The 60,948-nt window shown below is 37.2% G+C and overlaps 1 protein-coding gene across 1 annotated transcript; it reads right to left on the reverse strand.

Annotated features, from left to right (window-relative positions):
- Positions 1 to 2,579: 2,579 nt before the first annotated feature.
- Positions 2,580 to 60,405, reverse strand: casp7 (caspase 7, apoptosis-related cysteine peptidase). The gene is made up of 7 exons (XM_028791433.2): positions 60,150 to 60,405; positions 50,072 to 50,178; positions 13,990 to 14,141; positions 10,763 to 10,891; positions 7,959 to 8,134; positions 5,813 to 5,951; positions 2,580 to 3,165 (listed from the first exon to the last, which is right to left on the reverse strand). The coding sequence occupies exons 2-7, from the start codon at positions 50,176 to 50,178 to the stop codon at positions 2,939 to 2,941; spliced, it is 930 nt and encodes a 309-aa protein (XP_028647266.1). The 5' UTR covers positions 60,150 to 60,405; the 3' UTR covers positions 2,580 to 2,938.
- Positions 60,406 to 60,948: the final 543 nt, after the last annotated feature.

Raw genomic sequence — 60,948 nt, forward strand, 5'->3', positions numbered from 1 at the left:
GAATTTCCCTCGGGATGAATAAAGTTCTTATCTTATCTTAAGATTTTCTATTCCAGGACACCTCAGCTGCACTTTAATATGCTATGAGTGACAAACAGTAGTAAGACAATACATGCATTCATTGCACCAGTGCTTTCCAAACTTTTTACATTTTTACCTTTTCTTTATATCCAGAGTGATTAAGATAATAATGTGGTTTAGGGGAGATTGCTACTCATTTTCCTACAGGGTTTGCAGGCTGAGGTAGGATGTTTGCAATAGAGAGCAGCATGGTAGGAATAAAGCATCGTTTGTGGGTAAGTGAATTAACCAAGGGGTATCAGCCTCCATGTGTCTAGGTTATCCAAAGCTACCAAAGTATATCAGCCTATTGGTGTAGGATATATCTAGGGACAAGAAAATCCTAATGAATCCTTATGTGGAGTATTGAAGGGGGACAGGCAATACAAACATCACACATAAACAGCGCTTAAGTGGATAGGGGGCCTCTGTGTGTAAGCCTTTCTGTTCGTGTGCTGATCTCTGGGTGCAAGTGTAGAACAATCCTATAACCAACTTGGCGAGTTCCACTCATCCCATAATACTACACACCTAATCTGTTGTCTGCCACCAGCAATCTTTTTTGGTTACATTTAACTTGTTCAAACAATCTATATGATTTTGCTCAATTTTGTCTGTATTTTTTTGTTGTGTGAACTGTGACATATTCTACTTTGTCTTTGATCACGTTTTTGTGAAGGGCTGTCTTTTCAAGAATCACATTTGCTTGGAGGCTGCCATTTTCATTTGCTTAAGCTATTGTGTGTCACTCATAAGAATGTCATAGTCTGAAGATGCACCACAAGCAAAAAAAGTGATAATGTTAACACATATTGTAAAAATGCATGTTATAACCCTATAGGCATCATCCTGAATATTTAAGCTACACTCCAATATCTTTGAATATATATTTATTTATAATATAAGCACTCAAACATTAATTTTTGGTTAGTTTGATACTGCTACTGCAAATTTGTTATTTCTATATTGAAGGTCAAAACTGAAACTGAGAATTTAAAACAAATACTGATTTGGCTACACTCTTCACCCTATGGTATGCAGACACAGAAAAAACAGTCAGTGGTGGCAAAGGCAGATAGGGGAAGAGACAGAGAAGTTGTCGCAGTTGCAGCTACACCTCAAGAAGCACAAAAATCCTGCTGCATTTTCAAGGCAGACAAAACTTTCATTATTAACACCTTTGTCCAAAACGGAATTGCTTCACAAACAAAAAACATAAAAAAACACACTTTGTGCTTGCTTTAAGAGTGACCAATAAGTTTTCAGTTGCAGTCATGCATTTTAAAAAGGGAGTTGAAATGATGGTGAGATTAGCTTTTAATACAGTATACTATGAAGCCAGGATAAATGAATGGAATGAACAGGGCTACAGTTATGGGTCCAAACACCTATTCATTTTAAAACCAACTAATCCTGCTTAAATCAACACGTTATGAGTTAAGAGAAGAGCATAATAAAGTTTCTTTATACTGTATTGTTGGAGAAACCAGTTCAAAATTCAAATCTGTGTACTGTATATAGGATTATGATTGTGGCTGGAACTGTAGGTTTTAGGATGGCTCATACTCTGCATTAAGGTCACTACTACTACTACTGTACTTAAATATTCCTATACTTTTTTAATAACTACAAATTCTATTATTTGTAAAGATTTTAATGCATACAGAATCTGCAATTTATGTAGATACATCTTTTTCTTTGTATCTTATTGAAATTTTGGTATCATGACGACCCTTAATGACACAAATTTGGATGGTACAGGAGCCTTTACTTAATTATTACCGTACTATTTAATTAAATTGCGAATCACAATACAGTAAAAAGGCACAGGTTAAATATTGTTGCTGCTCAACCTCATGTCTCTGTCAGTTGCTCAGAATCTGGAATCACACTACATGGCTCCGAGTCAGAGAGCATGTTACACTACACTGCCGTTTACCGATATGCTGCATAGCAATGACACCTGCAGCACCATGCCCTTCTGTACAAAGTTGAATTAATTATTTGACATGTTTTTGGCTAACTGCATTAATCAGAATTTATATTCATGCATTTTACCTTAATACAGTCAATAAAGACTTTAGTTAAAATACACTTGATAATTTTGACTTTCCTAATCCCAATATTTTTCAAGAATCAAGTCATTATTTACCAGCTACTGTAAATGAGTGACTGTGAATTCTGAAATGTAATTAGAGAAAATTAGCAATTTGCATTTGTCAAAAATATTTAATAGTATCCCTGAGACAAGTAAACCTGTACTTCACTGTGAAGATTCCATAGAAGATTTACTTAATGGCTTTTATTGTAAATTACCTTATTTTGTAAGGTGAATTTTATTTCTACAGACTGAAAGGTAGGAACATACTTAAATTTTCCAATTTGTTTCTACTGTTTCGCAATATGCTGTACATTTACAAACATTCAGAAAAGCCTAAAAAATTATTTGTTTTATTCTCTGAAAAACTTTTAATGATAATATGCATAAACAGAAAGAAAACACACATCACAGACAGGTATTGTGCTTTAATATATCATGTTTTATTTCTTCAGCAAACATTAATATGGCTCTAGATGTTTTATAAATTTATTCTAAACCACAAATATAAAAAAGTTTCATTTATACATTGTAAACAACAGGTGCTCATTGAATTTCAATGAAAAAAAGGTAAATATTTGGGTACTTTTCTGCAAACCAATACAGTATTTTGTGAACCCCACAAGCAACATGAATACATATTACACTACCAGTCTGCTGTGTGTAATGGACACCTTTAAAGACAAGCATCATTGTGACTGGACAATAAAATTTCAACTGTGTAAAAGTAGCTTTTTTAATCTCCCTGAATGTTCAACTAGTAATGATTTTCCTGAAGACTTAATTAAAATAAAGTTCTTTTGTAAGCATGGAAACTACACATGGTATTTGTTTCTTTTCACTAAAGCGAGGGTCTTCTGACCAGGACTCAAAACTGGTGGCTACCATGTAGTTGACTCTAGTCAGGATCTGCATGATCTCCAGCTGCTTCCCATATTCATTCAGAACGTTGCACAGAGCCTGCACAAACCAGGACCCTCGCCCCGGATTCCTCCAAGAATAATAGCCTGAAACACATACATTAATATTATTTAATCAGTGGTACACAGAATCCTCAGGACAGTATTTTATAAGTACCCCAAACTGGGTTGTTGAAGGACCAGTGTGCTAATTTGTCATTTAACTTATTGGCAATTTTTTTAAACGCAAAACTATGTAAACAGTTATACAACAGTGAAACATTCATTTATTAATCACTACTCTGTGACGCGTGAAGGCCAAACAATCTAAAAAAATGTCCACATAAGTTCCTGTAGTTGCAAGACAGCCGTGTTTCGGAACATTTATTTCATTCATGCACATCATTGTCAAAATTGCCTTTTAGATATGATAAAAAACTAGAGGATCTACATTTTTTTTTCTTGTAAAACCATTTGAAATTGCTTAGGTTTCAAAAAGTCAATTACACATGTTTTCAAGAATGCATTGCTGTAATCAACAATACATGAAACACCTTCTTGGTGTTTAAAATTTTGTTTTTTTTCTCCATATTAGCATGGAAACAATAATTTACGTATTTGTAATATCCAACTTTTGCTCATTATCGACTAACAACCTGCTCTGATTATTCTGATTCAAATGATGCAAATAATAGTAAAGAAATTAAAGGAATGTTTGTAGTGATATTAAATGATTACTGAAATGACCTTATTGATAAAAGGGCATACAAATGTGAAAAAATTAATCTATTCAAGCATTTTGGGACTTGCTTCACTATGGGCCAGAGCTTATACTAAAAGTTGTACACACAAGGAAAGAACAACTCAGGATGGAATTCCAGTCCATCATGCTACATGCCTATACACAGACGTGCACACTCACCAACACTGATTCACTCACAGTGCCCCAATTTACATTTGGTCATTAACACAACCTGTGGCAGTAAACAAGAAAACCTTTTCAAACCAAAGAAGAACCTGTAAACTCCACAAAGACAGCATGCAGATATTAGTGCCATCTACTATGGCAAAGGGACAGCCAGAGACAGTCTTCTTCAGACATGCTGACTGACAAATAGAGGTGTGATTCATGAACTTATATGGTTGCACCACAAATTCTTTTTCTCTTGTTTTCTTGGTCTGGAGCACCCTAGTAGTGGGCACTTTTCTATTTGTGTTTACTGGTATTTCCATTTAACTTTACTATGTCTCTTTTACAGGCTTTTCCCCTTCCATCTACATACCAGTTATAACAGTATGCTTCATATCTTGTTCTCCTTTGTCTTTTGCTCATCATTGCAAGAATACCTCTACCTGTTTCACTTCACCACATAAATTAATTACATACTTGGCCCTAAAATTGTTTTCCTTTCTTTCAGCAAAATCAGGCACATTCTCTTGATTATTTTCATATTATTATTTTCATATGAATCCTTTCAAATCTCAAGTCAATTCTTTGCTTTCAATAACCAAGTCTCACTGTTACCCTTACGTGGCCTAAATACATTTTTGTCTTCAGTGTCAGAGGAACTCCTTTTGAAATCAGTACTGGGTTAGTGGGTATTTCCCAAACTATATTCCATGCACTGCTTTCCCTAGTAACAAATATTAGATATATTAACTGGGCGGCACGGTGGCGCAGTGGGTAGCGCTGCTGCCTCGCAGTTGGGAGACCTGGGGACCCGGGTTCGCTTCCCGGGTCCTCCCTGTGTGGAGTTTGCATGTTCTCCCTGTGTCTGCGTGGGTTTCCTCCGGGCACTCCGGTTTCCTCCCACAGTCCAAAGACATGCAGGTTAGGTGGATTGGCGATTCTAAAATTGGCCCTAGTGTGTGCTTGGTGTGTGGGTGTGTTTGTGTGTGTCCTGCGGTGGGTTGGCACCCTGCCCGGCATTGGTTCCTGCCTTGTGCCCTGTGTTGGCTGGGATTGGCTCCAGCAGACCCCCGTGACCCTGTGTTCGGATTCAGCGGGTTGGAAAATGGATGGCTGGAAGGATATATTAACTTGTATCTTTGGCATTCAGCATCTGTCATACTTCGCACACATTACGGAGAAAGGTCAATTGCAATGTAGAACTGGAAGATAACAAATACTGCACTAACAGAAAAATCAACTTTCATAAATAGAACTTTACAAGCATGAACACCAATGGCAAATTTACATTGTTACAAAATGCAAATTCTTATTGCGTTTGTCTTTTTTCTTGTGAAATTCTGCAGGTTCCCCTGTTTTGCTTAATATTCATATTTGTGAACTGCTGGTAGCATTGCAAAACCCCAGAAACAACAACAACAATACTCCTAAGACATATTATCATAAGAAAATTGAAATGATTCCAGTTCTCATTTAAAGCTTGCATGTCAAGGTTTCTTTACAACAGACTAGTTAAGCATACAGAAGTTTTGCTAAAAGGCATACAGGAGGACTCTTTAGCTCTGATAATTAAATCAGCCTGTCCTTCTAAAAGAAGCTCAGTTAGACAGTCCTTGTTTATGTAGCTTTAACTGAATATAAAAGCGCTAATATTAAGTTTAATGGTCTGAATAAAATTCATACTTTAAATGACATCTCTTTCAAAATCAGAAAGAAAGAAAGCAAGCAAGAAAGAAAACTATATTCTTTATGTGTAGTTTCCAAAATGTACCGATGTCACTCTTATCGCAAAGAAGGATTCAGTAACATCAATGTTTGCAAAGTACGCTACTTATCAAGGATTACCTGGAACAGTGGAATAGGCAAACAAGAAATCTGCCTCAACTGGAATTTTGTGTCTTGGATTTGCATCTGTCTCCAAACATTCACTTGGTGGTCCTGAATCTGTCTGGATCCCATTATCAAACTCAGAACCTCTACAAGCCTTAAAAAAAAACCAAATATTTTAGCTAAAACAAATACATTGTGTCATCAATTTAGTGATCCAACATGGGTTGCAGCAGAATAAATTCCACATCTAATCTGAACAAGTTATATCACTGTATCTTTGTATATTACTGCTTATTTTGAGTTTGAATTTCCGATACTGTTAAAAACCAAGTAGATCTTTGGATACTCCTGTGAGAGGTTCACAAAGGCTGCCATTTAATACAAAGAATTATGAATCTCCATTGGATTATTAGAAATGACTTTGCTCATAATATTCTTTTTTGTTTTAGCCTTTCCCTCTTTAATTATACAGTATATTTCACTGGATTCCAGGGAATAGTTAAGGCTTTTGATAACATTTACAATTGCTCCAAAATTTTATCATGGAGGTTTTTTGCAGACTAAATAATTAAATGCCCACAGCAGATTTACAGATTTGTTTAACTTTGATCTGATTTAAACAAAGTAAACCTGAGCTCTGGCAGAGCCATCTACCCTTTTGTGCGATTCAGAAGAAACCAATGTGAATCTGCAAATGCTGTTAAGGAACGTGTACACCTAATTTTTATTCTAGTTAACTATCTGAACCTCTAGGTATGCATTTTTCTACTATGACGTGTTACAATTAGGAAACACAGGCTCAGTTAAGAGTATACTACATTTATTTGCAGGTTCTGCATTTGGAGTCATTAATGGGAACAAGCATCCTGAGACACTCAATCAATGCAGCTGTCCATTTCCTGGACTCAGCTCTTGGACTCAGCCCATTTAACATACTCTTGTGAGCACTTTTCCTAGACACATTATATAAAAGGACATATTAAATATCAGAACATATGATTGTTATAACCTTATCTTCTACCCTATGTCCTGGAAATTCTATAAAGTTTATATCCAGCCCTGTTTGCAAACAAACAGCACAGTCAAACTAACTCAGTGCACACAATTGTAACATTTTTATTCATAATAAAACACTAACAAGTTTTCCCCAATTATTTCCACACAAATATTAGCACTCCTTTGACTTTTTTGGCATATTATTGTGTACCACTATACATTTTTTCACTATCTGAGAGCTTCTGGTGTTACTACAGAAGAAAACACTACACAATATCAAGGTGAAAGCATTCTACAAATCACTTTTAATAAATTCATGCCACATCACACATGATACAAGGAAGCAGCAATGTTTAAAAACAGAACAAGAATTTATAAGATATTTTCAGAAAAGCTTGAAAGAATAGCACATATGAAATTTTGATTTCTTGGATAACATACCGTAGTTTATTTTTGATATTTAATCAAAAAGACAATAGTTTCAAAATCTGTCATTTTTACTCTGTTCAGCATGTTTGAATAGGACAAAAACACCAGATGAAAGGCAAAATACAACCCTAAACATGGCACTTGTCCATTGCATGGCAGATGTACACACACACCCACATTCAATTATACAATATCAGTTTGGGGGGCAATTAACTTAACACAGACATGTGTGGGCTGTAGGAGAAAAACCTGCACAAGATATTGGAAGCAGGGCCAACAGTGTAACACCAAACTCAAAACTCCAAGTGGGTTCTTCCCCTGCCCCTGCTATTGAATCTAATATCAGTGTAATGTTGCACAAGAAACAAAAAGGGGGAGGGCAGTTCTTTTAAGCTATAGACGTAAAGCAATTGCCTTCAAAACTCTGTGGTTTGGGCGTGACATTTTTACCTCCATCCCATCCAGGGCAGGAAAAAAGCTACAGCCAGCCCTGATTGTAAGAACAAGAGATCTCCATCACAGACAGTGACCAGTCCAAGTTAAACACAGCCCCCTTGAACTGTAGGACAGCAGTGCCACCATTTATAATTTTCACTGTTGAATGATATTAATCACCATTAAATATAATGGCTTAAATAATCCCAATGCATGATATGTAGACCTTAAAAGCACTAAGATGTAATCTGCTGTGCACACATGATCTTTATACAGATGTGATTTTTAAAAATCAACTAACCTGAATAAAAAAAAGTTTGGGCTTTCCAACAAGACTCTTACACATGTCTCCTCTAAAAAGTGAAGTCATCGTCTTTATGGCCATGGGTCCATCAGTTCCATAGATCATACCTTCTTCTCCATGGCTTAAAAGGATGCATGCAAAGCATGATCTATCACTATGGTCTTCCTCTGAGGCTACATATTTAAAAGAAAACACCCACCATAGAAGGAAAGAAAAAAAATGGTCAGAGTTTGGTAAAAATCGTTTAAATAATTGATTTGTTAAAAAAATGGCATTGTATGCACACGTGCTAACTCAAAGAGAGGAAAAGGAACTTTGGCTGCTAAGTTGTCTTACAAGTTGTCATGCATGCACATCTGTGGACCACTCTCTGGGCTCATCAGAAGTATGTACTAACGCTCCGGGTTGAGGGGGGGTGCTGATGCTAACATTCTCCTCTCTTGTTCCCACTGCAGCACAGAGAAGATGCCTGGTAAGGGCAGCTGACTCTGTCCTTATCAGTCCCCAAGCTATATATCCCACTACTGCCAGGAGGAGGTGTTCAGTCTTGCATCAAACCCAACAAAGGATGGACCACTTTTTGGTCACCTAGCCTGATGACAATCATGTTCTGAACTTTTTCTGTTGCTGTGCATAGCAAATCTAATTTTTGGTGACTTAAAAAATTGAAATATTTTTGTTAAACAGGTAAGTCCGGATTGGCACCCCAACATTTTCCAGCAGGCGACTTGCGGTTTCTTTAGTTGACCACAAAATAATGTAAGGCACTCCTGGTACAACTGCACTAGTGCTTGTCAGTATAGTACAATAATAAGCTTCCTTTTCTTCCTATGTATATGTATATGGATTATGTTTGCAGTATGTGACACTGTGCTATGTTTGCATACATTACCATCTACAAAGTCAAAGTGGGGCTGCTAATATATCCATCCATCCATCCATCTTCCAACCCGCTGAATCCGAACACAGGGTCACGGGGGTCTGCTGGAGCCAATCCCAGCCAACACAGGGCACAAGGCAGGAACCAATCCTGGGCAGGGTGCCAACCCATCGCAGGACACACACAAACACACCCACACACCAAGCACACACTAGGGCCAGTTTAGAATCGCCAATCCACCTAACCTGCATGTCTTTGGACTGTGGGAGGAAACCGGAGCGCCCAGAGGAAACCCACGCAGACACGGGGAGAACATGCAAACTCCACGCAGGGAGGACCCGGGAAGCGAACCCAGGTCCCCAGGTCTCCCAACTGCGAGGCAGCAGCGCTACCCATTGCGCCACCCCTGCTAATATATAATGTCATTAATTCCTAATTTCTGTTTATTTGTCATCATTACATTTTTTCTTTGTGTAACAAAGTATGACATTGTTTTTTGTCATACTACTGTACATTTGTAATTAATACATAGTACAATGGGCTGTTACATGGAAGAGCACATGATAAGAATAAAACAAATTTAAAATTGGGACTGCTTCACAGACTTTAACTATTGTTCTTGTAGCTGATAATATTATTCAGCTGCATCTTCTATTAGACGTTTATAGGTATTACCAGTATACAAACAGGTACTGAATGCCAAAAAGACATACAATAAGCTTCAGTCACACAGTTAAGATGTGAACAGCTGTGTTTCATTTGGCAGTCCAGTGACATTTGTGATGGCTGAAGGCAGGTGACACTTTGAACCCTTGAGCTCCAGCTTCACCTGGTTCCTGCATAATGCCCATTGTCACAACAGCAAATAGTCTTCTAAAAGGTGTGCAACCTTGAGGCTTGGAGAAAGCAGGAAGCCTTCTGCATGTTTGGCCACTGTTCATTTTCAAATTGGATGAGTGGCTCTGAGTCAGGCTGGGAGTTTAGCCTGTTAAGTCTCATGGCTGAAAATTCAAGGAGAAATGAGCCCACTTTTCCTCTTCTCTGGAAATGACCAAGATAGGGCATTAGAAGATCCCAATTCCTTGTAAACATTGTTTTTTTTTTTTATTTCACACCCTAATAGCATTTTCCAATGTACATTTAGATATTTAAGAAAATATGTAAATTTCTGTAATCTACAAATGCCTTTGTTGCTCGAGTACTTTGAATTCATTTTGATCTTCATGGGATCTGTCCTTTTCATACAGCTACTCTTCCAAAAACTCCAAAATTGAAATATTCAGAAAGGCATCTGTACTTTCATTCTGATTGTGTCATGTGTTGCCTGATCGGGTACAACTTATTTTACTTCAGTCCATTATGAGAAGTCATTTCTAATTTATTCTGTTATACTCATTGTGTGAGGATCTGGATCTGTGGAATACCTAGTAACTTCAAATTTCAGATGAGGTACAAAGCCATTTATAACATTAAGATAGAATTATTTTATTCTTAATAAGGTGAATTTGTTTATGATATTCTGTATATATTATAGCAGAACAATTTTGAGAAATTCTTTTTTTTTAAAAACATACTGCAATTAACTTCACAGACAACAACAGAAATTCTTCTTTAGCTTAGTTAAATCATTTGCAGAAGGGCTGTGACCACAAGAACTTGAATTATATCTCACATTGGGAATGAACAATGGTGAGCAATAAAGACAAACTAAATTTTAGTTGCAATATTATGACACATAATGCATGGAGTTCATAAACTATTTTAGTTATGACATTATGGAATTCCTAGTTGTTTTAGTACAATGCTATATACAATTTGTATCTCATTAAATAAATTAAAAGAAATAAAATTGTTGCATTAAACTTAAAACTGTAAAACAAACAGGAAATACAACAAAAATATGGAATGAAAATTCACATACCAGTTCTGAGAAGATTTTGCATTTTTTCACATGTCTGATCATTGTAAATGCGTACTTCAAATCCAAGGCTTTTGAAACATTTATATAATTCTCCTGCATCTTTATCTGTGCCATTACGCACATTCATTCCTATAAAAAAAGACATCTTTTTACTAAATTCAGAAAAAGCACCCCAAGGAAAGTTTTCTGCTACATACAATTTTAATGCATCTTTTAACTGAAAAGAGTAAAAAATATGAAGAATATATCTTAAAACAAAGAAATGTGATTAGTAATCTATACTTCACTGTATGCATAAGTAGATTTGTAGAGCTAACAAACATAACTTCATATACAAGTATTCACCACATCTCATGTGGTTTCCACAAAAATCCACTAAAGACATCTAAAGCAAATGACTAATCAATTTCAAAATATACAAAAACTATTTTGCATTGAAGATGCTTTTTGAAAAATAGATAGTGATGCTTAAGGTTAGGTCCATTACTATTCCAAAAGTCAGTGACCAGAGTTTAACCAATTATTTAGAGAAAGAGAATAAATATTAATTTTGGTAACAGCAAGATAAGACTGAAAAGAGGGAACATTTGAACAAGTTGTTAATGGAGATTCCTACATCAGTGAAAATGCATCATTAGTTGCTAGATGATATATACAGGTATGTGACTAAGGTTGAGGTATCAACTACCAAATATCTTAAACTTAACAGAAGGAGAAAAGTCTTGGCAGCACAGGTCATTAAGAAAGAGAAGAGATAACTTAGTCTAGTTGATTTCACAACCAGACAACAACTCTGAAAGACTTGAATATATGTAACATATGGCCTAATATCAGCCAGGGGATTACCTAAATAGAGAATGACATTATCTTTCTATACATAACTCCCAGAAGTCTACACACTGCTTTGTTCTCCTACTAACTATGCTTCCTGTTTCAAGAACAGTTAAAATGGGCACTGTTTTCAAATTATTGCTACCAAACAGTTTCACGCTTACTGATTTTGAGATGTCTCTTAAAGACAGACAACTTTACAAGGCACTTCAAGACTAGCTGGTCACTGTTTTCTTCCTGGGTATAAACAGCAGTGTTAAAAAAGTCACCCATCAATTAAGTGAATTTTGGTTAAAATGCTACTTTTTATCTAGCCTTTGAAGTGACAGTGAACTAAGCTTCTTGTGCTCTGTTTAAAACTATTGCTTCCTCTTCAACTTTGTACCCTCCTGTGAAGGAGAAAATTAAAACATTGCTGCACATTCTCTCATGACACACTAACACTGAGGACTTTCAGCCAATGAATTATTTAGCAAAAGTGCATCAAGAAACGCTACTGGGGCTCCTTCATACCAACAGCAAAACACCTTTGTAATGCCTCACTATAATAGTAACTTTCTTTCTTTCTTTCACATACATATTTTGTAAATTTATTTAAAAACATACAGCAAACATTTGCACTAACCTTCAAATGAACTAAACCAAAATGATAGCAACAACCATCTCCCAACATATAAAACATTTAAAACATACATGCAGCCACAGAAGATCACTGATACTGTGTAAACAGTGCGATCAACATCTTTATACAGCATAAAAATGACAATAAGATCTTGAATATGCTCAATCAGAATCTGTCCATTTGTAGTGTATGCTCACTGCTAGTGCTGGGCGGAGTGACTAAAATTCTATATCACGGTATTTTTCAAAATTACACCAGTTTCACAGTATTGGTATTTTTTTCTATGCATGAGTGGATGTTAACCACATTTTCCACTGCAATTACTGACTAACAATAACCTATTCCACTGTCATGAGAATTGTACACTGTACAAAAAAACATTTTGTGCACACAAGTATCAATACAGGTTTGCATGGCCCCATAAAGTAATAGTTTTCAAGGGGGTGGTACTAATGAAGAGAAGGAATCACATTGCATGACAGTTGCAGTCAAAATATAGAACCTTTTTATTGAACAAATTTTGCAAACAACTTAAACAAAAATTTTGACAACATATTTTCAGCCATCCAAAGACGCATTTAGTAAAATATCCAGAGGTGCTTGTTAAAAGTTGTACTGCACTGAACATGTCTTAGAAAAGGAATAAAGAGTAAATATTTTTTGTAAACCAACTACACTTTCTGTTAATGTTAACAATCTCTGTCCACTGACACGTTAAAGTGACTTTTTAAACAACTTTACCATCATTAAACTGCATAATATTTAAACTAATAAATAATAACAAGGGTCTGCATGTTCTCCCCGTGCCTGCGTGGGTTTCCTCCGGGTGCTCCGGTGTTCCTCCCACAGTCCAAAGACATGCAGGTTAGGTGGATTGGCGATTCTAAATTGGCCCTAATGTGTGCTTGGTGTGTGGGTGTGTGTATGTATGTGTCCTGCAGTGGGTTGGCGCCCTGCCCGGGATTGGTTCCCTGCCTTGCGCCCTGTGTTGGCTGGGATTGGCTCCAGCAGACCCCCGTGACCCAGTGTTTGGATTGAGCGGGTTGGAAAATGGATGGATGGATGGAATAATAACAATAAAATAAATAATAGGGCAACTCCCAGTAATAATACTATTACTTCAAACTCAGGTGCATTACACAGTACAGTATTCACCAAATAAAAATAAAATAAAATAAAACAAGTGCAACTTGGTGATGACATCTTTACCAACTGAACCATCATTAAGGCAAACTGGACCTTGCTTCAAGCTAAGCTATATACATAAATAATAAAACTGGAACTTGCATTTATAATGCTATTTGTGGTATAGCCCTATGGATGCGTATTAGGGCCACAGTGAAGAAAAAAAAACCCGGACACAGGGAAGAAAAAAAAAACTATATGTCGAGAATAAAGTATTTTTCCATCTAGCCATTTTAGCTTTACACAGTCCTCAAGAAACTGTGACACACAGACACACACACATTCAGACAGACATGCACCCATTATCGAGATATTGATGTTTTCGGTATCAGGGGACCCTAAAATGTCGAGATCAGTCAAAAACCGGAGATTTTTGCAGAATCTAAAGCTTTTGCTTCTCCCCCAGAGATGATAGGTTATGGTAGGGGAGGGCGCAAAGCAAAAAGCACTGTGATTTTCCTTCATCAATTAGCACTGTGTTTCATTTTCAAATTGAATATAAGAAAGGGTTGAAAGGCAAACTAAACAGAATTTTCAGTTTAATGTAGTTAAGGTTTTGAAGGTGGAAAAGAAGTAAATTAGATTTTACCTGTATGTTCATCAAAGTTTTTGTTGTTGATAATGATGCACTTGCCAACATTGCTGCAGTTCATGTTATACTGGAATTTTGGACATACAACTCTGTGATGACTTTCTGGAATGGGTTCTTGCTCCTGGGGTTGTTCATCTTTTCTCTTTTTGCTGTTAACAATCAAAACAATATTATAATTGAATAAAATCCACAAAAAACTGCTTACAGTGGAAGAGTCTGTTAAAATGACCTCAAAATCACTCAAGTGCTAATCATATTAGGTTTTTGATGAATTTGACAAAACAGACAATTTGCATTTCTAACTTTGATTAGACAAGATACAGATACATTTCTTGCAAATGTGAAGATGGATGACTGCTTAAGATTTCATAGAACTTTTTTAAGTATAAAAAGTGTAACTGTGGCTACCCACATACTCACAAACAAAGCCAGCATTCTTTGTCATTTAGACTAGAATAAAAGTTTGAAAAATTAAACTTTAGAAGGTCTACTTACAGCAGTCAAATATGAGTCAGAAACTATATACCTCAGGAATTTATCAAGGAAACAACAGAATGCACTTCAACTGAGAACAATACTTCCTACACAAAGACTGTTTTTAAAAATCTAGTTTATCCTTGCATTCCCCAAATAACACCTGGTGAATATATTTCTTAACCTTACAAAACTTGATATGGTAAAGCAATATGTGTCAAAGGTGCTGTTGGCAGACTTACTTTTGCTGCATTGTGCACATACTTTGGTACTTTGCATTATTACAGCACAATCAAAATTCTAAATTGGCAACATACTGTATACAGTATGCTTTAAACCATCTGGTCTTTGATAACCCTACCTACCCTAAAGATACTGCGTCTGCACCATATGTTCGACTCTTGACAATGACTATTAGATTGTATGATATTAGCTACTGTATAATATGGTAAGGACTCACCTGTATGATGGAAGAGGTTCTCGCAGACTCATATGAAAGTGTCAGCCAATTCAAAACTAAAGCTTTAAATAACAGAGCTACTCAATTGTTAATGCTTACAAGTCTTTTTCTACCATCTCTCAGTATGAATGTAAGTATTGTTGAAACCAGCTGGCACAGTCTGGCCCTAATCAAAGACCATCATCAAAGTAAAACTCCTCAGAGACTATAGAAAGTACATTACTCTTAGATTAACCTTATGTATGTGACTTCAATTTAAAACATTGAACTGTCATAGTATAATATAAGCATAATGCACAATAAACCTGAACAAATAAACTGTCCTAATCTCAAACAAGTGGCGGTGTTAATCAATTTTACAAGCAAAACTGATTAATCCAACTTAATGTATACTAGGATGTTGGCCTGGGATAGGCACTTGGATATGTAAGGAGGGTAACTAAATAGCAAAATAAGCTAAAACTTTTTTTTTATGATTTTTTTTTTATTAGGAGCTCATTGATCACCAAAAACCCAACTCCTGAACTATATGAATTTCAATGTAAAACGTGTATAATTTACTGAGACAAGCTACAACTAATACACTGTTTTGAAAACATTACACTTTAATAAATAATCAGAAGAAGGGGCCTGAGTTGCCTCGAAAGCTTGCATATTGTAATCTTTCTAGTTAGCCAATAAAAGGTGTCATTTTGCTTGGGTTTTCTCTACATTCATAATGGCTAACACGGTACAACACCCTAGTACTATAAATAATCAGAAAATAACTGGGTGAATGTGGGTAGTTTTTCTTTGTAGTTTTTGTGAAGAGAAAAAAAACTGAACAACAATAAAAATGACAAGAATTCTAAACTACTAATAGACACAAAACAAACATGCAACAGCGACTGTCGAACAAAGCTTGAAGAACCTGATCCTGGCCCTGTCATCAGCTGTGTGGAGTTAACATATTCACACCATATCTTCAGATATGCTTTCTCAAAAAATTAAAAATATTAGGTTAGGTAGTGAATATTTGTTAAGAATGAAACAGTATTAATATTATTTCCCCCATGCAGTGGAACATCAGGTCATGACCGTAATTCGTTCCAAAACGCTGGTCGTGACCCGAAGTAATTTCCCCCATAGGATTGTATGTAAATACAATTAATCCGTTCCAGACCATACGAACTGTATGTAAATATATTTTTTAAAAGATTTTTAAGCACAAATATAGTTAACTATACCATAGAATGCACAGTGTAATAGTAAACTAAATGTAAAAACATTGAATAATACTGAGAAAACCTTGAACAACAGAGAAAACTAACATTGCAAGAGTTCGAGCTATAGCGCAACGAACCACTCGCTAAAAACATTTTTTTTAATGAGTTTTAAGCACAGGGAAAAAAATGAACATTTGAAAAATCCGTAATTTAATAAACCACCAAGAAAAGTAACATTGCAACAATGCACGCTACGAACCGATCGCTGTAAACAGAAGTGAAGTGGAGGTTAAAATCCAATAGAAAAAAAGTCTTCATTAAATACAACAAGGTTAAAACAATGCTTGAATCAGTCTCTTTAAAAACAAGCCTGGTGCATTCTTTAACTGCCTTCTTGGCCTTATGCGGCCAGCCCTCTCTCTCTCTCATTCACGCTTTCTCTCTCTCTCTCTCTCTCTCTCTCTCGCTGCACAGGGAATGCACAGGGAGAAACTGAACACGTGCGGAAATCATCAGTGCGCACAAACCGAAAGGGAAACTGGCTTGTTCGGATACTGAGTGTTTTTTCAGTATATTGCATGGTAAGTATGGTAAGTGTGCTGCAGTAATGAACAAATTTGAATCATTTTCTTTTGTTCCAGCATCAGCCTAACCAAAGGTATTCCTCTATGGTACATTCACTATCAGGCAGCACTTACAGTAAGTATAAAGAAATTTTCTTCAGAAATTTGAACACAATCATTTCACAGTGTAAATAAAAAGTACACCCTCTCCTTTTTTAGTGGAAATGAACATAGTCCCTTGAATATTATACATACAGTACACAGATCTGTAATATGCAAATTCCATGAATGCATGCTTATCTAGCCTATCAACAGGAAAATAATTAAAACTGTAAGCCAATATTCCACTATATCCAAAGAATGCATGATAGATAGATAGATAGATAGATAGATAGATAGATAGATAGATAGATAGATAGATAGATAGATAGATAGACGGACAATTACACCATAGTCTGAACACACACCAGAGCAACTAAAAAGGAGGAAAATTAAAAAGAAAGAGAACTTCTGACTTGGACGTGAAGCACAAAATAAAAAAAACAATATCAATGCAAGAAAATGAAATATACCTAAAAATGCCAATTTAAATAAGTACACTGTATTTCAAGTTTGTCTTAAGGGCATAATTGATCAAGTCAAATATTTCTGCAGAGTAAAACACAAACTGGGTGCAAAACAAGGTTATATAAGGGTTTCATTCAATTAGTTTGTGACTTTTTATTTTAGATGTTTTATAATATAATGCCATGAAAATAGTGATAAACTGAAAATAATTTAAAAAGATCTTCATTTATCCTGATAACAGTCACAGAGCTGGACAAATGAGACACATGAGGTTGCTATTTAACAAGTGACTCTTTCAGAAGACCATGACCAAAGACTTGAAGGTCATAATTCTAGGAGTGAGTGGTAGGGCCAAAATTCCACATCATGGTATAATTAATAATTCTTACAGTTTTGGTAAATCCCAATATACTGTATTTGTACATACATTTTAGACTGAGACATATATTTTAACAAATATGTATTAATGATAAATTGTGCACACAATCATGCCTCTTATCTGTCAACACACTTGTTCACACTCTACTACTCAAATGGTTACTGCCACCACCAAGCAATCATCAGACAATGTAAGACTTTTCATATTCTCTCATTCTCTCTTTCTGTGTTTGAAACCAGCTTTAAACATACATATACTGTCAACACCATTTAATCCAATGAAGTGTCATGGGAGGCTGGTGCCAGCATTGACTCATTAATCAAGTTAAACCACTCACCACTCTGGATAGTATTCTTAAAAATGCTTGGTCACTTATTATACACAGTTCACATTCATGTCCATGTGCAATGACATTACCTTAAAGACACAAATACACTGACATACAGTAATACTTCCCAGTTCCATTTGGATGCACAGATTTGCACATTTTGTGTTTTACATTTCAATCATACGACTAAAACATTTTTTTCAAAATCTATACCAAAAGAAATATTTCATCTCGTATACCACATCATCCAGTATATCACCCACTCCAACCTAATTTTTATTCCAGCTGCATCACATCAATCTGCAAAATATTCCGGCAGGCTCAGGAAACCAAAGTCTGATGTGTCCAAGATGATATCATCTTTAAGAAGCAACCGTTAAGTCCTTTACATGAATACTGCACTGGATAGAAAAATTTTAATATTATGATAAACACTGTAGCCACTCTGTACAATGTACTGGCCTCTATATTTTAAAATTAAACTGCTATTCATAAATATGTTCAACCCTAAGGATGTCTTTTATTTAAACCATGGCACGTGCACACAGCTGACAAGCATAGTAGTCAACAATGGATAGAAAGTAGTTTATGTTCCTCTTTTCATTGCTGGAACTTAATTTTTTTGTCCTTATGTTAATGATATTCAACTTGATTCTGAACAAACTTGTATGTGAGAAGATATACAGTATCCAGAGATTACCCAATTGTTCTTAGCCAAGTCCTAAGAGTTTCCATAAATACAAGTCATTTTATTTTTTCATTTAAAAAAATTAACTATGGTTGAAAAAAATAAACTCATGCAGGTGAAACTGCAAAGCACAGAACGGTGAACTAAATAATACAGACATAATTTATACATTCATTTTTATAAATATTTATTTGCAAGATATGCATTTTCGAAAATGGCGGAGTTTAGTCTAAAGCAGTGTTTACATTACATTTACAAATACTCATATTTTTCAAGCACAGATAAAATCTTACTCACATGCTGTATCATTGGGAAAAGCAACTTTACATAAAGAGTAGTTGAGCAAAAACAAAAGTAGTAAAAGGACATACAATATATACAATGCATAAACATACAATACATATAAACTACATAAAACAAAACACAGTATAAAAAATGGACAAAGAGTATGCTCTATAATCTCAGATTGAAAAACTCTTTCAGTTTTTCACTGTGTGGTCTCTGTTATGTGTCCATGCCTGGTCACTGGAGTGACCCAGTTATACTATAACCCAATTAAACCTGTAAAATCTGAATTTGCTACATGTCTGAGGGAGTTTATAAACGTCCATGTTGTGAAGGTTATGCAGTACAAGTCTGCAGGTCCTGTAAACTGATTTAGTCCAACTCTAGCTGACAATAGGGGGATTTAAAGCATGAAATATTATTTTGTTAAATAACATGGGGACATGAATGGTGTTAAGCAAGTTTTGTTTGAATATGAAAGTTTAATCTTTTAAATGTAAAAATAGAACATTACCAACCTACATATAGTCACAAGAATCTTAAAACCATATTTGCATCTATATAGATAGATAGATAGATAGATAGATAGATAGATAGATAGATAGATAGATAGATAGATAGATAGATAGATAGATAGATAGATAGATAGATAGATAGATAGATAGATAGATAGATAGATAGATAAACCAGAGGTTCCCAAATTATTATGCCCATGGACCCCTTCTCATAGCAAAAACCTGACCATGAACCCCCAAGTGAAATAACTCTACATAACTACATAATAGCAAAATTACAAATTTAACTTTGATGTCTTGAATGGAGACGTAAAAATAAAATATAAATAAAACATTTTAGTATTTAAAGTAATATTTATTGAAATTATAACTGTTGTTTTAAAATACAAAAACATATTATTTTTCAATATTACTAATGAGATGGGTGAACCTGATGGGATGGTATGAGATTATCTATGTTCAGCTTGATGTTTGTGAGTAACATTCGCAAGTCTCCACAAGCACTAATTTGCAGTCGGTTTCGTTTTTTGTGATGAGGCTCATAACTGCACTGAATCCACGTTCTACTAAATATGATGACGGGAAAGCAATCAACAGCATCTGTACAGTGGCCCATAATGCAGGATATAAAATTGGTATCTGCTTTTGTAACCAGAATTTATGGTATCCTTGTCCAAACATTGATTTCAGCTCCTCATTTGTGGATAATTCAATAAGTTGCTCCTGTATTAGTATGGACTCATCTGAGTTTGTGGGTCTACTTGCAAAAGGGCTCAACACCCAATCGGGGATGCTCAAGTGAAGAATGTCTTCAAATCATTGGCTGAGGTCAGAATGAAAAGCAGTTACAGTAAGTGTTGACATTAAGCAAGCAAATCTTCATCTAGTTTTTGCAATTTTGAAAGACTTGGAAACTGAGAGCATTCTCCTCTCCCCAAGTTTTGTTTGTACAGGAAACGTTTTGCTATAAACGCAGATATTATACTTTTAGTTTTGATTAAATTTAATTGATCACCTTGTAACTTCAAATTGGTTTTGTTAAATTTGGCAAATAAGTCAGTCATATAAGCTATGTCATTTTTTGAATTAATTAAATCGAGCCACAAATCACTGTCTTTGCTTTCCAGGAATTCCAACACTGAATCAAAAAGTGCATAAAATCGATCCAAACATGCACCTTTAGATAACCAACGAACTTCCGTGTTAAGTAGTAAGCAATTATAATCTTCATTATTTTCCAAACAAAGTTGAGCAAATAATCTTTTATTCAAGGCATTGCTTTTTATTTTATTAACTGCTTTAATGACATAATCTAGTGAACCATGCAAGCGTGCACTGAGATTTTTGGCGACTAAATGTTGTTAATGAATGAAACAATGTACAAATAATATATTCAGTATAGCTTGTTTTAAGTATGCCAGAAAGCCTTGGTGTCATCCTACCATTGCCAGAACATCGTCAGTAGCAATGGGGAGGATGTTACTCAAGGGTATATCTTTTGCATCAAAAAATTCTTTTAATGCATTAAATATTGTTTCACCTTTCATATCAGTTTCCAAACATTCATCAAATAACAATTCTTGGCAAAATTTTTCTTCTTTTACAAATCTCTCATAAGCTAAAATTAAAGCTTCGTTTCCTGGCAAAGTTGACTCGTCAAGCTGTATAGAGAATTCAGATGTTTTTAAGTACTCGCATAAAGAATTATTCTACATCCTGAGCCATTTCGTCAATCCTTCTTTGTACTGTATTATTACTCAGTGGAATTCTTCTTATAATATCGGAAGCTGGTTTATGCAACATGGTGCGTATTACCTCACTTACAGCTGGTAGAATAAGTTTTTCACCAATGGTGTGTGGCTTTCTGGACTTTGCAGTTAGTAAAGAAATGTTATAAGAAGCACGCAGTCCATCATCGTCTCATTCAGATGTTGTCGCGAAGAGTTGTTGCAATGACGGTGTTTTCAAATATTTTTTGTCACTATGGACTTTTGTCAAATGTTCCTTAAGCTTAGAAGGTTTCATTGATTCATTTTACAAAATTTTACTGCATAGAAGGCACATAGGTAAAGTACTACTTGTTGGCAATGGAATGAAGCCATATTTTAAATATTCAACACTATATTGTCTACATTTTTTCTTCGGCTCACTCATATTTTTATCAGTAAAAAAATAATGCAAAGTTAAAGATATAAGGGTAATATTTGAGGTAGGTGTCATATATTGTATAGGTATGCATTTTTTACTATGTATTTATGACTATGGCCATTTATTTATAAGTATTAAATACTTAAAATGTGTTACTACATAAACACAATGTAATTTTCTACATAGGAGGAGGCATCTATAAGTACATACAAACAAACAGGAAGGGTTGTTTGCTTCATCATGCATTCATGCAATGACGTTGTCTATCGATTTGTAGCATTACCCATATACTCGTATACAAAAAATAAAAAAAGATACAGTAACCCCCCCAAAATCGGTCGCTCGAAATTATTTTTCAAGAAAAATAAATAATTATCAAATAAATTAATAAATCAATAATAATAAATAAATAATAAAATATAATATGAATAAATATTATATAATAAAACTATTAATATTATATTTTACTCAGGACGAAAAGATGACTACCAATTCATTTATTACTATTTATTTTTAACTTTCATAATAATGAAAATGGGTCACAATTATTTTACTTTTTATTAAACCTTTCGTGGACCCCCTGACGCTGTCCATGCACCTCCAAATTAATTTGAATTAATTGCAGCACGGTGCAATTAATTAATTAATTAATAATTCCGTAGGAACAACTTTGGGAAACATTGATATAAACAACACTTTAAATATGCAACATTTTAATCTCAATTATTGGTTGACAGTCCTATATAAGGAATCACCTCAAAAAGACTCATTGAAACCATGGCTATATTAGCAAACTAACCGAGTACCCCACTTCTTACTGTGTAGACTGCTGGATGCTCGAAAAATACATTTGTACACTTAAAAATGATAAAATTTGATTAATTAAGTCAAAGGTTTTATTATTAAGTGTTAAAATTTGACATATAGTATGTTATCCTAGAGATACTCTATGATTTAAATTTTACTTCTGCAGAATCACAACATATTATTTAAAAGCACAAAAAATCCTGCACTATTATCCGGTTGTGGTCCAAGTTTTTGGACATTGCTGTATCATGGGGTTTCTGGCACTTTCCACCATGGCTTAATATAGAGATTTAGGTGGCTTTCGGACATGGCTAATTTCTAGGATATTTATGGATTTGACATAAGTGGAAAACAGTGATCAGTTTGTTGATGTTTCACAATCATGAGCAAACTAAAAGACATTATTACTTAGGAAAAATGTAAATTGCAATTTAGTTAGCAATAGTTCATCAATAAATTCAGAATGGGATACTATGACTGACTTGCATTAAATAAACTCTTTATTACACAAAATGGACTTCTCACACAGAATGATGCAAAGTGGTACCAAGAACACAACAGAAACTTAGCAACACAAACACTTCATCTGGACAGAGGAGTCATCCTTCACTTTGTTCTTAACAAATGGATGATTTGTTAAAATATGTCCTCATGGCTGAATGAAGGCTTCTGGTGTGCCTATTATGGTGGGTATGGATTTTCTTGAAATGACTTGGGCTAACTGATTCCTTCAGATGACAAAAGTAGATGTCACAAAGTACATTATTTCTAAATTATCATATTTATGTTTTGGTGAATTCTTATCCCAACAGCAGCAAAATATTACAATGTGAGAATACCCTCATCTAACAAGTAATCATCAAATGATCTAAAAAACATGTAAACTTTGTGCCATGGCCACCCCAATCAACAAGTAAACTCTGCACTTATAGGAAAATCTTGAGCAGCACCAGGACAGTATTTTCTAATCATGGAAATATTAGATTTGGAATTTCTTATGTAAAAATATCACTAATTCCAGCACAGTTCAAGTCACTTGTTGAATCTAGTCAAACTGGTGGTGTTCTGGTGGCTATTCATTGTCCAATTGCCTATTAAGAAAATTTAGAGAGATATTTCCTTCATTTTGTCAGCTGGCTTTACTTTTCTTTTAATGAAGGGTTTAACCTGATGTATGTCAAAATTAAACATGGTACAATTTCAGAAAAATGGATAATGCATTCAATAGCACATCCAAATATAATAATCAGCTAATTTTCCAAACCACCAAACTGAAATAACCCATCACAGCTACAAACCATCAAATTCCTTTTTACTGATGCAAGCAGTTGTGCAATTGGCTCCCAGTCAGCAATTCTAAGCACCTTATTCAAGAAAATCTTCTCATATCATTACAAGTAAATATTTCTTCTTACAAAACTATTCAATTATTTTATTTTATTTTAATGTATGCAGCAAGAATGTAAAGTATAAATGGCAACACTGAAAAATGAGGTAAAACTTGTAATAAAACAGATGCAAACTTCGCTGTTTTTAAATATATTTATATATATATATTGTAGGAGGAGAACAGACATCCCAGATGAGACAGGGAAGAAGTTATTATCCAGGCGGGAGGACAGTGAGACGACACAGACAGATTGGCCAGCAGAACAAATAAATAACTTTGTACCCGGCCGATGTAAGTTAATGGAGGGACCAGCAGAAGCTCAGAGTCGGTAGTGGTTCCTTCTCCCGTATGCCACTTGGCACTAGTCCTCATTTGGGAACCCAGTTGGGACACCCCTAAGGGGTGTTTGGGAGATGGAGTCCAGAAGTGCAGCCCTGTTGGGGTCCCTGGGGATCGAGAGAGGCCACTGTCAGAGGAGGATCTCCCCACTTTCCTTATGGCCTGGAAGTGCTCCCTGGAAGACATGGTGTAGCACCGGAAGCATTCCTGGGGCCAGCATAAGAGGGAGCTTGCTGCCTTACATAGTTGAGTCAGAGTTGGGACGAAGCGAGCAATACTCAACTGGAGGAGAAAAGGAGGAGAATTGTGAGAATTGTTTGATTCATTGCATACTAGTGGCTTATTACTGGAGAGATGATTGGAAAGAAGTGCCTAGAGAGAATAAAAAGCCTTTATTTTATCCTAATACAGTAATCCCTCACTATATCACGCTTCGACTTTCGCGGCTTCACTCGATCGCGGATTTTATATGTAAGCATATCTAAATATATAACGCGGATTTTTCACTGCTTCGTGGGTTTCTGCTTGGAAAATGGGTCTTTTTACTTCTGGTACATGCTTCCTCAGTTGGTTTGCCCAGTTGATTTCATACAGGGGATGCTATTGGTGGATGGCTGAGAAGCTACCCAATCAGAGCACGCAGTTAAGTTCCTGTGTGCTGATTGGCTCAGTGATGGAGCGCCAGATTCGATTCCGCTGCATTAACCAGGAAGTCTTGTCTTGCTCATTCAGCATAAACGTGTTTCGCTTTGTAAAGAGTTAACTTTTGTGCTCTTTTGTGTTTATCTTTGTGCATAGTCAAGCCCTTCATTATGGCTCCAAAACGATCTGCTCCTGCTTCAGGGGCTGTGCCCAAGCGCCAACAAAAGATGTTAATGATTGCCGAAAAGGTAAAAGTTTTGGATATGTTAAAGGAAGGGAACAGCTACACCACTGTAGGACGCCATTACGGCATCAATGAGTCCACGATTCTTTTTATTTAAAAAGGAGGAAAAGAATATAAGATCTACGGCCGCAGTGTCCTTTAACCAGGGCACAAAACGAGTTGTAAGTGGATGTAATAAGGCGGTAGTCCGGATGGAATCTGCTTTAGGGATTTGGATTAAAGACTGCCGGAAGAAGAACAACAGCGGTGCAACACAGTCACCTGAAGAGGCTCCTTTAGAAGAGCTGTAGCCTGTAACGCTCTCCATTGTTGTGCAGTAAAATTAAACTCATCATTATCGGACAAGACATCATGTCATTGTTGGTGAGTAACCATAATTAACTTTCTACATACATTACTTAGTACATGTATGTACGTTTAGTGTCACTGTACACACATTTTACTGTATACAATTTTTCTTGCATTGTACGAATTAATTGCTGGTAGCCTGTCTATCGTAATGGCTGTAACATAACAAGTAATATATGTGATATCGGAGACGCTCGATATCTTATCTATAATATTTAGGATTTACTGTATATAACTAGTGTGTTTACATACATAATTTCAACGAATCTTACCTAATAGCTAAGAGAATACAAAGGTTTTATGCTGTATAACTGTGCAGGAAATGTTTATAAGAGTGTGGGAGAGTTTATAAGGGCTTAAAATATATAAAAATAACCATATAAACATATGGTTTTTACTTCACGGATTTTCACCTTTCGCGGGGGGGAACGTAACCCCCATGATAGGTGAGGGATGACTGTAATAATAAGTAGAGATGAACACTTGGTTCTTTACTGTGTCTGTGGTTTGGGGCTCTCTGGCTCCCTCTGAAGGTTACTAATATATATATATATATATAGGAGCCGTCATCAGAGGATAATGATTAGACATACAAGCATCAAAGGCAATATATAGTAAAATTAGGTAGTGGGTAATGAGATGGGGATAGGAGGGTGTTGGTCGTACAGTTTTATTTGTTATGAGGATGTTCTTCTTCTTAAGTTTACATATGCTGGGTTCATGTCCAAATGTCTGTTAATGGCGTTTTCATTTGATAGCCAAGATTCAGCCAGCTCTCTGGCACTTTTAGTACTGGCCTTAAATCTTACTTGTACCTTGTCATAGTTAAATATACGTTCGATTGAATTTGAGCTGGCTGAATCTTGGCTATCAAATGAAAACGCCATTAAAAGACATTTGGACATGAACCCAGTATATGCAAACTTACTGTAACAGTACATCCATCAATCTTCTTTTGTTGCTGGTTTTGGCTCCATCTCACCTGTGGCCTGGAACTGGAGCAAGACAGTTTGAGAATGTTGCTATGTCATAACGTCAGTTCTACTGGTCATACAATCCAATTAATTGTACATTAAATTCTGGAAAAAGTGGTTATGCAATTGTTTATCTGAAATAGATTAATTACTTTTTTGAAAGGCTAAATTGATAAGTTGGGCTAAAATTTTAATGAAATGCATAAATTATAGCTATTGGGAAAACTCGCATAATCATTCACACTACCTTACTTTGAGTAGTAGTAGGTGCTATTACATGTATTCATTTCATTATCATGATCAGAACATAATGGAAGCTAGGCTGAGTTAGCTGGCTCTGCAAGTTAATGGAGATCCTTTAACTTCTGTAATATGTGAACTTTCATGTGCCCTCATGTTGCTACCAAAAGATTTTCATTCTTTCTGACAGACAGACATACATATGATAGACAGTCTGTTATATAATTTCCATAATACATGAGGACCGACTATACTCTCTACACATACAATTAGTTACTGTTGTGTTAAATAAGGCAGAATTCAGCAAGTAATTTTGTTTCTGTATTAATGAAGATGTAAAACACAAAATTTTTTTTAATTTTTTTTACTACTTTTAAAAATTTTAATTTTTAAATTATCAGTAGGAAGAATATATTGGAAAACAGTTCCATTTTTATAGTTTACCTGGTAAACAATACATTCTCTTTTTTTATTTCCCTATTATCACAAAAATGGATATATACATACACAATCTCTTTATTTGTTGATGTCGAATAAAAGCCAAAAGCATTTTGAACAATCAAGTAGACCCTGACCAGTACATCCAATCAAACCTGAAATTTAAAAATAATGAGCTACTATTTTCTTGAAAACTGCTGTAATTTGATCATTAAACCCATAGTTTTTAAAGAGGTTGTAATCAAGAAACCAGGAACAAAACACATTCAGAATGATCATAGCTCTTTTGAGAACTTGGCACAAATGTTCTATTGGAACACATTTTCAAGATGCTTCAGAAACACTCTATAGGACCATATAATTTTGAAATGCTTATTCTATATTACAACTCACCATCCAAAAAAAGTTATCTAAAGCAAACTGACATTATACACCTGAACAACTGAGACAAATGGTGTATATGTGATGCCAGCCAAAGATTAAAACTATACATTCAGAATGATAATGCAATTGTAAGGGACATGAAGGCAAAGTAAAACAGAGGAATGAATTAAAGTAAGCAAACCAGAAAAAAAAAATCTTTGTAACTGAGACATATACCTTGAGTCCTCATTCACTGGTACTCCACTCTGCATCTGAAGAGTTGTTTTTTTTTTAATTTCCAGCAAGTAAAAGAGACTAAAGCTTTGCTAGGAGCTTGACATGCTCAGTAGTACTCAAAAAATGTAAAGCATGATGTTCTACTCTCAGGCCATGCAGAGTCCCTGAGTCAGCAAGTGAATCACACTGGACTTTTCTAAAGGCCTATTCAAACATAAAGTGCATGTAACCTAACAACCTGCTGAGGTCATCCAGGCCTCTTGCACCTCTGCTGACAAACACAGAATCATGAAATTACGGCAGTCCCGCATTAACATACATATAGTAACATACACAGTCTATAATTGAAGGGCAATAACACATCTTTACACCGTGTAGCCAAGATCTTACAAAAAATTTTGAAGATTAACACTTTGTAAGTGCTATTAAATTACTGTACTGGAATTATGCTATATAAAATATTAAAGGAAAATTCAAATTTTCACTAACAATTTTCATCTTGACAAATGTATTATGGGAAGAAGAACATGCTATTTTCAAGCTGGTTAAATCGTTTCTCTATTGGCCCCCATGAATGAGAGTGCATGTATGACTGGGCCCTGCAAAGAACTGCACCCCCATCCCCATTGGCTTCTACCTTGTGCCTGATGCTGTCCAGGTAAGCTCCGGCTTCCTGCAATGCTAAATTGGAAGCCAGAGCCTGTTCCATCAGCACTAGGAACTAACAGGAAACACTGCTCACTCATAAAAACACAAAGGGACAATTTGGATTCATTAACTCAATCTACAGTACTTGTAAGAAAATCCACACAGACTAACGGAGAGTGTACAAAATTTACATAGACAATGTCCAGGTGTGTGATCTGAATGCAGGGAGCTGCATCTGTGCTGCCATGCTACAGTTCAGAAAGATGTGTCAATTATATAAGGGTAAGACAAATATGCAGTTTCAGTCAAGTTAAATTGTTTATAAATTGACCATCTTTGGCTATGGCTGTGCCTGACTGGGCCCTGAGATGGACTGGCACTCCGTCCAGGTTTAGTAGATACCTTTCATTTGAAGCTGCATGGAGTCTGCAACCCCCTGTAACTTTGAGTTGCATAAAGTGAGTTTGAGAAAATATGTAATGCAACATTTTAGAAAAATGCACTAAGTCTAATCCAACAGAATTAAATAGTAAAATAATGTTGTGAATGAGACATTGAAATCACTCTGCACTACCACCAAAAATAACGTGTTCAGCAATACAGACAGAGAGTATGTCATTGTACAAGTTAGTATTAGTTAGTACTATTAACAACTGGAAATTCCTGATTAATGTTGTGATACAGTGACTGATAAATTATACAAGAGAAACTGCTAAATGCTTAGTAACTATAAATGCTTGATTCACTAAATGCAACCCAGGCAAAAACTAAAGTGAGACTTTAGGTCTGTAATTGAGCACCTTATCACTGCACATTAGACACTATTTATATATCTAAATTTACCAACACATACAGTAGTCATTTCTGTTTAGCCTTTGCTATGCTATGTGAAGTTGCTTTATTCATTGCAGACAGTCTAATTTAGAAACAAATTGACGACAAGTTACCACCCAGTTAAAGTCTACACTTACACACACAGCACACACCAGACCACAGAAATCAATTGTAATAACTTAATCAGGACTTAGTTCAAGCCTATTGGGTTTTTGGACAATAATGTGTGGCTAACTCCACAATGACATCTTGTGGCTGAAACCAGTTCTGCAGGCATGTCTATGCTCATTGCAACATTTGTAAATAATCTTTTCAACCTGGTGATGAAGTTTTAGCATCTCACACAAACTATACATTACTTGCATTATTTAAACCACTTTTAAAACAGCTAGAAGCTCTGCAGTCTACTTGTGACTTTACACTGCAGGAAAAGAAGTAAACAAATCAAGGTAAATAGGTAAATAACATTCGATCTGGCTTTTATATAAATGTTTTTTTATATAAAGACCATCACAAAACATAATCACAAACAGGACTTTACACAATACTTTGGAAAGCTCTGTAAGCCCTGCTGTTTCATTGCGTGTGGCAGATTTGATGCAGCAGGATGACACCCGACCTCTTGCTGCATCAAAACAGTGCCATCTGTTGCCTTTACACCTGGTGAAGTTGTGTTGTTCTTATGAGTGAGTGGACGTTTTTTGTGGGGAGGGCTTCTGTTCTCTTTCTCCCATGTACAACCCTCATCCTCATCTGAGTTCACCTCTGTTATAGCATGTCTTTATTTGAAAACTAACAGCGTCAGATCAGGGGGGAGTAAATGTGACTGAGAGAATAAAAGTGAATAATGAAACAAAATGCTAACTTTAAAAGTATAGTAAATTTACTCCTGCTGTTACAGACTCAAATAAATCAACTGTACAGGTTTTTTTATATAAACGTCTATGCTTGGAAGTGTGTGTATCTGTCTGGCCTGGAAGTGAGAGGTGGAGTCAGGGTAAGTGCTCCGCCTCTGAGGAAACAGAAAGCTCACTTAGCCACAAATAATACAAGCGAGGCCAGCATGTCAGCAAAACAAAACCTCAGAAGAAAGACGAAGTCACTTACCACCACTAACATTGGTAAAATGGTATCCCTTTTACATTTCATCCCGTCGCTAATGCACAAGTGATGCGAGCACGTCAGCAAAACAAAACCTCATAGGAGAGAGATGCCCAGAGTAGTTCCTTTCAATTATCTGACATCTCCACATTTCAATGTTTTTTTTTTGACAATTTCCATAGTTTCTAGGACCCCGGGCTTTATACAGCATGGACTTACACAGCTAGTTATTTTGTAATAGTAATAATAATAGCCACTCACTACTCAAAACAGTTCAACGTATGAAAGACCCGGATTCGAACCCACCACCTCTTGACTTGGAGACAGCAGTTCTTACCCCTACACCAGCCAAGCAGACGTATATGTGGGTGTGTGTTGCACCCTATTCCAATTTCTTTTACTTTGGTTAAATTCTAGCCGGCGCAGTGGTAGCGCTGCTGCCTCGCAGTTAGGAGACCTGGGTTCGCATCCTGGGTCCTCCCTGCGTGGAGTTTGCATGTTCTCCCCGTGTCTGCATGGGCTCTGGGTGCTCCGGTTTCCTCCCACAGACCAAAGAAATGCAGGTTTGGTGTATTGGCGATCCTAAATTGTCCCTAGTGTGTGCTTGGTGTGTGGGTGCCCTGCGGTGGGCTGGCACCCTGCTCAGGGTTTGTTCCTGCCTTGCACCATGTGCTGGCTGGGATTGGCTACAGCAGACCACCGTGACCCTGTGTTAGGATATAGCAGGTAGGATAATGGATGGATGGTTAAATTCTTGAAAAAAAAGCACACTTGTGTTGTTATGTCTGTGTTTTGTGAAAGTGTTTATTTGATATTTGGACTTCAGTCTTTACACATTATACACTTCATGTCATAATTTTGCCAATTATTAGTAGAACATGAAAAATGTTTCTGTTTTAGTTATGCGTTCAACATTTCTTGCATCGCATTTCCTGTCATCGTACATTTTCACAGATCGTTGCAAACATGGAAAACACATGAAATGTAGGTGTTCCAAATAACGATATATTATTTACCCTATACAATTCAAGGCACCTCACACCAAGAAAAATAGACTTGAGCTGGGAGAACTTGGTGTACAACTAAAGCTGCGTCGGTGGGGGAAGGGATAGTAGGCTGTCTGCCTCTTGTGCTGCTTGACACATTTGCAAAACAAAACACAATGATTGAGAGATGTGAATGAATTTAAGGTGGCCCGGGATTACAAGTTTTTTCGTAGGCTTCAGGGATTCTAGTGTTAAGAAGAAATTTCTCCTTGACAGTGCAAATTCTCCCTGCTAAAGTGAGATGGTGGGTAGACCATCTATACACATCTTGTTTAAGTTTTTCCAAGCAGACAGCAAAAATTTTGTTGAAAAAGAACTTTATGTTAACTTGTAATGTTTATCCCTAGGTATTTAAACTGATCTGCAATGATAACTGGGAAGGTGTCCAATCTAATATTGTGTGCTAGAAAGTTCACTGGAAAAAGCACACTTTTATTCAAATTAATTGAGGACAAATTCTACTAGTGCTGTTAGGACTAGGTTAGGTATTTTGTGGATCTGATATATATAGTATAATTTCATCTGTGTATAGTATGTTTTCTGTTCAAGTCCTTCTCTGATAATCCCCTTTATCTCAGAATTACTTTGAAAGTAAACAGCCAATGGCTCGTTTGCAAACATTAGTGTTGACAAGGGGCATCCTTGTCTAGTACCAAGTTCTAGTTTGAAGTAGTCTGAAACAAAGCTGTTAATACAAACTGAAGTTTCTGGACTGGTATACAAAGTTATTATACAAAATTATTAAATAATTTAAAAGGTGTTATTTTTAAAAGCAAATAAAAATTGTGCTGACATCAGCTTTGCAAGCGAGACAGGCAGCTGAAAGTTGCTTCAAGTTTTTGTGTCTTCTGTGGTTTGAGAGTTATAATTAAAAAAAAAAAACACAAGAATTATGTTTTGGTTGCAGCTAAGTTACTTTTTTTTCTGCCCGTAGAGGAGCAAAAGTAAATGGGTACAGTATCTGATACCGACATCTGTAAGTAAATAACCCTATCATAGCAATAAACAGTTAATAAGTAACAGAAACAGTAATTCCTCACTATAAAAAAGGCAGCGGTTGACTTCAAAGCAATAAAGAGAAAGGCTTAGTGATGTATAGGTAAGCGGCCAGAGTTAAGACGCCTATCAGGCACAAGGGGCTGTAGGAGCAGATAAGACAGCAAGAAATTAACTAGTGGAAGATATTCAATAAGCAATTTTTATTTATTTATTTATTTTAGATTGAACAGTTCTTAGTAGTCCAGAAGTAGACCAGTGAAGCGTGCGACAGCATAAGGGTTCATTAATACGGGGGTTACAAACAGTGCAAGTAGGGAGTTTTTAACTAAGGAATAAGAGGAGTGTAAAGTTAGGAGAACAGATGAAAAAAAGTAAATTTAACCTCATAGAAGGACAAACAGCAGACAGTTGACAGGGAGAATATTACAGGAGCTTAATAGGCCAGAAGGTGTAAAATAGCTGTAGCAGTTCTACAATCTAATTTCTTTGGCTTAATTTTTTTTTAGTTTTACCATTTAAGTTACATCATTTAATTTTAGTTAAAAAAGGCAGTTTTAGTAATTCTAAGTAAAATTTTAATATGGTGCAATGCCAGTACAGTTTGCATGTTGGACTTTTTAGATGATGGCTTGGAGGAACCAGTCTTCTATGAGGGTTATATCTGTAAGAGATGCCAGCTAATCCAGCACCTGAAGTTCCTGAACTGAAGGAGGAGGAGTTGGCTGACCTGTGTTGTAGTAAAGAGTTGGCAGACCTGGCTGAGGTGTCCTTTAGAGAGATAGTGGACACCCCTAAGGTGGCGCGGGAGGAGATTACAGACCAGACAAGTAGAGATAGTTGGGTCAAGGTCAAAAAGCTCAATGTGAAGGGTGCACACTGTCTGGGGGCATCAATCCCAGAATTGGAAGTGTCATACTGTTTTTAAGTCCTTGCAGAGCTGAACAGTGTCTCTGATAATTCTGAGGTGGTAGACAGCAATAAGGAGCCCTAACGGGCCACCTCAAAACCAGTTCCCAGAAAGAGAGGGGGTAGTGATAACTGGGGACTCAGTCATTAGGGGCTCATTGAAGCTTAGTTTTGCCTCAGAAACAGAGAATCTCGCACTGTATGTTGCCTTCTGGGTGAAGGGTGGATAGGCTCTTGGCCAGAGCGGGGGTGGATGCAATTGTCGTTGTCCATGTTGGAACAAATGACATACATAAGGGTAGTCTGTCAGTTCTGTGACCCAAATTCAAATAGTTAGGTCCCAGGCTGAGGAGCAGAACTGACAAGGTACAGTAGTGGGCAAAAGTTTTGGCAGTGACACAGATGTTGTGTTTTGCAAACATTGGTGCTTCAGTACTTTCAGATTATTTTTTACATGTTTCTATGGTATACTGAAGAACAATATAAACATTTCATAAGTTTCAAAGGCTTTTCTCGGCAAATACATCAAATTTATGTATAGAGTCAATATTTACAGTGTTCACCCTTCTTCTTCATAACTTCTGCAATTCATTCTGGCAAGCTGGGTATCAGCTTCTGGGCCAAATCCTGACTGATGGCGATCCATTCTTGCCTTTTTAGTGCTTGGACTTGATCACAATTTGTGGGCTTCTGCTTGTCCACCTGCTTTTTGAGAACTGACCACAGGTTCTCAATGGGATTAAGATCTGGGGAGTTTCCTGGCCAAAGGTCCAAAATTTAAATTTTATGATCTCCAAGCCGCTTCGTTATCATTTTTGCCTTGTGAACTGGTGCTCCATCACGCTGTAAAATACACAGATCATCACCAAATAGTGCCTGAATTGTTGGGAGAAGTTGCTCTTGGAGGACGTTTTGATACCATTCTTTATTTATGGCAGTGTTCTTAGGCAGAATTGTGAGAGGGGGCACTTCCTTGGATGAGAAGCAACCCCATTCATGGACTGTCTTAGGATGCTTCACTGTTGGCACAATACAGGACTCATGGTCGCGTTCACCTTTTCCTTCTCTGGACAATCAATTTTCCAGATGTCCCTAACAGTCGGAAGGAGGATTCATCTGAAAAAATAACTTTGCACCAGTCTTCTGCTGTCTAATCCTTGTACTTCCTGCAAAATTTCAGTCTGTTCTTAATGTGTTTCTTGGAAAGAATTGGTTTCTTTCTGCTCTTCTTGACACAAGACCGTTGTACAAACATCTTTGCCTCACTGTGCATGCAGATGCACTCACAACCCTCCTGCTGCCAACATTGAGTAAGCTCTGCAATGTGGCATTGCGATTCTGTAGCTGACTCCTTCAAAGGAAATGCTCCTGGTGCTTGCTGGACACTTTTAGCTGATCGTTTTGTGCCAGGGCCAAAATAAGCGAAAATGGGTTTTTGTGATAAAGCTAACTCTTTATGCTAATAAAGCTCTTACAGTGAATTAATATGCACCTGATCACTTTGCAAAATAATATAAAAACAACTTGAACTGCCACCACAAAAACTGAAACTGCAAATTTTGCAAAGCACAACAATTGCGTCACTGCCAAAACTTTTGGCCAATACTATAGTCTCCTCTGAAATTCTGCCTGTACGTGGTCAAATCTTGGTGCAGTGTAGAAGGGTATAGGTTTATGGGGCATTGGGACTCCTTTTGGAACAGATAGGACCTGTTCTGTCATGTCGGATTACATCAGACCCGGACAGGCACCAATGTATTGGGGAGTCATAGGAGGAGGTTGGGGGGCTGCAGGGAGTTTAGGACAGGCCAGGTTAAGAACTATACATGAATGAACAAACAATAATGTAAAAATAAAAATGCATAAAAAATAGCTTGCGTTAATGCTAGAAGTATCACAAACAAGGCAAGTCAGTTGAAGTGCAGAGCATGATTATGATATTATAATAATAATGGAATCATGGCTAAATAACAAAGATGGGGATAAGAATTTTTTTGGAAGGACAGAAAGAATAGAAAAGGAGGTGAGGTTGCAGTTTATGTCAAACAGTATTTAAACACAAATCCTTTTCAGTTGGACAATGAGCCCCATCTTAGTAAGGACATGTGGCTTCACCTGCAAAGCATTAGGGAAAGAGGCCTTATTTTAGGAGTGTGTTATAGACCACCCAATGCAGACAGCAATTTCAACACATTAGTACTATTAAAAAAGCAAGTTTACACAGGGATATTCTAGTCATGGGGGACTTTAACTATCTGAACATTAACTGGGATAACCTTGCACATGGTGGAGCACAAGAGCAGGGGCCTCATGCATAATGGCATGCGTAGAATTCACATTAAAACACGGCATACGGACAAAAGCGGAAATGTTCATACGCACAAAAAAATACAGATGTATAAATCTGTGTATTCGCTAACTTCCAGGTTCTTCCGCTACATAAATCATGATCAGCATGTAAAGTAACACACATGCATACGCCTGCTGCCACTCCCCAACTCCTCCCAGAATTAGGCCTCTTTGTATAAGCAAATCAATATGAATAGCCCATAAGCTCAGCGTTCTGTGAAAAGGCAATGGCAAAAGCACGGGGGAAAATAGAAGAATTTCAGCGAATACCAAGTGGAGGCAAGGAAAAATTACTATTTGTTGGTTTAAACAGGGGCAGCACGGTGGCGCAGTGGGTAGCGCTGCTGCCTCGCAGTTGGGACACCTGGGGACCTGGGTTCGATTCCCGGGTCCTCCCTGCGTGGAGTTTGCATGTTCTCCCCGTGTCTGCGTGGGTTTCCTCCGGGCGCTCCGGTTTCCTCCCACATTCCAAAGACATGCAGGTTAGGTGGATTGGCGATTCTAAATTGGCCCTAGTGTGTGCTTGGTGTGTGGGTGTGTTTGTGTGTGTCCTGCGGTGGGTTGGCACCCTGCCCGGGATTGGTTCCTGCCTTGTGCCCTGTGTTGGCTGGGATTGGCTCCAGCAGACCCCCGTGACCCTGTGTTCGGATTCAGCGGGTTGGAAAATGGATGGATGGATGGATGGTTTAAACAGTGGTATACAGTAATCCCTCCTCCATCGCGGGGGTTGCGTTCCAGACCCCCCCGCGAAAGGTGAAAATCCGCGAAGTAGAAACCATATGTTTATATGGTTATTTTTATATTGTCATGCTTGGGTCACAGATTTGCACAGAAACACAGGAGGATGTAGAGAGACAGGAACGTTATTCAAACACTGCAAACAAACATTTGTCTCTTTTTCAAAAGTTTAAACTGTGCTCCATGACAAGACAGAGATGACAGTTCCGTCTCACAATTAAAAGAATGCAAACATATCTTCCTCTTCAAAGGAGTGCGCGTCAGGAGCAGAGACTGCCATAAAGACAGAGGAAAGCAAACAAATCAATAGGGCTGTTTGGCTTTTAAGTATGCGAAGCACAGCGGCACAAAGCAGTTACAATGAAGGCAGCAGCTCACACCCCCTCCGTCAGGAGCAGAGAGAGAGACAGAGAAAAACAAACAATTAAAAATCAATACGTGCCCTTCGAGCTTTTAAGAGAGCGAAGCACCGTGCAGCATGTCGCTTCACGAAGCAGCTGCACAGAAGGTAGCAACGTGAAGATAATCTTTCAGCATTTTTAGATGAGCGTCCGTATCGTCTAGGTGTGCGAACAGCCACCCCGCTCAATCCCCCTACGTCAGGATCAGAGAAAGTCAGCGCAAGAGTGAGAGAAAAGTAAGTTGGGTAGCTTCTCAGCCATCTGCCAATAGCGTCCCTTGTATGAAATCAACTGGGCAAACCAACTGAGGAAGCGTGTACCAGAAATTAAAAGACCCATTGTCCGCAGAAATCCGCGAACCAGCAAAAAATCCGCGATATATATTTAAATATGCTTACATATAAAATCCGCGATAGAGTGAAGCCGCGAAAGGCGAAGCGCGATATAGCGAGGGATTACTGTAAACAACAAAAGGAAGTTGATCGAGTGACATAGAGTGTCGGAGAAACTTGAAAGCTCAAGTACACAAAGTCGCACAGTGCCCAAAATAAAAAAGAAGTTGACAGATATCAAAGTCACTGTGAAAAGGCAAGTCGTGGCCCACCGCCTGAGTGTCATATGGAAGCTTATTAGGGTACAGAGAAAAGACAAAACAATATAGGCACACAGTGGAACAAAGCTCAAAATGTCAACTTTAATCTCGAAATTTCCACTTTAATCACGTAGTTTATTTTGTCATTAAAGTAGAACATCATAAACTTCATCTTAAAATCGTTTTATTTACTAGTTTTTCAAATACCATTGTGACTAAAGTAGCACGTTAAATGCTTTGTTTTGTATGTGTTCTTCTATGTGCTCTATGTGTGTGAATCACTAAGTGCTTCAAAAAACGGGCTTTCTCTTCCTCCAACAGGACACAGGATCCATTACATTCATGATATTACAGCTCTCTGAATAATTTAAATACTGAGATGTATACTTGATATCATTTCATGATGATAGGAGTTAAAGCATGTTATTAAACATGGGAACACGGTGGCGCAGTGATAGTGACGAGCTGGCGCCCCGTCCAGAGATTGTTCCTGCCTCACACAAGATGCTTGCTGCGCCGTGTGCTACCTTTGATGAAATAATTTATTGCAGGTGTATTGTCTCTTTCAAACATACTAACCCCCAATTCCTGTCCTTCCTTTTCTTTCTCCAAGTACCCAATCGTCAAACAATCATCTCTGTAATAGACGTTAAGACATCTGTTAGCTTAGAACGCCAATTCTTCAATACTTTTTAGGAACATTGAAATATCTTCACAGTACATGTTTAATTATTCTATTCATCCATCCTTCCAGTGTCGTGCCAGCCTACAGCAAGAATACAGCGCGAGGCAGGAACAATCCCTGAATGGAGCGCCAGCTCGTCGCTAGCACTGCGACACCGTGTCCTCACATGTTTAATTATTAAAAATATAGATTATTTAAATTATGTTAACATCCATCCATTTTCTAACCCGCTGAATCCGAACACAGGGTCACGGGGGTCTGCTGGAGCCAATCCCAGCCAACACAGGGCACAAGGCAGGAAACAATCCTGGGCAGGATGCCAACCCACCGCAGGACACACACAAACACACCCACACACCAAGCACACACTAGGGCCAATTTAGAATCGCCAATCCACCTAACCTGCATGTCTTTGGACTGTGGGAGGAAACCGGAGCGCCCGGAGGAAACCCACGCAGACACGGGGAGAACATGCAAACTCCACGCAGGGAGGACCCGGGAAGCGAACCCAGGTCCCCAGATCACCCAACTGCGAGGCAGCAGCGCTACCCACTGCGCCACCGTGCCGCCCTTATGTTAACATTTTATCTGTATAATGTAATAAACATATTTTGCTGCATTTCATCTTAAAAATTATATTGTCATCATATGTAAATACGCGCTAAAGTGGCACAGGTTGTGCAATACTATAACTGTATCGCTAGTTTACAGTGAGGTAATTGTACTAATAAGTACAAACAGTTCTACAAGGAGCACTTGATGGACTGATTGATTGCGTTTACAGTTCTTGGGATGAAACAGTTTCTGAAACTCGAGGTCAGTACAGGAAGGGCTCTGAAGCATTTGCCATATGGGAGCAGTTCAAATAGGCAGCATGGCTGAGGCAGCGTGTGCTAGATGCTGTATACCGATAATTCTCTTTCTGATCAGCTGCTGTAGAGCTGTGATTCCACACTCAGATACAGTGATATAAATACTCCAAGTGGTGCAGTGAGAGTAATATGGAAAAAGATGATCCGCTGTGGCAACCACTAATGGGAGCAGCTGAAAGAAGAAGAAGGTGCAGTGAGAGTAACAACGCTAAAGCAGCTATGGTATTTGGAATATTTTGGCCATTCCGTGGACCATTATATTGTTACAGGTTAATTACAATCAGATGCCTTAAACTAATAAACAATATGCGGTTAATTTCAGTGTATATAATAAAGCCGCGTTAGGGATGTGGATCTAAAAAAAGAAAGGGAAACCACACTGGAACAAAAGCACTGCTTTGACGTTGGGTGCCACCAATTTGCAAAACCGAGCAGAGAACATGCGTACACCAGGGTTTGAGCTAGCATGAAAATGTGCATGGCTTTACACCAAGTTTAGGCTTTATACATCGCGATATGAGCGTGGAAACGGGCATATGCAACATTTTTGTGTATACACACAGTTTATACATGAGGCCCCAGGAGTTTTAAGAAGTAATCAAGTACTATTTTTTAGCAGAGTATGTTAAAGCACCAACACATCGTGAAGCCTGTCTGGATTTAGCATTTTGTAATAATTAGTACAGAATTGGGGGTGTAGAGGTGATTGAACTACTAGGATCAAGTGACCATAATAAAATACAATTCTCAGTGTTTTGTAATAGGTGTAGAAGCAAAGACTAAAATTGTTGAGTTTAACTTTGGCAGGGCAAATTTTGAGCAGATGCATCAAAGTCTAGGGAGGATAGACTGGGATAAGCTTTCAAGTATGGAGACAGTCAAGGAGAAGTGGAACAGATTTTAAAATGTTTTACATGTAAAGCAGGACAGGTACATACCTAAATTTGGAATTAATAGAAAATTTGTAAAAACTTTGCAGTGGGTTAAAAAAAAGAAGCTGCAAAGGAAAAAACAACTATAGAAGGTGTATAAGACTTCAAACTCCAAAATGAATCGTAGGGCATATGAAAACATGCGAGCCACCATTAAAAAAGATATTAAGGAGGCTAAAAGACAGTTGGAGAGGAATATAGCAGATAAGGCGAATGACAATCCTATTCTTTCAGTATTTTAGTAGTAAAAGAGCAGTCAAGGAGGAGGTGAAGGGCATCAGGAATAGTAAAGGGGAATTAAAAGATACAGAGAGTGAAATAGTTGACGAACTAAACTTGCAGTTTTCTGAGGTCTTCATAAGTGAGGAAGTGGATAACATCCTAGCGGTAAATGGGACTACTAAGGAGGTTCTGAGTGATTTAATAGTTTTACAGAGAGAAGTACTGCTTAGATTAAAAAGGCTGAAATCAAACAAATAACCAGAACCAGATAATATTTACCCTCGAGTTCTTAATGAGGCAAGTGAGCACATATATTAACCCTTGACACATATTTTTAGTCACTGCGCACTGGGGAGATTTCAAAGAACTGAAAATGGCAAATATTATTCTGTTACATAAAAAGGGTGACCAGGTAGATCCAAGCAACTATAAGCCAGTAACCTTAGCGTTCATCACAGAAAAATTAATGGAAGGAATTATTAAGGATAATATTGAGCAGCACATGGTACGTACAGGTGTTGTTATGAACAGTCAGCATGGGTTCAGAAGAGGGAGGTCATGTTTTACAAACATGCTGGAATTCAATGAGAAAGCAACAAAAGAATATGATGAAAATGGAGCATATTATATTATTTATCTTGACTTTCAGAAAGCATTTGATAATCTGCCACATGAGAGGTTGAGCATCAAACTAAAAGGAGTGGGAGTTCAGGGTGATGTTTGTAAATGGATGCAGAATTGGCTCAGACACAGGAAAAAGAGGGTTATAGTACGAGGAACCTCATCAGAATTGGCTGATGTTAAGGGTGGTGTTCCACAGGGGTCAGTGCTAGAGCTTCTGCTATTTTTAATATATATAAATGATTTGGAAAGGAATATAAGTACCAATCTGGTTAAGTATGCAGATGAAACCAAGATAGGTGGATTGGCAGATACATTGAAATTTGGTAAACCATTACAGAAGGACTTTGACAGCAAACAGGCTTGGACGGATTTGTGGCAGATGAAATTTAATGCCAATAAAGGTAAGGTATTACACACAAGAAGTAAAAGTGTTAAGTTTGAATACACAATGGGAGGTCTGAAAATCGAGAGTACAACTTATGACATTGATTTAAGAGTCATAGTGGACTCTATGCTATAAACTTCCAGACAATGTTCAGAAGCTATAAGGAAGGCAAAACAGAATGTTAGGTTTTATAGCATGATGTGTGTAGTACAAGTCCAAGGAGGTTATGCTCAAGCTTTATAATGCACTGGTGAGGCCTCATCTAGAGTACTGTATGCAGTTTTAGTCTCCAGGCTTCAAAAAGGACATAGAAGTTCTAGCAAAAGTTCAGAGAAGAGTGACTAGGCTCATTCCAGGGCTATAGTGGATGAACTATGAAGAAAGATTGAAAGAGCTGAGCCTTTTCAGTTTAAACAAAAGAAGATTAAGAGATGGCATGATTATGTTTAAAATTATGAAGTGAATTAGTACAGTGGATCAAGACTGTTATTTTAATATGAGTCCATCAAGAACAATAGGGACACAGTTGGAAACTTGTTAAGGGTAAATTTTGCACAAACATTAGGAAGTTTTTCTTTACAGAGAGAAATTAGGGTTAGGGTTCAAAACTTCGATCACTGTGATCTGAGATCACCTTTCAAATTCAGAAACTACATGTACAGACAAACATTTTATGATGCTGTTTAGCAATTAGGGTAATTTAAATTTAGCACATGCTGTGTTCCAAAGGCAAAGCTGATAAATTGGTTTGATTTGGCCATACTGTGAGCACATTCAGTGATAAATCATTTCTTTGTAAGACAATATGTGTCATGTAATTAGTACTGTACACCTATATGTTGTCTTGACCACTTTAAAATTATTTTGTGCGTGAATGCTGTGTTTGACTTATGCCACTAGAAACTGTTGCAGTCAATAATAAAAGTGTATCTACATTAAGTAGGGTTTCATGCTTAGTTCCAAAGACAATGCAATAACAATACTCCACTCTTTTTCCCCAGGTAAACCAACTGTCATATTCATAAGTGATTTATTCTAGCATAAATCAGAAACACACAAATAAAGCTACACTATTGGTCTTTCTATTGATGATGTGTGGAAGCTACAATATACAATACAATGCTACAATACAGTGGTGTGAAAAACTATTTGCCCCCTTCCTGATTTCTTATTCTTTTGCATGTTTGTCACACAAAATGTTTCTGATCATCAAACACATTTAACCATTAGTCAAATATAACACAAGTAAACACAAAATGCAGTTTGTAAATGGTGGTTTTTATTATTTAGGGAGAAAAAAAAAATCCAAACCTACATGGCCCTGTGTGAAAAAGTAATTGCCCCCTGAACCTAATAACTGGTTGGGCCACCCTTAGCAGCAATAACTGCAATCAAGCGTTTGCGATAACTTGCAATGAGTCTTTTACAGCGCTCTGGAGGAATTTTGGCCCACTCATCTTTGCAAAATTGTTGTAATTCAGCTTTATTTGAGGGTTTTCTAGCATGAACCGCCTTTTTAAGGTCATGCCATAGCATCTCAATTGGATTCAGGTCAGGACTTTGACTAGGCCACTCCAAAGTCTTCATTTTGTTTTTCTTCAGCCATTCAGAGGCGGATTTGCTGGTGTGTTTTGGGTCATACTGTTGCAGCACCCAAGATCGCTTCAGCTTGAGTTGACGAACAGATGGCCAGACATTCTCCTTCAGGATTTTTTGGTAGACAGTAGAATTCATGGTTCCATCTATCACAGCAAGCCTTCCAGGTCCTGAAGCAGCAAAACAACCCCAGACCATCACACTACCACCACCATATTTTACTGTTGGTATGATGTTCTTTTTCTGAAATGCTGTGTTCCTTTTATGCCAGATGTAACGGGACATTTGCCTTCCAAAAAGTTCAACTTTTGACTCATCAGTCCACAAGGTATTTTCCCAAAAGTCTTGGCAATCATTGAGATGTTTCTTAGCAAAATTGAGACGAGCCCTAATGTTCTTTTTGCTTAACAGTGGTTTGCGTCTTGGAAATCTGCCATGCAGGCCGTTTTTGCCCAGTCTCTTTCTTATGGTGGAGTCGTGAACACTGACCTTAATTGAGGCAAGTGAGGCCTGCAGTTCTTTAGACGTTGTCCTGGGGTCTTTTGTGACCTCTCGGATGAGTCGTCTCTGCGCTCTTGGGGTAATTTTGGTCGGCCGGCCACTCCTGGGAAGGTTCACCACTGTTCCATGTTTTTGCCATTTGTGGATAATGGCTCTCACTGTGGTTCGCTGGAGTCCCAAAGCTTTAGAAATGGCTTTATAACCTTTACCAGACTGATAGATCTCAATTACTTCTGTTCTCATTTGTTCCTGAATTTCTTTGGATCTTGGCATGATGTCTAGCTTTTGAGGTGCTTTTGGTCTACTTCTCTGTGTCAGGCAGCTCCTATTTAAGTGATTTCTTGATTGAAACAGGTGTGGCAGTAATCAGGCCTGGGGGTGGCTACGGAAACTGAACTCAGGTGTGATACACCACAGTTAGGTTATTTTTTAACAAGGGGGCAATTACTTTTTCACACAGGGCCATGTAGGTTTGGATTTTGTTTCTCCCTAAATAATAAACACCATCATTTAAAAACTGCATTTTGTGTTTACTTGTGTTATATTTGACTAATGGTTAAATGTGTTTGATGATCAGAAACATTTTGTGTGACAAACATGCAAAAGAATAAGAAATCAGGAAGGGGGCAAATAGTTTTTCACACCACTGTTTATGTATTAAAAATGCACTGATATTGATATACTGATATAAGCAATTGACTAATATAAGTGTGTGTGTGTAAGCAAAAAAATTTACAGCAGGGTGACAACACTTAACAAAAGAATGTTTTGTAATTTCCTAAAAGCAACCATTAGCAAAAGACTGTTCTTTGTCTAGGAATAAAAATAAAAATGTGATGATATAGAAAAAAAGCTTGCAAAAAGAGGAAACACTGAAGCACTGAAGCAAGTGTAAAAATATTTTCGAAAAGGGCACAGAGAGGTAAAAAACTTTATACGCAGCCTGAAGATGGGGAGTGAGAGTCTTTTTGACTTGCAAGCAGAATGCTCCATACTCGAAAGTCACCTGTTTATTAATTTTTTTTAATAAACTAACATTGATTAATTACACTCCTGTCTTTCTCTGTGTCTTTCTTCCACAGATGTTAATCAAGATGATAAATCTCTGTTTTATACATTGCTTTTAATGGTGATAACTGACATAAAGCACTCAGAATAGTCATTGAAACAATCAAACCCACTTCAGGCAGTACTGTCATGGCATTTGAAGAAGTAGATATAGATAATGTGTATTCATTATTTAAGCCTCACTCCTTGAGACAACTGACTGCTGTAAGCTCTTGTGATAGCTGAGGACTGCAAATATGTCTAAACAGATGATGTACCAGACATGTATATTTGGACAAAAAAAAGTTTATGATGACATAATTATTAAGTGGCTACTATATAACTGACTTATAATGATACCTCCATGAAGAGATTCTAGGCAAATTGTTTTAATCATTCTATCTCTCTGACTTTGTGACAGTGAAACATCTTCTTATTGAAACCAATATTAGAAGTGATTTGTACTTTGGCATGCCAACTTTTGAAGAAATACAATTTAATAATTTCTCATGTTTTTCTATTGTTATGATCGTGTTTCATAAAATTGCACATCTTCAAGGTCATCATGAATTACATCATGCTATGCCTTAATATTTGAGAAAATACATATAATAGGTAGTGATAACTTCGGCAATGTGACATGTGCTTATGTGTCTCTTATGGCACAGTGATGAAGGAAGTGACAGAGCAAAAAGAATACCAAGAGCAGTGACATTTGCTGAGTGTCAAGCAAATCACAGAAGCAGATTATGTGATGAAGAACACCGTAATAGGAAGAAGGACAATTAGAGCAATGCTGTCTGCTGAGCATCAAGCACATTACAGAAGGTGATGACAAAGACTGATAAACAATAAGCAGACAAAACGCTGATGCAAGACATATAGTCAGGCATGAAGTAATGCTGTATATAGTTTAATCTGTTCTGGAAACTCAAAAAAGCACAGTCCCTGCAAGCCCACCTACAGATAATCCCCCAGGACATGGTACACATTTTCAGAATTCATAATCAAGTATACACATTGTGTTTATTGTTTGTCAAACATGATAAACAACTCTGGAATAGAAAAAGAGAAAGAGGATCCAAAATACAGAATGCAAGAACAAGAACAAGACAAAAATAAATGCTGACAAACGAACAATACTTAGGAAATAAATGGCAAAATTCCACTTATCTATGTGAACTACCTTTATTCCTTTGTTTTAGGACAGTAGGTCTAAGTGTATCACTAGCGTGTGTGTCAAACACACACTCACATCACTTCACTTTCTAACCCGCTTAATCCAGCCCAGGGTCTCAGGGGAACCTGGAGTCTATCCAAGCTAGCATAGGCAGGAACAAAACCTGGACAGAATATCAGTCCAAAGCATGGCACACACCACACAACACATACTAGGGATAATTTAGCATTGCCAATTCACTTCACCTGCAAGTCTTTGGACAGTGAGAGGAAACTGGAGCACTTGGCAGAAACCCACACAGACATGGGGAGAAGATGGAAACTCCATGTCGGACCTGCAATGTGAACCCTGGTCTCCTTAGTGCAATATTACTACATTTCTGTGCCATTCTATACACACACACAGTATATTATATATGTACATATAGCAGCATAGCTACCAAAACTGACTGTTTTACCAAAAAATAGCTGAAGAGACTTATAATGTAGTTATATTTATAATGTATTTGCACAGAAAAGGATTCATTTTTTGATTAGTAGATTCAACTCATCAAGTGTGAAATTAACTATACAGAATAACTTTACAGACAGATTATGAAGTGCTGGATTATATGCATTTGTATCCCTGAAAATGAAAAATATCAATATTACAGAAAAATATAATATTAATCTTTTGTGTGCATTTGTATTTTATGATAAACAAGGTATCAAATTTTAACTGTCAACTATTGGTAGTGGGGATCTAATAAAAAGAAAGGGAAAAAAATAATCATCAATCCTGCAATCAGGGAAGAAGTTGTAGCGAGAATCAGTGATTTAAATCAGATATATCTTTATTCAAATATCAATGAAAGAACAGAGAATGTTCTAACTGGAACTACTCTGTGACTGTTCCTGTCTATAGGCATACATATTTGTTAGAGGCCAGTAGCACCTGTCTTTCTACCCAAGCAAGGAACAGCAGAGGAGGTACCATTTGAACTAATCATTGGATAAGCTAAGCTTAAATGTGTATATATTTCTTTCTACCTTATCTTCAACAGTAAAACAAAACCTACATGGCATTATCATATCATTAGTTCCTGAACAATGTAACACTTCTGATATGCATTCAATTGTACTTGAGCAATAACTAGGCATGACTAATGGTAGATCATCTTGCACAGTACAGCTGTACTCAAATCAAAGTACTATTTTAAAACATGTTACTCATATTAAAGAGTACACACGTGTTTCTGCCAGCAGGGAGGATGTTCTAATCTGACAACTTAACTATAAAAAGGTTGTACATCTACTAATCCATAACCTTGTACACATGCAATTTTCTTAAATAAGATCATCAGTATGAGTGTTATAGAACAGGCTCATTTTCAGTACAGTAATATTTTATGTTGCAAACCAGTAAGACAGTTTGTCTTTTTAGTCTTCATAACTATATTAAAGGATACTTGATTTGTGTTAATTATGTAAGAACAGGTTTACAGAAGGTTCTTTAAATTAGAACTCTTCATTATACTATTTTACCTAAGTTAAGGTTTAAGTGTCCTTTCTACTAGTTCTTCAACACAGATGAACGGATAAACACTATTTTCTTATTAGCCAAGAATCCAAGAAGAAAGCTAAACAGAAGCTTTTAACTATATTGCAGAAGTTACAACACTGCAAAAGATGCAGGCTTATAAAGATCTGCAGGAAGTCCACCAGTTGTAGTGTCATAGTACTCAACACTCTTAGTTTCAACATAAAGAAGACAAGGCACATAACATAAAGAACAACTGAACGTGCAATTAACTTAACACACCTATATAAAATAACTAAGCAAAAGAATACTCTTAACAGCATAATCAATAACCAAATTTTTAAAATACAACAAAAGCAAAAAGACATTTGAGCCACTTCCATTATAGTAACATTACTGTAATTCAACATAAAGAAATAAAATAAAAATGATGAAGAAAATGATGAAACATGGATCTAGAATGCTTCAAACAAATTATAACAGTTAGGACAAGGCAGCATTATTTAGTTCTACTGCTTCACAACTGCATGGACCTTGCCTGGGCATTTTCAGTATAAAGTGTACACGTCCATTCTGAGTTTGTCTAACATACTTCCCATATCCCAAAGATGTGCAAGTTAGAATAATGAAAAACTCAAAAATGGGCTGAAAATAATAAAATGTGTATAAAGGACGAGAAAGTGGGTGTTGTTGCATTTTGCTAGGATTTCAATGCAATATGAGTGTGTCACTGCTCAGACTTGAAAGAGATTCAAAAAAGTCTGGTGTTTGTTCCCCATGTAATATCCAGAAGAACACTTATTTGAGTGGCTGAGTTCTTTTGCAACTCTGCTGTTAAATTAAATGCTGAAATAGACCAGGCATGGAATTCCAGTTTATCAAATGGCATAGGCACACATATACTCACACTCTAGGACAGCTTAGTGCTGTGATTTTTCCCAACATGTACATGTTTGGGATGAAACAGGACATCATAGTAGCTGAAGAAAACTCATGCGCACATGAAGAGAATAGTAATCTTCATACAAACAGAGGGCTGGCCAAAATTCTTAATTATGTCCAGGAGCTGGAGAAAGGCGGAGTGGTGGCTCTGAGGCTAGGGACCTGGCCCGTAATCGAGAGGTTGCCGGTTTGATTCCCATAAACACCAGAAGTGACTCTACTCCGTTGGGCCCTAGAGCAAGGCCCTTAACCTGCAATTGCATTGTCCTCTGTATGATGTTAATTTGGATTGACTGCTTGCTGGGAAAACTGGGAGGTTGGATACAGGATTGGCGCTCCAGCAACCATACAAAAAATCTCACACTGTTCCACTGTGGTGGTGAGGTGTCACCCATTGCACGGTTGCACTAAGATCACAATCTTGGTGGTTCGTCATGAAATGGGTGCAGCAACACACTGTATCAGCACATGCTCCAATCTCCAGGAGCTGGGAGGCAACAATGCTAACCACTGTGCCTTCATACTGCCCTAAAAATATGCTAATACATTTAAAACAATGAAGTCTTGTTTCCCTATGTAAAAGGAAATTAGGACTTTTATTTAATTCTAGATAATACACCATCTGTCATAAAAGCCCTACATCATTTCTACAGATTGATCAAAGTAGGTAGTGTGATACAGTAATGAGACTGATATTTCTCTTGTTGACCATGTGCAAGTTAAGCAATGAATGTTCTTGGCATTCAGGCAGTTTCTTTTGCCAGAAATTATAGCTGTTTAATATCAGCCATACCTACACAGACGTTTTTTTATAAAAAAAAAGTAAATGTAAAAATATGAGGCATGTCAGCCTCCTCAAAATGATTTGCTTTCCATAATTTCCTGATGAACTGAACAACATGTACATACACTACAGTCAAAAAGTACCCTTTTCTTGAGTTCCCCTATTAATGAACACTGACACTGAATATTTTTAGGGCTTCAAGCGAAATCTAATATTTGATAAAAGGCAGCAGAGTGAACTAGTAACACTAGTTTATTTAAAACATTTTTTAAGTTAATAAATAAAGTTGTGTAATGCCAACAGGCACCGTCTGAAAAAGTAATTGTCTCTAGATAAATCAGCCTAAATTAAGAGATGATTAGTGTCAGTTAATTGAATACAGTCAGGCTTATCACAGCCAGCCCTGTACAATCCTCACTTATTTTAAATCTCATAATCAGAATTAAGTTACCAGCAAACAGATTCAACAAGAACATAATGCTTCGATTATAAAGTATTAAATTTCCAAAGAGATCAAAATAAAAAGTTCTTAATATCTATCATTCTGGAAAAGGACAGTAAAGCCATTTCAAACGTTTTGAGACTCTGAACACAGCTCTCTCCACAGTGAGAGCCATAATCCCTAAATGGAAAATACTTGGAACTCTAGTGAATCTTGCCAAGAAGTAGATATTTTGCCAAAATTACTACAGGCAAGTAGTATAAAATCATTCTGGAAGTTCCAAAAAAAAAAAATCCATAATTTGAAAAACACGGCTCAAATAAGGGTAAATATTTGTATGATATTTGTGCTTTAATAGAAAACACCTCATTATTTTGTTATTGTGGAAAATACATAAAAAAAAACAAAACTGAAAGTTTCGTAATGTAATAAAAAAACAGCAAAATTCAGAGCAACCTCATCATGCTAAAGGAGAACTTTATTCTGTACCCCTTACCAAAAAAGTGAGACATAGTTATAAAACATAAAAACAAAAAGGAAGTGTCACCAGAAATACCACTAACAGGATTATTAAGAAAACTCAAGTCTGTAGAAACTAAATACGTTAATGCCACACATTTTTAGAATGCTTAAATAAAACTATGAATCATTCACAATATATGTCAGCACTTTCTTAAAGACTGACTATTTTCCCTTATAGCATCAATGTGCACAACATGTTCTCTAATTAGATTAGCATTAGTAAATCATTTTTGCACTATCTTGTACTATTGCCTTTAACTTGAGGCTGCATTCGACATTTTAGGTAACAGATACTAACGGAGGGGTCAGGATGAAACCAAGTCCACATCCTAACATGAATGTGCTCACTCTTAATCGGGTAAACTATGCACCATAGCAGGTAAACTTTCCTTTCTCTAAATGAAAGGGTCTGACAGAGTAGCACGCTTGAAATTCTACAGTCATCAATATCTATGCTCTTAAGATTTCAACTCATTTTTACGGCAAAAACTGAAGAACCATATTTAAAGTCTCCCAAAACTCATTCATCCAGCAATTTACCAGATTTGCACCTATTAGGATGTTCATTAAACTACATACCCTCCAAAAAGGATGAACCTTCCTTTCCGATCTGGTCGTGCATCAGTTATATCCTCTAATGTTTCCACTTCCTCTTCCCCTCCACTGCCCATAGACTCATCCTGCATCTGCATAAAATGTAAAAACAATGGAAAAAAGATTCAGTACTAATCTGAAAATGTAGATGACGTATCATCAAACTTTCTTTACTATCCTATACAATTTCCATATTAATTTATTTATCACCACTCACTGCATTAGCAATAGCTTGATATTTTAAGTTAAACAAAACAAATACCTAAAGGGTCAGTCTTATGATAAATCATTTACCTAGCTATATGTGTTTTTCTGACAAACCAAATAAAGATAATAGCAGTACACATTTGATAACTATTTCTTACAAATGTCATATGTATTTCCTATTTGAAATGCACATTTTAACTCACAGTTTTTCTTAATCTAAAAATCTGTATTAACAGTGCAAACTCAGGGAAACTAAAATGACTTAATATTCTAGCACTCCTTATTGATTTACATTGAAATAACAGCATGAGAAACCATATATGGGAAACATTAAAACTGCAAAGAACACAAATGAGAATGATACGGTTAATGCATTGAGTGTCACAAAGTCACAGAAATGCAGATGCTGAATGAAGAGACAGACTTGGTGCAGAGGCGATAGGTGGCGTGCAGAGGAGAAAAAGACTGAGGTGGTTTGGGCATGAGGTGCAAAAGGCAGGGGGTGATTAGGTGAAGGAGTCCACTGAAATATGTGTTTTTTTTGCATGGCTTGAAAATGCACCCAAAACTGATGCTGGATTAAATAATATCTTCACCAAGCTGTCATCATTTAAAGTTTTTTATGCTCTTTTAAATACTAAAATATCTGCACTGCACAATGACTGCATTTGTTTATGTTTTTAGGAAAAAAAATGATTTCTTTTTGCACCTGCAAACTGCATGTTACAATTATCAACCACCACGGCTCAATTAATACATTTTTGTATTGTTATAGAACTATTGTAAAACCTTGGGAGTGTCAGAGGGCCCCAAACCCCAACACAAATACACTAAGCCAGTCCCAGGTTCAAATAAATGGATATTTTATTACAATACCTCACAAATGAAGCACAAAAAAACACAATTATCTCTCTTCCAATTGACCTCTCCTCTCTCCACCACACTGCCCTCCTCCAGTTGAGTGTTGCTCGTCTTCCTCCCAACTCCAACTTTTCTGGACAAGGGCATGCAGTATCTTTTATTAAGGTCCAATTTTTAATCCCACAATGCCCACTAAAAGGTCACTGGGATTTTGGGGAGCATGAAGCATACCGTACTGCAGGAATTAGCTATGGATTGGATGGCAACGTATCACAAGGCATTTGCATAATAACAAACACCCACACTCTCATTAAGGGAGTACTGGTGATGTGATGTAACCAGTTGGAAGCACTTCTGGGTTATGAGAAAGCCAAGGAGATCCTCCCCCTGCAGCTCCTCCTATCATCTGTCAGGGATACCCACAGGGTTGCTCCTCTGGACTCCAACTCCCATGCAGCCCTGCAGGTGTCCAAAGTGGAATTCTATATGAGGGACACTGCCACCTATTAAACTGGGGGATGAACTGCTCCCTGCAATGCTCTCCTGCCAGTTCTTGTACTCTTCAAGCATTCCACACAGTACGGGGATCATAAGTCATGCCAACTGGGTATTGCCCCTATTTAGTCAATCCTTCCATTATGGCATCCTAGCCGGGTAAGGACTCCACTTCAGTCCTGAGCAGGATGCCTAACCATCCTCTGGGGTATCTACACTATCAATATTAAATAAAAAATGAACAGGGTGGTCCACTAAGACACTTAACTAAACAATTTTTTTGTGAACAAAACATTTGTTTGAGCCTTAACGTAATACCAGCTTGGTTTTACAAATCAAAAAGGAAACCTTTACAGAGCTAAAAAGGTTGTCAGTTGTTATATTGCATGTTAGTTAAGACATTTACATTTATTTTATCTCTAAAAAACTGCAAAATGAAACCTTATCCACCGTTCTCCTTTTTATTATTCACTAAACCTAAAATCACAATTGTTTTAATTTTATAAAAAACAAATTGAATTTCCAACTATGTTTTCAACTATGTTTTTTTTAAAACTACAATAATACCTGTAAAATAAATTTCTGTAAATCTGATAAAGTTGAGGTGAATTTTAATAATCAAATTTGATGTTGCGTCCACTAATTTGAGGCCATTTGCTCTGCACACTCAAGGAGAGATAGGTGTACAGATATCAATTAAAACCTTGTTTAGACTGAAGAAGCACAAGTCAAACACCCCCGATTCAGTAAAAAAGAGTACACAGGGTATGACTCTTTGATACCACTTTTTGGGAATTTCTTAGCCTTTAAAAGAGATTTTCCAGTATTTCAGTGGCAATGAGGCACATGGAGTCTGAGCAGGCCCTGTTCAAGACCTCAAAAGGGGAGGCACCTATAAGGTGCTGTAGCAAAAAGGTATTCTGTGTCTGTGATGGGAACAGACCTATGACCAGTTGGTAGATGCCAATAAACAAGGAAGTCTATATGCTCATGGTCACAATGCATGAAAATCTTTTCAGCAAAAGGAAATAGTCATATTTGTTGCATTAGGCCTATAATACTATGGTCTAGTTGATCATTTTCTTAAGACTGTTGTGTTTCTACCAATGATTCTAATAGTAATTGTACATTTGAATGGGAGGTAAAAGGATTATAGAATATTTTGTTGCAGTTTATTTGTTAATGCTGTTGCCAGGCTACTGCCCTGTTGAGACACATGATTTATAGGCCAAAAATAATAATTATAAAAAGGGGTGTGTTGTTTGGCCTTATCACATAGCACTCTTTGTGTGGATGAATAGCATGTTTTCAGTTTAGCTGTGTCATACAACAATTATTTTTATTCTTTTAAAACTACTTAAAAATATGGCCATTCCCATACTCCAGTCTCTATCAGAACTAAATCCTTTCTTCCATATGCATTATTTTAACTTTATTCATTTCATATTTTTAGTTCATGCTGCACTGTAATCCTATTTGCTACATGTGCAAAGTGTTTTTGAAAATACAAACTGTATTTCCACCATATTAATATTGAAACCATATACAGTGACAAAAAAATCACTGATAAAAAAAATGTAAGATAGACATATCTGGATCAAACACTCAAATAGTGAACATACTGTACTGGGTATAAAACTGTTAGCCACAGAATGAAGATGGTAGCCAGGGAGAAGATGTTGTAAGATCCAGAATAAGAGGCAGACATGAAGATGAAAATGTACTGTACATAATAGTGCTACTGCTCCTCTACTGCAAATGCCACAACTTAACTGCAATTACAGTTCTAATTTAAATAATTCCACATTGCTTTCTTTCACCTAAATAATTAGGAGTAAAAACACTTTGTCCAATTTTTAATCCCACAATGCCCACTAAAAGGTCACTGGGATTTTTGGGAGCATGAAGCATACCGTACTGCAGGAATTAGCTATGGATTGGATGGCAACGTATCACAAGGCATTTGATAATAACAAACACCCACACTCTCATACAAGGCCAGTACAGTCTTGCTAATGAAATTAATATGCATGCTGTGCAGGATGTGGGAGCAAACCAGAGTACCAAAAGAAGAGCAATACTAATATGGAAAGAAAATGAAAACTCTAAGACAGGGGTGCTCGGTCACGGTCCTGTAGGGCCACAGTGGCTGCAGGATTTCCTTCCATATAGTTTCCTAATTAGAGCAAAGCCCGTGCTCATAATGAAATTTGGTATTTTAGTATTTAACTATTTGGCTTGTTAGTGCTTTCATTCATCTAAGAGAAACTTTAATTGCACTGTAGAGTTTCTTTCTCTGAGAACATTATCCATGTGTTTTGTGAACCAGAACAGGTTTGAACTTAACAGTCCTTCCAAATCCCCTCTCATTTATTTCTTCACATTGTTTAACACAGATTCTTCACGGTGCATATGCAAAGGTTTAAAAGGAAGCACATTTGCTGTAGAACTGCTAGTTTACAAATCATCTGCATTCCTCAAATGGTGTCAGGCCATTCCTCAAATGAGTGTCTGCTTAGAATTCCAAGAGCAAAACTTAAAAGAAGTGGTGAGGCAGCCTTCTGCTGTTATGCACCTAAAATCTGGAACAGCCTGCCAATAGGAATTCGCCAGGCTAATACAGTGGAGCACTTTAAAAAAACTGCTGAAAACACATTATTTTAACATGGCCTTCTCATAACTTCACTGTAATTTAAATCCTGATACTCTGTACAGTATATCCAATTCATTGTAATAACTATTCATGGTGGCTCTAAAATCTGTACTAACCCCTACTCTCTCTTCTGTTTCCTTTTCCGGTGTCCTTTTGGTGGTGGCGCATCTACTCAAAGCACCGTGATGTTCCAAGAGTGATGGATTAAAAGCCAGAAGTCTGTATGACCATCATCATCAAGTCCTTCCGTGAGAACACTAATTACAAAGAGGACTATTTCATTTATGTTAGGTAGAATGCCCAGAGGGGACTGGGTGGTCTCGTGGCCTGGAACTCCTACAGATTTTATTTTTTTCTCCAGCCGTCTGTTTTTTTTTTGTTTTTTCTGTCCCCCCTGGCCAACGGACCTTACTCTTTTTCTATGTTAACTAATGTTGTCTTATTTTAATTTATTTTGTCTTTTATTTTTCTTTTCTTCATTATGTGAAGCACTTTGAGCTACTTTTTGTATGAAAATGTGCTATATAAATAAATGTTGTTGTTGTTGTTGTTATTCCATTATTAACTAATGGCTGGTTAAAAAAAGGCAACAATTAAAACTTAAATGCAGCTGCTTAAAACTAAAATAGGCAATTAAGGGTTCTGAATTATAACTGACAATATAAATAAAATTAAGCCCAACAAATGTATTGGTTTAGTAGTAAATAAATGGTTTCTAATTAAGAAAGCTGTTGAAGTGAAAACCAGCTGTCACTGCAGACATGTAATTGAGGACCACTGACCTACAATGTAACTAAAATTTGTCTTTGAATTAAAGTGCTAACAAGGCACTGTGGTGTAGCGGGTCCACAGCTAAAGTCAACAGGGCCACTTTTTAAATAAATAATCACCGCACTCGTGGCTTAGAGATGGGGGCGTGGTAGTGTGGCCAGAGCGGTTCCTGGGTGATTCGTGATGCAGACGGTCCTCGCTTAAGTGCACAGGTAAGGAGTCGTCCGAAACCATAATTGTTTCCGGGATTGTGCTGATTGCCACACCTGATCCACGTTCCTGGATCATATAATAGAAGCGCAAGGCGGATGAAAGAAAAAGAAAAAAAAAACGTGAAGGGAGGTTAAGGGTGAAGAAGACGGCAGAAAGCAGGACGGAGAAAGCCGGTGAGGGAGAGCGAATGAACGAGCAAGCGCAGGCGAGCGCTGATTGCAGGCTGCTGCTGGGAGAGGCAAGCCTGAGTGGGGTGTTTGGCTGGCACCCGAGGGCCGATGGTAGTGGTTGCTCCTGCTGAGCACTTGTTAAGAGCAGGAGTGACCGGGAGAAGGTTGGCTCGCCGCAGCGACGGAAGCAGGAGTCAGGGACTTGGGAAGTGGAAGCCCCAGCGTGAGTGTCCTGGTCGCTGGGGAGCCCAAGTCTCGGTCTGGGTGAGCAGAACCAGAGCCAGGGACCGGAAAGGCCACCAGACCAGTAGAGTGAAGAAGGTCAGCTGCATGTAGAATTTCTCCCCTGGTGCATAGCCTGAATGGGAGAAGCAGGGGAGTCACCAGTAAAAGAAGGCACCGGGCTTTGTTTTAAAGACTGCTTCTAGCCATTGTTTTAACCTCGGTTTTAAAAGGATTTTTGCTGTTGTGTTTTTAACCTCCACCAGTTCACTCGTTTTTATTGGATTATTTATTTATTTATTGACCTTTGAGAGACACTGCACTATTTATCTGAACGCTGTTTTGATTTTGTTGCTGTTTTAATAAAAGCACTTCTGCATCATTCCCTTGCTTCATTGTTGTGCCTCACTGTCCAGCTCATCGGTGACATTACCGACGGTGTCAGGTTCAGAGCTCCCTGAAGCAAGATGGAAGCATGGAGCAGAACCCACATCGTCACAGGCACATAGTTAGTTAAATATCAAGTTTCATTATCAGCAAGGACTGACTTCTAATTAGGAAACTGGCTGGAATGAAAACCTGTTGCCACTGCGACCCTCTAGAACTGTGACTGAGGACTCCTGCTCTAAAGAGATAGTGATAAGGGAGGAAAACAAATTACAGTTATTATAACTGTAAGAAAGGGGACTTTAATCCAGACATACTTTGTGAAGAAATGTTTTTTTTCCATTACAGGGTCTCACAGAACAAGAGTACGTCTCAAAAGTTTCAGAAATAATCATGGATGGGGCACCAGTTCATTACTGGAGCCACCCACACTGAGCTAAATTCAGTTTTAACTTTTAAACAAATGCACAAAACCTGAAATAAGATGAGCATTTTATATCTCAGAGCAGCTATGGTAACATTTCAGAATCCCTTGCAGACAATTGCTAGAGATAGGACAGCGCAGTCTAACTAAGTTATTATTGGATAACCATCATAACTAATGGTTGGAGAGCCCTTGGGATTTGGGAGGAATCTAGTGTCACTAGAAAAAACATGGAAGCTCCACAGTCTGACCAATGTGGCAAACTGAGGTGTCTTGAGCTGAGAGGCATCAATGCTAATCTCTGTGTAAAATAAGCCGATTAATAAATATAAATATAATAAATATAAAATAAGCCGATTTCTGTGCAACCAGCAACTACAGTTAAAGGAGGCTTGCTTCAGGTAAAAGCAGTTTTGATACAATTAAAGGAGGTTCAGCTGAAACTTCTGCACTTGGATTTAAATGTTAGTCCAGCAGTCCAGCTAGTAATAAATAACCAGCCTGCACAACTCTTTGCAACTGGAAGGTGTGTGTGTGTGTGTATGAGGTCTGATGGAAAATTTCTCATTGGATGGAGGAATTTGGCTGCATTCTAATGATCATAATTTTTTTAGACAGACATCTACACAAGAAAGTGGGGGTCTTCATTTTGGTTTTGTTGGTGTAAAGACAAGAACATTTCCAAAACACAAATTATGCCCTTTAAATGTGGATTTTTGGAGCATTTTATTTGAACACTCTAATGATGAATCATTCTGACCTTGCAATTATAATATGTGCTGACTTCAACCATGTGACTTTGTAAGAAACAACAACAACAGTACCTCAGTTTATGTCATGTTCCACTTGAGGAATTAACAAATTAGATCTGCTCTATTCAAATGTTAAAGATGCCTTCAAGTGTAAATGTCTAACACTTTTGGGCAGAACTGACTACGATTTGATTTATCTTAGTCTCATCTACAAGCTTGTTACTAGACTGCAATCTGTTACCGCCAGGATAGTAAGGTAGTGGATCCTGGAGGCTGAAATGGCTCTGGATGACAGTGTGTTGCTTGCTAAGGAGCTGAATGAGAAGATGACAGCATTCAAATCCGGTGAAAAGAGGCTCTGAAGGATGACCAGCGAGTGCTGAGTGAAGGAAAGGAAATTTCATTCATTCATTCACTAATTTTCTAACCTGCTTTGTCCTGAACAGAGGCTCCAAATTAGGTGCCAATTATTTGATCCCCCTTAAGAGATATGTATGCTGAACCTGTCTTTTTTTAAACCACAGATATCGAGGATCGGTGTTCTCTTTTCTATTGATGTGTGATGTTGTCATCATGGCATGATTAAAAGAGCTCTCTCTAAAGCCCTCAGAAAGAAGGCTGCGGATGCCTATGAGTCTGGCAAAGGATTTAAAATGATCGATGATTGATTTGAAATCAATGTCTACTGTAAGGAAAATCACCAAGTGGCTTAGATTTCAAACAACTGATATTTTTTCCAGGACTGGCTGGCCCTGCAGATTCAGCCCAAGAATTGACTACTTGCTTATGAAAGAACCCCAAACTTTAATTGCAGGATCTGCAGTTAACTCTTGCAAAGCTTTGTGTCAAAGTGTATGCATCTACAATCACAAAGAGATTGCACAAATTTGTTCCGCATGTAAGGTGTACCAAGGAAAAAAGTTTTTGTTGTACAGAAAGAACATTAGAGCAACACGACAGTTTGCGATTGAAAAATGTGCTCTGGACAGATGAATAAACTATAGAGTTGTTTAGCCACAGTAACAGCAGACTTGTCTTTCTCAAACCAAAGACAGCATTTCAGGAGAAGAACCTCATACCATACTGTGAACCACTTTGGTGATGTTGTGGTTTGGGGTTGCTTTTCTGCCTCAGGGCATGGGAAGCTTGAAGTCATTGACTCAACTATGAAATCTGCACCACATCAAAGTGTGCTTGAGGAGAACGTGAGGACACCTGTCCAAAGCACACTATCAAATCCATCAAGGAATGGCTCAAAAAGAAGAAATAGAATGTTACGGACTGGCCTAGTAAAAACCCTGACTTGAATCCAATCAAAATGTTATGTGGAGATTTTGAACGAGCAATATATGCAAAAAAACACACAAACAACTTGAAACTGAAGGAATTTTGCATGCAGGTGCACTCAAACATTTTCACTAAGTCAAGTGTCCAAGACTGGTGGGCACTTGGGCAAAATGCCAATTCAGAAGTCATTTCTGCTACCACCTTCTGAGGCCAAGGGTGTACTTACTTTATCATCTGCAGACCATTAAATCTATTGATATTTTTGATAAAAAATGACTGAAAAGGCCAATTTTCATTGTTTTTAGTGAAGTAATGCACATCACCTTTATGCATGCACTGTCTGAATGAAGATCTATTCTTTGCCTGTTCAAATATTTCAAAAAAGTCAACAATTTCTATGTGTTGTACTTAGATTTTCCCTTGATTATACACGTCATCAGCTAACATGAGTCCTTTGCTCTTATTTTAAACCTTATTGCCTAATTATGGTTCTCAAACACTAAGAAAAAAAAAAACACTTCCAAACAGTGTTGGCAAATAGTCCTTGTTAATCCTGTTATAACCGATTTCAATAATAACGAATGGACTACTTCAAGTTCAAGTTGTCAGATGTTGTTCCTGTTTATATTTAAAATAAGCACTCTGGCATTTCTTTAGGCCAGAGGTTCTCAAACTCGGTCCTGGGGACTCACTATGGCTGCAGGTTTTTGTTCCAACCAGCTTCTGTTTTTAATCGGACTCCAGGGCTAATTAAGTGAGCTGTTATTTCCCAGATTCTGTGTTTTGGAAACAATATATTAATTAAAAAAATAAGTTTGGTAAAAATATATCTATTAAAATGTACTAAGCAGTTATATGTGAATAATGTATATATTTTTCTTTTTAACTTTTCATCTTGATTTTCATTCTGCTTTTCCGGGTGTTCTAATTGTTTAATTAATCCATTATTTACTAATTAGTGGGTCTGACGCTAAAGTAGCTGTAGACTTTCATGCTTCCGTGTTACTTGCCTGGGAGTCTGCTCTACTCGTTTTTAATTGTCATTATTAAGAGATAAGGAAGGGAGCAAACTGCACAATGAAAGGGAAAAATATGATGAAATCAACAAAAGAGAGTTAAGCATTTAAATCTACAGCAAAAATAGAAAATGTCTTATAATCATAAACATCATGCTGCTGTGATTTTCTGAATGTAGAATAAGAAAAGATCAAAAAACATTTAATTAAATGAGTTCGGGGTTATCAGTTGTTACAGATTATGAATCTGGTTGAAACAAAAACCTGAAGCCACAGTGGGCCCCCAGGACCTAGTTTGAGAACCTCTGCTTAAGGCGAAACGTGAAGTTTTATTTTATGCATAAGGTAATTATTTGTCGTTTAATATAAATGCAGCCTTCCCCTGCATTTTTCATGAGTCTTAAGCGTAAACTGTACAGGACTAAAATGAAGACGCGCCTCTCGCAGAACGAGGCCTTCGCGCCATCCGTCTTGTCAGAGAACAAAGTTTATAAAAACTCCCGTCAGTGAACAGCCCGGCGTGTAATTGGCCACATGAAGCTCCTACAGAGCGGAAGCAGAGAGTCCACGAATAAATGAAATTGAGCCTAAGAAATGCGACTTACTTTGGTTTGGGACTCCCGGCGTCTCCACAAAATGTACTCTCGTTACGCTAGTACAAGGCTTTCTGGTGATAGCTAGGAAATACTAGTAAACCGAAACAAAGTAGCACTTCCTAAAAGTGGGCGGTGTCGTTTCAATGGCAACGCTTTAAGCTCGTCTTTGACAGTGTTCGGTGCAAAAACATTCATACTGTGAGTCGCTGCAGTTGACGTGCGTATTCACCTCAATTTACGCGCAGATCTGACTGCGGGAGAGGTTCATTTGTGACCCCCGCATTTTTCCTTAACCAAAAAAAATACGCTTGACGTCATCGTAAACCGGCCCATTCTGTAATGATTTACTGTACTGCTTTAATAAATAAGGTGGTTTATACCGTCTTAAATGTGTTTCAATTTACAGCTTTGCCGAAATTATCGGTTTCTTGATAATGCGCTTGGAATGTGATCATACAGGTATGGATATGCGCCTAGTCTATTTATTTGTTGCACAGACAGTCGTTATTTGATATAGCTCCTTTCTACATTTAAGTCCGTTTACAACACTGTATGATGATAGTTTGCATGTGTACTTCAGTAAATTGTGCCTATTGGATTAGATCTTGGAAACAAAGGAAGCTCTCAGTTCATATTCCACCCATTAAAGTAATGTTTAATTACAGTAAAACCACTGTGTCCGGATGTTCACTTCCTGTGAACGTGAATGTACAGTGTATGCATTTATAATAGTTTTACCAAGTGAAATGCCTGAAGAGATGTTTTGCAATAGAAAAGCACTTTATGAAATTCTCTCTTTTGGATGGCT

Source organism: Erpetoichthys calabaricus, chromosome 2 (assembly GCF_900747795.2).
Source record: "Erpetoichthys calabaricus chromosome 2, fErpCal1.3, whole genome shotgun sequence".
NCBI classification, from domain to species: Eukaryota; Metazoa; Chordata; class Cladistia; order Polypteriformes; family Polypteridae; genus Erpetoichthys; species Erpetoichthys calabaricus.

Bases quoted from the DNA above. Each gene is read 5' to 3' on its own strand.
- casp7 (XM_028791433.2), bottom strand. From the start codon at position 50,178: ATGCAGGATGAGTCTATGGGCAGTGGAGGGGAAGAGGAAGTGGAAACA. The intron at 14,142-50,071 runs GTATGTAGTTTA...GATTGTTAACAG, and splicing joins AGGTTCATCCTTTTTGGAGG to CAAAAAGAGAAAAGATGAAC. The intron at 8,135-10,762 runs GTATGTGAATTT...TTAAATATGTAG, and splicing joins GCAAAATCTTCTCAGAACTG to CCTCAGAGGAAGACCATAGT.